At 47.2% G+C, this 72089-nt stretch overlaps 1 protein-coding gene across 1 annotated transcript; it reads left to right on the top strand.

Annotated features, from left to right (window-relative positions):
- Positions 1-11533: 11533 nt before the first annotated feature.
- LOC139761319 (uncharacterized) lies at positions 11534-69492 on the top strand. Its single transcript, XM_071685377.1, has 4 exons — positions 11534-11647; positions 55365-55584; positions 58046-58142; positions 66923-69492. Exons 2-4 carry the CDS (start codon positions 55372-55374, stop codon positions 67090-67092), a joined length of 480 nt encoding a protein of 159 aa, XP_071541478.1. The 5' UTR covers positions 11534-11647; positions 55365-55371; the 3' UTR covers positions 67093-69492.
- The last annotated feature ends 2597 nt before the right edge of the window (positions 69493-72089 follow it).

The raw sequence follows: 72089 nt of genomic DNA, 5'->3' as shown, positions 1-72089 counted from the left end.
ACTGAAGACGTGGGGGAGGTCCAGGTTTACTGTGTGTGTGTGTGTGTGTGTGTTATGTGTGTAGGTGTGTGTTGTGTGTGTAGGCGTGTGTTGTGTGTGTGTGTGTGTGTGTTTAGGTGTGTGTTGTGTGTGTGTGTAGGTATGTGTGTAGGTGTGTGTTGTGTGTGTGTATGTGTGTGTGTGTGTGTGTGTGAGAAACTGTTTTATGTACCAACATATATACCACAAGTCGCTGGGGCTGGAAGTACAATGTACAAAGTACAGTGTAGGCTGAATATATAGGCTTAGTACACGTGAGGGTGGCACAGAAAACGTCGTCTATGGACTTCCTTTTGGGGGGTAGGGAAAGAAAATGGTCAGCTCTGTACATTACACGATAGACACCAGTAATAGATCAAGGATGGAGGCAAAATATACAACAGACTACGAAGGAAAGTAGAAAGTTTTGAACATCTACACACAGAACAGTGATTGCTGGGTCGAATTCTAACAATTGGACATTAACAATTACATTTTCCCTTTGAAATCTACACCGAAAAAGACGGGAAAGTCGTGAAGATGGAGAGGGTTTTGATCAGGCCAGGTGATGGGTACCATACTGGGGGAATGGGCCAGGTGATGAGTACCATACTGGGGGAATGGGCCAAGTGATGGGTACCATACTGGGGGAATGGGCCAAGTGATGGGTACCATACTGGGGGAATGGGCCAGGTGATGGGTACCATGCTGGGGGAATGGGCCAAGTGATGGGTACCATACTGGGGGAATGGGCCAGGTGATGGGTACCATAGTGGGGGAATGGGCCAAGTGATGGGTACCATACTGGGGGAATGGACCAGGTGATGGGTACCATACTGGGGGAATGGGCCAGGTGATGGGTACCATACTGGGGGAATGGGCCAAGTGATGGGTACCATACTGGGGGAATGGGCCAAGTGATGGGTACCATACTGGGGGAATGGGCCAGGTGATGGGTACCATACTGGGGGAATGGGCCAAGTGATGGGTACCATACTGGGGGAATGGGCCAGGTGATGGGTACCATACTGGGGGAATGGACCAGGTGATGGGTACCATACTGGGGGAATGGACCAGGTGATGGGTACCATACTGGGGGAATGGACCAGGTGATGGGTACCATAGTGGGGGAATGGGCCATGTGATGGGTACCATACTGGGGGAATGGGCCAAGTGATGGGTACCATACTGGGGGAATGGGCCAAGTGATGGGTACCATACTGGGGGAATGGGCCAGGTGATGGGTACCATACTGGGGGAATGGGCCAGGTGATGGGTACCATACTGGGGGAATGGGCCAGGTGATGGGTACCATACTGGGGGAATGGGCCAGGTGATGGGTACCATACTGGGGGAATGGGCCATGTGATGGGTACCATACTGGGGGAATGGACCAGGTGATGGGTACCATACTGGGGGAATAGACCAGGTGATGGGTACCATAGTGGGGGAATGGGCCAGGTGATGGGTACCATACTGGGGGAATGGGCCAGGTGATGGGTACCATACTGGGGGAATGGACCAGGTGATGGGTACCATAGTGGGGGAATGGACCAGGTGATGGGTACCATACTGGGGGAATGGACCAGGTGATGGGTACCATACTGGGGGAATGGACCAGGTGATGGGTACCATACTGGGGGAATGGACCAGGTGATGGGTACCATACTGGGGGAATGGACCAGGTGATGGGTACCATACTGGGGGAATGGACCAGGTGATGGGTACCATACTGGGGGAATGGACCAGGTGATGGGTACCATACTGGGGGAATGGACCAGGTGATGGGTACCATACTGGGGGAATGGACCAGGTGATGGGTACCATACTGGGGGAATGGACCAGGTGATGGGTACCATACTGGGGGAATGGACCAGGTGATGGGTACCATACTGGGGGAATGGACCAGGTGATGGGTAACATACTGGGGTAATGGACCAGGTGATGGGTACCATACTGGGGGAATGGACCAGGTGATGGGTACCATAACCAAACTCTATTTGCTCTGTTAAAGTTGCCTTCTTGTACACGAACCATGAGGTACGTGGAAAGATGTACACGTTGTACATGAACCACGAGATACGTGGAAAGATGTACACGTTGTACACGAACCATGAGGTACGTGGAAAGATGTACACGTTGTACATGAACCACGAGGTACGTGGAAAGATGTACACGTTGTACATGAACCACGAGGTACGTGGAAAGATGTACACGTTGTACACGAACCATGAGGTACGTGGAAAGATGTACACGTTGTACATGAACCACGAGGTACGTGGAAATATGTACACGTTGTACATTTGCGCCGAGCTGGAGTATATACTCCAATAGTCTGACAGTCACCTCGGTGGAAGAGCCACAGAGAAGGCTTGGATGAGGTTGGGGGAGGAAGGCAACATGGATGGTTCCAGACCTGAGGAGATGAAGAAAGAAGAGTAAGGAGAGAGAGAGAGAGAGAGAGAGAGAGAGAGAGAGAGAGAGAGAGAGAGAGAGAGAGAGAGATGGTAACTGTATGGGAATTTCTTGGAAGCCATGACAGCGTTAGCTTGGGGCCTCTGAAGGTAAAGTCCGGAGCGAGAGTGAGGGACAGGAAGGTGGGGAAAAGGAGTGTACGGAGGGACGTGAGGCAGTGTACGGAGGGACGTGAGGCAGTGTACGGAGGGACGTGAGGCAGTGTACGGAGGGAGGTGAGGCACTGTACGGAGGGACGTGTGGCAGTGTACGGAGGACGTGAGGCAGTGTACGGAGGACGTGAGGCAATGTACGGAGGGACGTGAGGTGGTGTACGGAGGGACGTGTGGCAGTGTACGGAGGGAAATGTGGCAATGTACGGAGGGACGTGTGGCAGTGTACGGAGGGACGCGAGTTAATGTACGGAGGGACGTGTGGCTATGTACGGAGGGACGTGTGGCAGTGTACGGAGGGACGTGAGGCAATGTACGGAGGGACGTAAGGTGGTGTACGAAGGGACGTTAGGCAGTGCACGGAGGGACGTGAAGTACCACCTCTTCAGCAACGGAGCTGAAGGCTTGTGGAACTGGCTTGAAAGAGAGAAAGAGAAAGTAAACACAAGTCCCACTGAAAAAGAAAAAAAATTCCTAAAAAAACTCCAAAACATTTGACTGATTTTGTGGAATTTCTCCACGCACTGGAACCTATTGGTCATTCAGCATAGAAAAAAAAAATAACTCAAAACTATATAGATAACAGTATATGTTTTTATTTCCTTTATGAGACATCACAAAACCTTCAAACTCTCATTCTAAAATCCTTGATATATTTGGCCACATTCTAAAATCGTTCGCCTGTTTCTTTTCATTGCCAATATTGTCTCGGATTTCTCTGTAATACATCTATTCCTTCCATTGTTCTTGTACGATTCATAGTTTTCTTTTACACTTGTATTTTTCTGTATTTCTTTAGTGTGTCTGTGTTCTGTGTCACAGTAGCAAGTGTTCACACACACACACACACACTGTCGCAAGTCTACCTCTTCATGGTAGAAGTTTTAAGACGGTGAAGTTTGACCAATCTTCACTCGACGAAGAATTGTCTCAACGTAGCAATTCCTGTTGAAGTTTGAAGTCCAAACTTCCATACGTTTCCACAGTAGACTGGTAACTTCTTAAACTTCCAAGTTAGCGACAGCTTAATGCATACATGGTCTTGATATAGATACGTGAATGAGAAGTTGGATAGTTCGAGTGTACAACCCCCTCTTCTTATATTTATGTATAGTATTTATCATTATTACCCCAGAACCCATTTTCTATGGAGTCTTGGTGTTGTCCAAGGACATAATAGAGGCTGCGCTACTTCCAGTAGCAGGGAAGTGTAGACTCCTTTTGAATGAGACGTTTTTTGATGAGGCTGTATTCCCAGTGATGCACCTTCTTCTAAGGTGACTCATGATGTAGCCTCGAGCGGGCGGAGTCCGGTAGCACACACGCACTCGCTGACACCCCCACGGACTCGCTGACACCCCCACGGACTCGCTGACACCCCCCACACACTCGCTGACACCCCCCACACACTCGCTGACACCCCCCACACACTCGCTGACACCCCCACACACTCGCTGACACCCCCCACACACTCGCTGACACCCCCCACACACTCGCTGACACCCCCCACACACTCGCTGACACCCCCCACACACTCGCTGACACACCCCACACACTCGCTGACACACCCCACACACTCGCTGACACACCCCACGCACTCGCTGACACCCCCCACGCACTCTCTGACACCCCCCTACACACTCTCTGACACCCCCCTACACACTCTCTGACACCCCCCACACACTCGCTGACACCCCCCACGCACTCGCTGACACCCCCCACGCACTCGCTGACACCCCCCACGCACTCGCTGACACCCCCCACGCACTCGCTGACACCCCCACGCACTCGCTGACACCCCCACACACTCGCTGACACCCCCCACGCACTCGCTGACACCCCCCACGCACTCGCTGACACCCCCACGCACTCGCTGACACCCCCACGCACTCTCTGACACCCCCACGCACTCACTGACACCCCCTACACACTCGCTGACACCCCCTACACACTCGCTGACACCCCCCACGCACTCGCTGACACCCCCCCACACACTCGCTGACACCCCCCACACACTCGCTGACACCCCCCACACACTCGCTGACACCCCCCACACACTCGCTGACACCGCGACGCACTTCCATTGCCCTCATGCACAATCCATACCCTCACGGAGGTCCTCCAACACACACACACACACACACACACACACACACACACAACACACACACACACAACACCAACACACACCCACACGCACCTTGAGCCAGTCACCGTAGACGAAACCAGACCCCCACAGCAGCTGAGCAAGTCACAGTTACCAGTATGTGAGAGGCTTCGTTCTATTTCCCTTGAGGAAGATCAAAGTACGACTCTTTGCGACGAGCAAGAGACGAATCGTGATGGAGACATACGTTGACCCTATGAGAGGATCAAGGGTTCGAATCCTCTTTGCTGGAGAGAGAGAGATTTGCCCTGACCCTGGGGAAGATTATGGTACAAATCTTCTTTACTGAACCTGTTGTTTTTATATATTGGACTCTGAGCAAGATCATAGCGAGGGTCCTGTTTGATGGAGGAATATTTACTTTGTCTCTAAGGGAGATTGGGGTCTACAGTCTCCCTTGTTGGAGACTCGTGTCCCCCTCACCCGTGTGAGTCGTGTCCCCCCCCTCTCACCCGTGTGAGTCGTGTCCCCCCCCTCTCACCCGTGTGAGTCGTGTCCCCCCCCTCTCACCCGTGTGAGTCGTGTCCCCCCCTCTCACCCGTGTGAGTCGTGTCCCCCCCTCTCACCCGTGTGAGTCGTGTCCCCCTCCCTCTCACCCGTGTGAGTCGTGTCCCCCCCTCTCACCCGTGTGAGTCGCGTCCCCCCCCTCTCACCCGTGTGAGTCGCGTCCCCCTCCCTCTCACCCGTGGGACCCCAGGGGAAAACACTCCCCTTTGATGGCGATCCCCACACACACACCCTGTGAACTGGGGGAGCCAGCTAGCCATGACCCTGAGCCAAGCCTCGTCTGTCGCCCCTGTGTGTGTGTGTGTGTGTGTGTGTGTGTGTGTGTGTGTGTTGCAGGAATCTGGCCACTATTGAACGCCCTACGCATGAAGCTACGATCCTTGAGCACGACGGTACGACCCTTTGTGTTTAATGATGTGGCCTTTGACCTGACCTTAAAAGGTAGAGTCAAAGGCCAGGTGGCCGTGCCAAAGGCTTGTACCCTCGTGCACATGGGTCGTACCCTCGTGCACATGGGTCGTACCCTCGTGCACATGTGTCGTACCCTCGTGCACATGTGTCGTACCCTCGTGCACATGTGTCGTACCATCGTGCACATGTGTCGTACCATCGTGCACATGGGTCGTACCCTCGTGTACATGGGTCGTACCCTCGTGTACATGGGTCATACCCTCGTGTACATGGGTTGTACCCTCGTGTACATGGGTCGTACCCTCGTGTACATGGGTCGTACCCTCGTGTACATGGGTCGTACCCTCGTGTACATGGGTCGTACCAGCCCAGCTGAAGGGTTTACTTCCTCTTCCATATGATGTTTGACATCATATGTTGAAGAGCCTGGCGTGGATCTGTCGGAGGGCCTGGCGTGGATCTGTCGGAGGGCCTGGCGTGGATCTGTCGGAGGGCCTGGCGTGGATCTGTCGGAGGGCCTGGCGTGGGTCTGTCGTAGGGCCTGGCGTGGGTCTGTCGGAGGGCCTGGCGTGGGTCTGTCGTAGGGCCTGGCGTGGGTCTGTCGGAGGGCCTGGCGTGGGTCTGTCGGAGGGCCTGGCGTGGGTCTGTCGGAGGGCCTGGCGTGGGTCTGTCGGAGGGCCTGGCGTGGATCAGTCGTAAGGTCTGGCGTGGATCAGTCGTAGGGCCTGGCGTGGATCAGTCGTAGGGCCTGGCGTGGATCAGTCGTAGGGCCTGGCGTGGATCAGTCGTAAGGCCTAGCGTGGATCAGTCGTAAGGCCTGGCGTGGATCAGTCGTAGGGCCTGGCGTGGATCAGTCGTAAGGTCTGGCGTGGATCAGTCGTAGGGCCTGGCGTGGATCAGTCTTGGGGCCTGGCGTGGATCAGTCGTAAGGTCTGGCGTGGATCAGTCGTAAGGTCTGGCGTGGATCAGTCGTAGGGCCTGGCGTGGATCAGTCGTAGGGCCTGGTGTGGATCAGTCGTAGGGCCTGGCGTGGATCAGTCGTAGGGCCTGGCGTGGATCAGTCGTAAGGTCTGGCGTGGATCAGTCGTAGGGCCTGGCGTGGATCAGTCGTAGGGCCTGGCGTGGGTCTGTCGTAGGGCCTGGCGTGGATCTGTCGTAGGGCCTGGCGTGGATCAGTCGTAGGGCCTGGCGTGGATCTGTCGGAGGGCCTGGCGTGGATCTGTCGGAGGGCCTGGCGTGGATCTGTCGTAGGGCCTGGCGTGGATCTGTCGTAGGGCCTGGCAGGTATTGATAATGTCATACACTGGACCATACCTTCCATGGTATAGACTGCCTAACGTTACCTGGACACATGAGACGAGAGGAAGGGTTCGGTTCCCTCTGCAGACAGCGTCGGTGGAAGCCACTACACCACCAGGGACGAGTTTGCCACCTTGATATTCATCACAATTCCCAGCTTCGTCAGCACATCAGCCTGGAACCCTCACTCGTCCTGTGACATTGCATGTTCGTCTCTATCATGGCTCGCTAGCAGTCACGGCTTTGTTGAATACGTCGTATGGCTCCGTCAAGAAGGGTGCTCTCGTCTTATGATGGCAGCAGCAGGAACAGCAGTAGTAGCAGCAGGAGGAACAGCAGTAGTAGCAGCAGTAGGAACAGCAGTAGGAACAGCAGTAGGAACAGCAGTAGGAACAGCAGCAGGAACAGCAGCAGGAACAGCAGTAAGAACAGCAGCAGGAACAGCAGTAGCAGCAGCAGGAGGAACACCAGCAGTAGCGCAACAACAGCTGTAGCAACGGTAGAGTGTGGGGGATAAGGAGCCACTACGCTAGACTGGACCACACCAACCCAGCACCACACACCTCAGTCAATCATACTTCAGAGTGACAGACACTTCGAAGACTCCTTGTTCTTCAGCTCGACACGGACCTTCGTCTTCACACGGACCTTCGTCTTCACACGGACCTTCGTCTTCACACGGGCCTTCGTCTTTACACGGGCCATCTTCCCTTTTTTACCCTTTGGTAAAGAGACCCTCATGTCCTTGTGTCAGAAGCGTTCACTAGTGATGTGCTGAGGGCAGGGAGGCCTTGCCTGCTGGAGACCAGAAGAAGGAGGAGGAGCAGCAACTGGTGCTTCTGGGGAAACAGGTTGTGGTCGGCCTTTACTCAAAGGCTACGACCAGGGGCACTACATGGCGATGAGGCTTGGCTCCATCGCTCACCAGAACGAATGATCAGGTGTGTTCATGGTATTAATCACTCACTCATACAACCCCATGAATCCTCCCGTCCCCCTTTTTTTTCATGAGACATCTGCAACTTCAAAACTGCCCTCCAGTCTGAAGCAGGGAAATGGTGGACCCCTTTGGAGCGAAGAATCCCTGGACGAGACTGTAATTGTTCTTTTGTTCACTGACGAAGACAAAGCTACGCTGAAGGTTACTTTTTACCAGCAGTGTGACCACAAGCGTGTGTCTGGCACTGTGTATACAAGACAGTGTGATCACAAGCATGTGTCTGGCACTGTGTATACAAGACAGTATAGGCAAGATTGAGTGCTTGAAGGCACTTGAGGATGTGCATGTCCCCATTGCAGACTTAAAAGGGAGCAGGCAAACGTCAGAAAAATATATATTGTAAACATTTCCAAGGTTTTTAAGCCTGAGACTCGATTTCTTGTGGCGCAGAGTCAAAAAAAAAATAACGTGTTAGAGAACAAGGGGAAGACAGTGTCTGATCCTCTCTAAGTTACAGAAATGTGAGTTTGCGACGCAACTCGCATACAGCGTGGGGTTGAGGGAGTGATGGAGGGATGAAGACAGAAGGGAAATACTGTATCATGTCGATCCTGTCCAACAGACACCAAGAGAAAACAGTTTAATTGCAGAGTACATAAGGACATGTGTTGATGACTGCCATGGGAGGGAAGGGGCTTTATACACGTTGATGGATGAGGGAGCTAGGGAGGGACAGCTCCAGTGTTGTGAGGTCCTGATGAGGGAGGAAGGAGGGGGAGTGTCTGCTGCTCTGTGAGGCAGGCAAGATGCGGGCTCTGTGGTGGCGCATTCTGGAGGTGGTACAGCATGGTCGAGGGGGAGGTAGAATGTCCAGGTGTTGGTGCTGACCCCCTAGTGTTGGTGCTGACCCCCTAGTGTTGGTGCTGACCCCCTAGTGTTGGTGCTGACCCCCTAGTGTTGGTGCGGACCCTCTAGTGTTGGTGCGGACCCTCTAGTGTTGGTGCTGACCCTCTAGTGTTGGTGCTGACCCTCTAGTGTTGGTGCTGACCCTCTAGTGTTGGTGCTGACCCTTTAGTGTTGGTGCTGACCCTAGTGTTGGTGCTGACCCTTGCGTTATGTATGATTTCTAAGAAGTAAACATGATTGTCAGTTGTGTACATACACAAAAAATATCATTCACACGTGCCTGAAGAGCCAGGTGTTTTTTGAGGGGCGTTTTGACCACAACCCAAGATCCCATCATCTCTCTATCTGTGTCTTTTTTCGGCTCCATAATTCCTCGTTTTTTTTCCTCTACGCTGAGGGGGGGGGGGGGACTGGGGTAAGTATGTGGTTATGTCGTCCATAAAACCATGGGATATAAGTCGTAGATACACGTGGGGGGATGGTTGGCTCGTGAACATAAGGCACGTCTAGCCTACTTATTATGGAATTTTGAACGTCATCTTTTGGTTCTTGTGGGGGTAGTGGTGCTAGGGAGGTGTGTGTGTGTGTGTGTGTGTGTATGTGTGTGTGTGTGGCGCTAAGTCAAGAGGTCTGTATTACCCAGGGCGACTGCTGTCCGTCACCCACAGACACCTCAACATCCTTCAGTTTCTCTGTATTTTCACCTCATTTTCCTGTGTCGTAGTAAGGTGGTGTGGCGTGGGATCTTTCCCCAGGTGTGTCGTAATATAAGACCCGTCAAGGTTACAATCTCGCGTGTCTTTACCTCGGCTCGGCCACCATAATGCTAGAAGAACCCCAGTGTTCAGGTGTAGCTGGGTCCAGCAGGGCTGAGACCCCACCACACACACACCCGTCGTTAACGCCTTGATTGTCAGGCTCCAATTTGGGAGCCGGTCCTTTGTGACCGTCCTTGATCCCTTACGAGAGCGGGCCCGACCAGTCTGTTACGTACGTCTGTTCGTACGTACGTTGGCGTGGGGTGTCTGGTTGGTGTGTGTGTGTGAGAGGAGGGAGGGAGGTTAGGTTAGGAGATCCGACCCACCGGCTTGGCTGAGCGCTTCGTCCAACTTTCATCTCTGGTCAGGGTAGGTGTGTACGTATGGAGGCGAGTGAGGGATCGACCCCGTGCCACCATGCATGTAACGTCAGTCCTTCATTATCATCTTTATCGGTGACGAAAGGCAAGGAGGGAGTGACTTGTCTGAGATGAGAGAGACTTTCTCATCAGTCTCTTGAATGCTCCGTAGTATTATCTCCTTGTTCCTCTGTCTCTCTCGTGTTTTCGATCGTAAGATCCATGCCTGATGGCAAGTCTTCAAACTGACCAACTAGGGGCATTGCTGTAGTGTTGGGTGTGTGTGTGTGTGTGTGACTCCAGCCTCGCCCCACAGACAGGGTTGGGCACCTCAGCAACAGCCCAACACACACACACACACACATATATAGGAGTTTGACCTATAACTTTACCCCAGAGTGACGTTGCTCAACCTGGATCGGCAGGGTGTGTGTGTTATGTACAGGTCATGTTCCTTCTGACTGACACAAGTGCTGGAACTCTTGTCTTACTCATGCTGTTTCAATCCGTGTCGCTCAATGAGGTCTCGTCCAGTTTCTGCTGTTCATGAGGTCTCGTCCAATCCATGTTGCTCATAAGATCTCGTCCAATCCGTCTTATTCACGAGGTCTTTTCCAATCCATGTTGCTCATGAGGTCTCGTCCAATCTGTCTTATTCACGAGGTCTCGTCCAATCCATATTGCTCATGATGTCTCGTCCAATCTGTCTTATTCACGAGGTCTCTTCCGATCCATGTTGCTTATGAGGTCTCGTCCCATTCATGCTGTTCATGAGGTCTCTTCCAATCCATGTTGCTCATGAGGTCTCGTCCAATCCATGTTGCTCATGAGGTCTCTTCCAATCCATGTTGCTCATGAGGTCTCGTCCAATCCATGTTGCTCATGAGGTCTCTTCCAATCCATGTTGCTCATGAGGTCTCGTCCAATCCATGTTGCTCATGAGGTCTCGTCCAATCCGTCGACCAGTTGTCGACCCTTCCATCATTCTGGAGGTCACCAGATTGCCACTCCCAGTCGGGTTCAGTGGTTGTATTTCTTGTGTTTCATTCAGAGGTTGTGTTCCATAGTGAGGGTGTTCGCCCCAGGAGCTGTGTTGCGTCAGGGGGTCGACCCAGCCTAGCTTCCAAAGGCCGTGTTTAATTATGGTCTTCATTATGTCTTGTGGTCCCTCACGCCCATCTACACCCCGTTGACCCTACCTACCGTTATTATAGGGCCTCTGTTGCCTCCCCCCTCCGACACCCGTTGACCACAAGGCAAGATGAAAATGAGAGTGAGGCAGCCACCCCATTGTGTCGGTGGCTGGAGTAGCCTTCACTCCACGAGAGAGAGAGGGAGAGAGAGAGAGAGAGAGAGAGAGAGAGAGAGAGAGAGAGAGAGAGAGACGCGTCAACAGACGAGGGTGCTGTGAGATCGAGACAACAGAGGATATCGAGAGAAGAGGAAAGAAAAAAAGAGAGAGAGAGATAGAGAGACGTCTGGAAGGGGGGAGAGAGACAGAGGAACGTCTCTTAATGATCCGTTTTTGTGTGATCATCTCTCAAGAGATCAGCGAGACGGTATACACTTTCATGCACGTCTCTCCTACCACAATCCAGACCCACGTTCACTGCCACCACCGTCTTCCTCGAGCCAACCAGCCACAAACAAAGCAGGTGCGTTGTGCCTCCCTCTTTGTCTTGACCACAAACCAAGCCACCAAAGCGGTGCGTCTCTCTGTCTTCAACCCACACACACACAGGTCGTCCGTACGCCCCAGCTGGTGACACTATGGCAATCATTTTCTTTTTTCTTCTTTAACTCTTCCAAAAAAGAATATCTTCACCTGAAGATTAAAAGATCTTGCTAAACTTCTTTTTTTTTTTCTTCTTTTTCAAAAGATTTCACTCACGTCTGGAGTAACATTGACACCGATATTGGAACTGTTCTCTCTTTTGTTGACGATGTCGTAAAGAATAACTGGGGAAAAAAAGGGGTGCAATTTTCTTACAAAAGCTACCATTAAGTAGGATGTATCTGTTGGTCCTGGGAAATGTTAGTGTGTAGTTACGTATGGACGAGGGGCGTTGCTCTGGATCCTGGAGGGTGACTCATAGCTCCTTCCCTCTGGTTTACTCCTCTTCAATCCCTTATATATACACCAGCGTACGAACACACCCCCGGACTACACCTAGGTTGGATGCTATTCAGCTACACAAATCTTTCTTCTTTTTTTCATTCCAGGAGAAGTGGAGTAACTTTATTATTTCAGTTATGATAACGAATATATGCTGATGCCCATCGAACTGCTTAATTTGATAATATTACATAGATATGGGAATGATATTACATAGATATGGGGATGATATGACAAAGATATGGGGATGATATTACATAGACATGATGATATTACACAGAGGCCAATAATGAAAAACGTTTCCCTGAGCCAACGACTTTTAGCTCCGCTGTCAGCGTGGGTCCCAAAGCTGACTGAGGTGTCAGAACAGGTCCCGAAGCTGCTCCAGGTGTCAGCATGGGTCTGGAAACTGGTCCAGGTGGCAGCATGGGTCTGGAAACTGGTCCAGGTGGCAGCATGGGTCTGGAAACTGGTCCAGGTGTCAGCATGGGTCTGGAAACTGGTCCAGGTGTCAGCATGGGTCTGGAAACTGGTCCAGGTGGCAGCATGGGTCTGGAAACTGGTCCAGGTGGCAGCATGGGTCTGGAAACTGGTCCAGGTGTCAGCATGGGTCTGGAAACTGGTCCAGGTGGCAGCATGGGTCTGGAAACTGGTCCAGGTGGCAGCATGGGTCTGGAAACTGGTCCAGGTGGCAACATGGGTCTGGAAACTGGTCCAGGTGGCAGCATGGGTCTGGAAACTGGTCCAGGTGGCAGCATGGGTCTGGAAGTTACTCCAGGTGCCAAGATGGGCGTGGATGCTGTTCCAGCTATGCTGAGTACCTCCGCTGGGTTCCAGTTGGCCGTCATACATGAACCTACAAGAACACGAACTCGGGAGCCTATTAACGACAGAGAGATTCCTGTGGTTCGTCTTTTATTAAAGTTCTCCAGACTTGGAACGTGTCACTGAAGAAAGTGAGTTGCCCCACTCCCTCCGACCACAAAACCTCACCAGAGCCAAAAATAAGTTGTTCTCACCTTCAGGTTTTCTTTGGGAGGGTTATATCAGAAATGTATCATTTAAATCAAGCTTTGGTTTAGTCTTGTCCATTGTGTATGAGGGTCACCATGTCGCTGGACTGTGAGATAGGCAGGCAGGTTGGAGGTGATCGGTCCTGTGAGCTTACTTTGTGAGTCCCAGTTTAAAAGTTGCCTTCTTGTCTTGATCGACACCATTCCAGGCAGAGCCGTGTCCCTCTGAGGGCTTGTGTGGTTCCAGGAGATCTGTAGAGGTGCCTTCCAGGCGGTGGTCCAGGCGAGTCCAGGAGAGAAGGACTGGGTGTTGATGGTGGCCCTATACGAGTCCAGGCAATAAATGCTGCGTTACAGGTGGTGACTCATAGAGAGTCCAGGAGAGAGTACAGCAGCGTTCCAGGTGGTGACTCAGAGAGTCCAGGAGAGAGTACAGCTGCGTTACAGGTGGTGACTCATAGAGAGTCCAGGAGAGAGTACAGCTGCGTTACAGGTGGTGACTCACAGAGAGTCCAGGAGAGAGTACAGCAGCGTTCCAGGTGGTGGCCTAGACGAGTCCAGGCGAGACGTCAGGTGGATCATGCAGCTGGCGACGAGCGAGTCCAGCTGGGTCGTGGAGAACACAGTGGCGGAGGTGTGACCTGCTGTACACACCTCTTGCCTCACACTCCGCCTCATTACCTCCCAACCCTCACTCATGTCACTCACTCCGGCTACGGTCATCATTCTCACCACGTCACCTTCACGTCATGACCACGTCACCTTCACGCCACAATCACATCATGACCACGTCACCTTCACGCCACAATCACGTCATGACCACGTCACCTTCACGTCACGACCACATCATGACCACGTCACCTTCACGTCATGACCACGTCACCTTCACGCCACAATCACGTCATGACCACGTCACCTTCACGTCACGACCACATCATGACCACGTTACCTTCACGTCATGACCACGTCACCTTCATGTCATCACCAGTCATGGGATCACTTCGTGATGGTAGTCAAGAGTCGCCACAAACAAAATAAGATCAGATTTGGGTCATGGTATTGAATCCATCGCCATCTATTGATCCTATTGTGTTCTCCTTCATCATAGAAGAAATTACCACACTAATCATTACAGTGTTCCACCGTCTTAGATTACAATATGTATATACATTTCTTTTTTCTTTCAAACTATTCGCCATTTCCCGCGTTAGCGAGGTAGCGTTAAGAACAGAGGACTGGGCCTTTGAGGGAATATCTTCACCTGGTCCAATTCTCTGTTTCTTCTGGAAAATTAAGAAAAAAAACGAGAGGGGAGGATTTCCAGCCCCCCGCTCCCTCCCCTTTTAGTCGCCTCCTACGACACGCAGGGAATACGTGGGAAGTATTCTTTCTCCCCTATCCCCAGGGATATATATATATATATATATATATATATATATATATATATATATATATATATATATATATATATATAAGCGAAAGTACATATTTAGAAGCTTTAATCACAAGTGAAAGATGATTATCTCTTATCCAAAATCTAAAAATTATACATTGTTTATACATTTAGCTTCCAGATGAACATCTGGAGGGGCCACAGTTCACAGGAGACGTTACGTAAGGTAAAGGCTTGGCCTCTGGTGTGACGCTCCGTCCAGCTTCTGGGCAGTATTGGTTGCCGTGGTGTTGTGGTGTTCGGGCCGTAGCTTGGCGTGTGTGACGGAAGACGGGGCGTGTGTGGTGGCTATGGCTACCGTCACACTGCTAGATGAAGTGTGTGACGGAAGACGGGGCGTGTGGTGGCCATGGCTACCGTCACACTGCTAGACGAAGTGTGTGACGCTGGTGTTCACATCTCTGGCTGAAGACCTGCCACACGACAGCGCCTGCAACACGTTTTCTTTGTTTATTTCATCTGGTTACTTTACCTGATGTGAGGCCTGGGGTGACATGTGAGGCCTGGGGTGACATGTGAGGCCTGGGGTGTCATGTGAGGCCTGGGTGTCATGTGAGGCCTGGGGTGTCATGTGAGGCCTGGGGTGTCATGTGAGGCCTGGGGTGTCATGTGAGGCCTGGGGTGTCATGTGAGGCCTGGGGTGTCATGTGAGGCCTGGGGTGTCATGTGAGGCCTGGGGTGACATGTGAGGCCTGGGGTGACATGTGAGGCCTGGGGTGCCAATACTTCCTTCACAACCGAACATGGCCAATACTTCCTTCACAACCGAACATGGCCAATACTTCCTTCACAACCGAACATGGCCAATACTTCCTTCACAACCGAACATGGCCAATACTTCCTTCACAACCGAACATGGCCAATACTTCCTTCACAACCGAACATGGCCAATACTTCCTTCACAACCGAACATGGCCAATACATCCTTCACAACCGAACATGGCCAATACATCCTTCACAACCGAACATGGCCAATACATCCTTCACAACCGAACATGGCCAATACATCCTTCACAGCCCAACATAGCCAAGAGCAATATATTCTGCAGGATCATATTCTTTATTTTATTGATTTAGTGTCAATATTTTATCACTGCGATGTAGTCAGATCTCGATGTATATATTTTCGATCTTGTATATCGCCATTTGAGAATCGTGTGTGTCATAAGAATGGCTAAAAACATAATTCATGTTCTTCAGATGTATATAGAACATAATTCATGTTCTTCAGATGTATATAGAACATAATTCATGTTCTTCAGATGTATATAGAACATAATTAGTGTTCTTCAGATGTATATAAAACAATTCATGTTCTTCAGATGTATATAGAACATAATTCATGTTCTTCAGATGTATATAGAACATAATTCATGTTCTTCAGATGTATATAGAACATAATTCGTGTTCTTCAGATGTATATCAGCCAGCGTAGGATCTCTGCCACCGTGTTGGGAACAGACCAACATAGTCTCACACTCGTAAAGGATATAAAAAAAACAAACTGGGATTCCTGCATCTCATTAGACGTCTTTCCATATGTCTTGGATATTTGTGTAGTCTAGGCTTGTGAGCTGGGGTCAGGCTCTGGGAATATATGATCGGGAGGGCCAACACCAGCTGTGGTCAGTGGATGGTGGCACAGGTGATGGTAGGGACCAGCTGTGGTCAGTGGATGGTGGTGCTGGTGTTGGCAGACACCAGGTGTGGATGGTGTCACGAGTGTTGGCAAGTGTAGTGGCGCTCGTGTTGGCACACTTCTGACGTTGACAACAGCGGTAGGGGGAAGGGAAGGTGAGGACCAGCAGGTGGGGAGGGAAGGTGAGGACCAGCTGGTGGGGAGGGAAGGTGAGGACCAGCAGGTGGGGAGGGAAGGTGAGGACCAGCAGGTGGGGAGGGAAGGTGAGGACCAGCAGGTGGGGAGGGAAGGTGAGGACCAGCAGGTGGGGAGGGAAGGTGAGGACCAGCAGGTGGGGAGGGAAGGTGACGACCAGCAGGTGGGGAGGGAAGGTGAGGACCAGCAGGTGGGGAGGGAAGGTGAGGACCAGCAGGTGGGGAGGGAAGGTGATGCCCATCATCCATGATGGGGATTTTGTTTACCTATTCCCGTTTTCTCTCTTAAGGCTTTTGGTCCTCGCAAGTTTTCTTTGATGCTGGACTCTCTCTGTCTCTCTCTCTCTCTCTCTTTCTCTCCCTTCCAGCACGACCTAAGACCCACTCTTGCCCTACACTGGAATCGCCTCCCAGTGCCGTTCCAGCCTCCACCACCAGGAGGCCTTCCTGGAAGCAGGTTCTCCAGGCTTGGGCTTCCATGAGGAACACAAGGGTGGGAAGGTCGCCAGGGGAGACTGCTGTGTTCTGGTCTCGGCTGCCACACAGGACGGTTGGGCACAGAGCCAGCCAGGGGCCAGGGGCGCCGCGTCCAGGAAGTATTGGTCTGACGTAATCATTCATGGTTTCCAGACCCGTTCATGGCGAGAGGGCATGATGCGCCAGCCAGAGACAAGGGCCCCGTGCCACCCGACTGGTGGGCGAATCTTTCATCAACAATTAACCTCATTTACGTATTGATTCATATATTATATGGAGTACTGCCCTCGCATCTGGGGTGGTTCTAGTTCTGCGTCCTTACTCGACAGGGTTGAGTCGAAAGTGATCCGACTTATTAACAGTCCCAGGCTAATTTCCAAACTTGACCCCCTTGCCCTACGCCGCAGTGTAGGTTCACTTTCCCTTTTCTATAGGTCTTACTTTGGTTTTTGCTCCCGAGAGCTGGCTGCTTGTGTGCCCTAACCACTAGCTAGACCACGCAATGCTCGGCAATCTACTGCCTCACATGATTACTGTGTGGATATCAGGAACTCGAGGGTGGGCCGTTTTGATACCTCCTTCTTTCCCTACACGTCGAAGCTTTGGAACTCTCTAACCTCTCGTGTCTCTCCCAATAACTATGACCTGACACATTTCCAAAGACAGGTTTTTCACTGCCTCCGAGATTCGTTAATACTTTCCCTTGTCTTCTTTTTCCGTTTCATAAGTCTCTCTATATTTCAGTTAAGGCCCGGCCTTAATGTGGACTTTTGTCCGTGACTGGAACCTTCAACATTAGAAAAAGAAAACATTTGGAATGAACTTCATCAAATGTGCATGAGATCAACTTTGGAATTTGTCAAGGTCCCCTTGTATGTTGATGCAATCCTCCTAGCTTTGCTTCCCATATGACGCTGGCATTATCCACAAGCTTATTAAAATACGAGTCTAATCTTTCTTCTCACTCGTCAAGAACGGAACTCACTTTCTCTTGGAAGTCTAATAGGTGGCCATTGCCTGACTCTCTGTTGTCTTTTATAGTTTCTCCTTTTGTAAGTATTGACACAATTTCTTCCTGATTACCTTTTTCCAGTATTTTGCTGACCACACTCGACAGGTGGGACTGTTCCAAAGTTGACTCTAATTTCTCAGTCTACTCTTAAAAACGGGAACTACTTCCCTCTTGCTCATCCCTGCCACTTTACCTTCCCCCAACCGACAACTTAAACATTCCGAGTCGTTTTTCTAGCTTCCCTGCTCACATCTTCAGCACATATGGAGTTCCAGACCCTACAGCAGATTGTGCATGGTTTTCCAATAATTTCAGTGGTTTTGAAGGCCTTCCTATACCATCTTAGTGATACTGGGGCTGGTAATGTTCTCCACTGAGAGAACACTGTGTTATTCAGTTGTTTATGTATGTGTACGTCCTCCTCTATAACTCGTCCCTCTGAAACCCCTGGCCTGATTAGCTGCGTTTCATCCAACAATTTATTTCTGATGAACTGAGGGAAACATTTTGAATTATCTCCTTCCTTGTCAGCAATATTCTTTTCAAATGATTATATTTCAAGATTCTTTTCTCTATTCTTCCTTTCTCATCCACCTGTACTCGTTTCTTCCTCTTATCGCTTTCAAATGTTCCTTCTTTACATCCTCCACAGTTTATCACTAAACTCTTTCGCTTTTAGACATCTGATACAGAACCACATCCATCTCTATCGTAACATTTCTTCTGTATATACAGCGAAACGTCCCCATGTTTGTATTCCTTCATTACAACTATCAGACGTTTCGCTATAGCTAGGATGTGTATCATGGCCTTAGGTCTCCATTTCTTACTATATCATCCCAGACAATTTCTTATAATTCTGTGTGGTTTTTCGTGATCTTACCTCTTTTTTAAGTCTGTTTCCTCACTTATCTTTTCATGTCCTGATTTACCACATGAACCAATACATGTATTACGTGCTATCTTCCTCCAGTTGATATAATGTACCTCATATTGTCCATTCTCTCGTGTTAATGTGTGTAAAGATAAGATCCAGTGAAGTTTGTCTTCTCCGTTACTTGCTGGTGTAGGAAATAATCATATTTATCACTCCACAAACTTGTGTCTTCATGACTCTCTGTGTCCATAAGAATATAAATTCTCCCAGTCTTTCTTTATGACTGAAATATACTCATTGTGACATCCTGCGATCCGGTAGAAGTGTGTGGGTCGCTGGTTCGTAAACCATCTTGAAGGATCCCTCACTGCTATTTCGGGATATGTGTTCTGTAGGAATAAGATCCTTTGAAGGAGCCTGAATCATCAAAACCATTATGAAAATCTTTCCTAATGTGTGTGTGTGTGTGTGTGTGTGTGTGTGGCTTCAAGGGGTTAAGTTGTGAGGGGGATGTGGTCGGGGGTTTGTGGGCAATTACTCACCCCTGATCACACACAGTCACTGAGAGAGAAACACGAAAAGGTTCACCGTAAAAATATACTCTTACTTAGCATCATTGTAGTCAACATATTTTATCTTTTTTGTTATTAACTGTTGGGTTAGAGGATAGTGGGCAAGTAACCTTTACAAGGGTTAAGACACACACACCTGTTACATAGAAACAGGTCCATGGCACACACACACACACACACACACATATGTATATATATATATATATATATATATATATATATATATATATATATAATGGTAAATCATAAAAGAACGTATGATTCGTGAACGCTCTGGTGGCCAGAGGGATTACGAAATACAAGGTTACGAACGCTTTCGTGATAGCTTGCATCTTCAGGGTCACTAATGAAGAAATGTAGGTTTTACGAATATATATATATATATATATATATATATATATATATATATATATATATATATATATATATATATATATAAAGACACAAGATATATACACACGCTTCACATGCATTAGTCATTCATTTATTTATATTTATATCAAGAGTTTATTGCTGGGTGTTTTGGGTTCGTTCTTTGTGGAGTTTGACACAATGACTTCACCAAGGAGGCGAGACCAGGCGAGGATGACAGAGTTCCAACACATTTCAGCGGCCATGACATTTGAATTGGAAAGGAAAGGTCTTGTTCTTCCCATGACATAGTCATTTATTTATATATATATATATATAATATATATATATATATATATATATATATATATATATATATATATATATATATAGTCACTTCTTTACCAAATGGCGTCCTAGCTACGTCTCTTCGTTGTATATCAACTGACTGTTATATTTTTCTCGTGTCTCCCCTGATGTGATTATTACACGAAAGTGCACTTGGGAAATTATCGTGTTTCATTTTCCCCGTGGTTGTCAGCAAATTTTAGATCACGCACTCCATTGTGACCTACTGCAATATATATATATATATATATATATATATATATATATATATATATATATATATATGTCTCGCATACTAGTAAGATAAAGGCTAAGTTTTAGGATATTCCCAATATCTCCTGTGTCTGTGGGACGAAGGATAGCAGTTCAAAATATCAGAAATCATTCGTCTCTGTTGTTCTTCGAAAACGTAACAATTATGATAACAAGTGTTTGAGGGGCGATTTTTTTTTTCGGAGTATTCAATGAAATCTTTCGTTGTTTTATATATAAGTTTAGAAGTGGAAGAAAGAGTGAGAGGGTAAATGGGAATATACAGATGGTATGTTTGTAGGAATAAACGAAGGTGATGGGGGAAAATCAGAGATTAATGTGTATGTGTGTGTGGTGTGTGTGTGTATGTGTGTGTGTGTGTGTGTGTGTGTGTGTGTGTAGGGTAAGTGGAGACTATATGTATAGGAGTACAAGTTAGCCAGCACAAGGTTATTATAAGTCTGGGTTGAAGATATAAAAAAGTGAGGTTCAAGGCAGGTAATTGGCTATATACCAATAGGTAAGCGGATGAGGATTTTACATAATCATTTTCACTGTATGGATGATGGATGAAGAACAGTTCTAGTGTTGGATGATTGTGCATCCAGCAACTTGGGGTAGATGTAGATAGGATCAGTGTTATAATACAGGAAGGGTGATGGTATGCAGGTGTAGATAGGAACAGTGTTATAATACAGGAAGGGTGATGGTATGCAGGTGTAGATAGGAACAGTGTTATAATACAGGAAGGGCGATGGTATGCAGGTGTAGATAGGAACAGTGTTATAATACAGGAAGGGTGATGGTATGCAGGTGTAGATAGGAACAGTGTTATAATACAGGAAGGGCGATGGTGTGAAAGAGTCTGACAGGAATTTCCAGTTTATACAACTCTAGGATTGTTTGTGTACATATAAATGTATTCTTTACGTTAAACAATATGACAAAAATATAACGTTCATGAAATGCTGTTACGTCATGTCGTTGTATCCTGCTGCCTGAAGAAATATAAAGTAATATTGGAGACGTGCGAGAGTTAAGTGATTATACTGTGAGTTTACCACGTCAGCTTGGAGTGTGGGGTGAGCAACGATGGATTCTCCCCTGGAGCGAACTGTATGGATGGTGGATCAGGAGGTGAGGGGAGGGGAGCCAAGCGGTTCACAGACGAATTGTATGGAAGGTGGATCAGGAGGTGTGGAGGGCCAAGTGGCTCACAGACGAACTGTATGGAAGGTGGATCTGGAGGTGTGGGAGGGCCAAGTGGCTCACAGGCGAACTGTATGGAAGGTGGATCAGGAGGTGAGGTGAGGGGGCCAAGTGGCTCACAGACGAACTGTATGGAAGGTGGATCAGGAGGTGAGGTGTGGAGGGCCAAGTGGCTCACAGGCGAACTGTATGGATGGTGGATCAGGTGTGGAGGGCCAAGTGGCTCACAGACGAACTGTATGGATGGTGGATCAGGAGGTGAGGGGAGGGGAGCCAAGTGGCTCACAGGCGAACTGTATGGAAGGTGGATCAGGAGGTGAGGTGAGGGGGCCAAGTGGCTCACAGACGAACTGTATGGAAGGTGGATCAGGAGGTGAGGTGTGGAGGGCCAAGTGGCTCACAGGCGAACTGTATGGATGGTGGATCAGGTGTGGAGGGCCAAGTGGCTCACAGACGAACTGTATGGATGGTGGATCAGGAGGTGAGGGGAGGGGAGCCAAGTGGCTCACAGGCGAACTGTATGGAAGGTGGATCAGGAGGTGAGGTGAGGGGGCCAAGTGGCTCACAGACGAACTGTATGGAAGGTGGATCAGGAGGTGAGGTGTGGAGGGCCAAGTGGCTCACAGGCGAACTGTATGGATGGTGGATCAGGTGTGGAGGGCCAAGTGGCTCACAGACGAAGTGGAGTGTAAGAAAAGGCTTTGAACATGAGCTTTGGTTGAGTTTAGGTCGAATGATAATGTAGCACCATCAACGTAGACACAGACAACGATTGTGGTCCGCGAAGCTTGCCAGAGAAACAGTTATGAGTTTAGAAATGATAGTGTGAGGCAGTGATGTGTCATCATGAGGTTGTGGAACTGGATTGCAATGAGAGAGAGAAAAAAAAAGATCTAATGCCACAAGGGAGAAAACAATTTTCTCAAGTGATCTCGCAAGAGGGAGGTGCAGGGAGTTTTTGAGATGACTAAAAAGCTATATACAACAGAGGAAAGTAGAAAGTGATGGAAGTAGAGAAAAGATACCATCATGATTGAAAAAAAAAAAGGAAGTTGGGTTTGTTTCATGCATGTGTAGCGAGATATGTTCATGAGCATAGTGGAGCTGAGGAAGTGTGTGTCGACTCGTGTGTCGACTCGTGTGTAAACTGGTGTGTCGACTCGTGTGTCGATTCGTGTGTCGACTCGTAGGAGCGAAAGATCAGTGGGAATTCATCATGAGTCTGGCGTCTCTAGGCATTCGTTGGTGCTGGTGATGAATCAAAGTATATTCCATCCAGATATTTGGATGACTGTGGTTTCTATGGGGCAGATATTCGTTACGAAGATTAAGAGAGTAGAGAGGTGAATATAAACAACACATATGGATTAGAAAGATTCGTAAAATGGAGGTGATTGGAAGAGGTTGTAGATTATGTTAATGATCACTAGACTTTTGAGGAGAAAACTGTAGGAAAATATTTGTGAAGGAGAGCATATGTGTCAACGAGGAGACTAATGGGTAAATGGTACAAGACAGTTATGTGTTACGGTCCATGATCTATGATGAGGTAGACTCGAACAGGAGGTCATGACTGGTGACATATGTAGAGTTGAAGTAGATGCTTGATGGGAGTGTAGCGCTGGGGCGCATCCGGGAGATGTACTGTACTAACGGCAGCCTGTATAGAGATGTACGAGAGAACATTAAATTGGTTAGGTTAATGATGAAAGTGACGTGTGTTAGGGAGGATATATATATATATATATATATATATATATATATATATATATATATATATATATATATATATATATATGACTAACGAAACGTTAAATGTTGGTGAGTTATGGAGTGCCAATACTTGACTATATTTTGTGAATATTGTTAAGATGCTGAGGCGTTAAGTGGTTGAAAAGGGATGATTTAGATAGATAGGAAGGTTTTGAAAGATATTTAGGGATCTGCAATGTACAGGTGCGAAATACAGGTGTGAAGTAACAGAATGAGTGAGGGAATACAAGACGTTGATATGTTGATTCTACTGTAAAAAGGAGATTTAGAATGAGTTTTTACTTGAGGAGAAATGAAAGTATGAGGCTGAGGTGCGAGTTGTATAAAAGGAAAAGGCAGAAAAGGCGATGAAAGACGGAGTTTTAAGGTAGATCAAAGATAAGAATGAGTTCTGAGAGGGTCAGGTTAGGAGTGTGTGGGGTAGACGCGCGGGGTAGGTGTGGGAGGGTGAGGGATGAGATGGAAAGGTTACAGCGAGAGAGAGAGAGAGACGTGTGAAGATACAGGATACACGAATACATGGAGACTCGGGTATGAGGAAGTCTGAAACAAGTATCCTGGTCCGTGGATAGCGATACAGTTAGCAGATTGGATATAGCCAGAGCATACGAGCAGTCACCATATAGAAAACCCGACTCAAAATTCAGGTATAGCTCGGCCTCGACGTGTACTGTATATGTTCCAGCGGTAATACAAGGCCATGATGGGTTTTTAAGAGCTGGCAATCGCCTGTAAGTCGAGTCACGTTTGAGCATTAAGCACGTATGCGAGAACTAACTCCCTCACCCCCTCAACGCTGACAAGGAAGAGTGGTTCTAGTTCAACAAGGTCTGCCATGATGGTACTCGACCCGATTATCTAAATCATTCATGTATCACAAGAATGATAATTACACACACACACACACACACGTAAAAATGATAATGTCTGCTGATGTGTTCCTCCTCAAGCAGGATTTACACTTACACTGTTTTGTGTAAGTGTAAATCATAAGATAAGAGAGATAACAGATTATCATTTTCTCAATGACAGGAATTAACGACACTTGGTATTCAAAGATGAATTATTTATAGATAAGAAAAAACCAATATGTTTCAGGTTATCTATCTGATTAACAGTTAACAGTGATGTCTTAACATGTTAAGTTTTTTTTGGGTAGATAAACGTAAGCCATCTCCATCTACTGTATACGTGTGGATTGATGTATGTTATTGTGATTTATGTAAATTAGGAACCAGACTGGGGCAAACACTTTACCCTGGGGTACTCCGTTAACAAATTTGTAATACGTTTCTGTAACGCGAACTCAAACATACGAATCATTTCCTTCATCACATCATAAAATCATCGAGACATATCGTGTTTATTCTCTCTGGCTTCACTATGAAAGCTTTTCATTCAAATGAGCAACGAAATGATGGATTGAATCATCCTAAAACATCGAACGTCACATGAAAGAAAACTGGATGCGTTGATGAATTATGAAAATCGTAGGAACACAGATGCACCTCCGGGGTGTGTGTGGCTGATACACATTGTCTCTCAATGTACATAAAGGTGAAATTGTTATGACCCCGTAATTATCTGGTCGTCATTATCTCCGGGTTTAATGGCAGGGGTAATTATCCTTAATATAAACACATCTAGAAAGGTATTCGAGGAAATGAGACAGTTATGATAATTGAAGAAATTCCCTCGCCAGTCTATTGTCCTTAGCTACAGGGTTATAGTTCCATGTCCGTTTAAGCTGCTGATGGCCACATAATTCCAATGACACACAGAGTTAATCATTTTGATAAGCGAATTTGAAATTTGATAGAGGTAGCAGTGTGTGTGTGTGTGTGTCTGTGTGTGTTCGGGTCTGATTTATATACCCGTAGATAATCATTTATTCAACATTTACTGTTGTCCTTTTTTACCGATTCAGCTGAAGTTATTTGATTATCACTTATCTCTCCTCAGTTATCGGCTTTGAAATACTTTTATGAATGAATCAATTTTGTCCATAATTCCTCAACCATGTATTACCTTGACACTAGAGGCATGTATTACCTTGACACTAGAGGCATGTGTCACCTTGACACTAGAGGCATGTGTCACCTTGACACTAGAGGCATGTATCACCTTGACACTAGAGGCATGTGTCACCTTGACACTAGAGGCATGTATCACCTTGACACTAGAGGCATGTGTCACCTTGACACTAGAGGCATGTGTCACCTTGACACTAGAGGCATGTATCACCTTGACACTAGAGGCATGTATACATCATTCTCCAATCTAGTTTCCAGGCAAGAAAGGTTTTTAACATAAGTTGTGAAATATAATTAAGATAGTTTTCTTGTGTTCGTTTTGACTTAGATTTAAAGTTTCGTTTTCGCATCTGTGATGGGATGAGAGCAGAGCGTGGGGGACACACTCGGCCCGAAAGATGAATATATAAATGACTTTCAAAAAAGCTTTTTCGTATCGCTTGATGTAATTTGCATACAGGATCCATCACTTACATTGCAGATGAACATAGAAACGTTAGTACATCCACAACTACATTTGCATATATTCAAATTAAGTGATTACATTGAACAAGGAAATATAGTGATATGGTTGGCTATATTTATATAGATTATAGATTCAAATGGCCAATAGAATGGTTATCACCCCTGGGGAGAGGGGAGTAAAGAATATTCTCCCACGTATTACCACCAGCGTGTGATAGAAGGCGACTATGAGGGACGGGAGCTAGAGGTGGGTGGGAGGGGGGAGGTCTGGCAATCCTCCCCTCCTGTATTATTACTTTCCAAAAGAAGGAAAAGAGCGAGAATAGAGGATCCAGTGTGTCTGGGTCTGACCGTCCCTCACTAAGGTAGTGGAAACGAATGTATACAAGTGGGAAAACAACCATATTTGTGTCTGTGTGTGTGTGTGTTGTGTGTGTGTGTGTGTGTGTGTGTGTGTGTTGTGAGAAGCTTGTATATAAACGAGACAGACCAGTGTTGTCCAAGCCACTAAGGCTTACTTTACATCCACATGGTAAACAGAAGGAGAAACACTTATGAAAAATCCACTTTACGTACATAAGTGGATCGTGTACGTAAGGGCGGTGTGTACATAGTAATTTGTACTACATGTACGTACATAAGTGGATGGTGTACGTAAGGGTGGTGTGTACATAGTAATTCGTACTACATGTGTGTGTATATAATACACTACCCTGTAGGTTTACACAACTGCCCAATTCGTCAATTACCTCAACTTTAACCTATTGCAATGGCAGCCAAGGGAGATGATCCCCCCCCCCCCGGCACCATCTTGTATTATAACACATACGTACGTGACCAGCTGGTTCACGGGATCCATCTTGTATTATAACACATACGTATGTGACCAGCTGGTTCACGGCATCCATCTTGTATTATAACTCATACGTACGTGGCCAGCTGGTTCACGGGATCCATCTTGTATTATAACACATACGTACGTGGCCAGCTGGTACCCTGCATCCATTTTCTACCAGTTTACCTTGAGGGCATGTTTCGTATCAAGAATTCAAGGTAATTCGCTCGTGAGCTGAGGTAAATAACGAGTCTCAAGGTAGAAGGCTTGGGTGGGGGGGTTCAGGGGGTTTCTGGGGGGTTCAGGGGGTTTCTGGGGGGTTCAGGGGGTTCGGGGGGGTTCAGGGGGTTGGGGGTTCGGGGGGTTCAGGGGGTTTGGGGTTGGGGGGGGGGGTTCAAGGAAAAGCGGCTTAACTGTAGGGAAGCGAGAGACTTGGATTACTTTACCCGAGAGACTTGGATTACTTTACCCGAGAGACTTGGATTACTTTAAGCGAGAGACTTGGATTACTTTACCCGAGAGACTTGGATTACTTTACCCGAGAGACTTGGATTACTTTAAGCGAGAGACTTGGATTACTTTACCCGAGAGACTTGGATTACTTTACCCGAGAGACTTGGATTACTTTACCCGAGAGACTTGGATTACTTTAAGCGAGAGACTTGGATTACTTTACCCGAGAGACTTGGATTACTTTACCCGAGAGACTTGGATTACTTTACCCGAGAGACTTGGATTACTTTAAGCGAGAGACTTGGATTACTTTAAGCGAGAGACTTGGATTACTTTAAGCGAGAGACTTGGATTACTTTAAGCGAGAGACTTGGATTACTTTAAGCGAGAGACTTGGATTACTTTAAGCGAGAGACTTGGATTACTTTACCCGAGAGACTTGGATTACTTTAAGCGAGAGACTTGGATTACTTTACCCGAGAGACTTGGGTTACTTTACCCGAGAGACTTGGATTACTTTAAGCGAGAGACTTGGATTACTTTAAGCGAGAGACTTGGATTACTTTTTTCTTATCTGAGACGATAACAAAAACTTTAGGAAAGTATAAGTGGCCGTGGGCCACCGAGGATAACAAGTGTGAGATAAACCTTGAACTTTTATCTGATGACTGATAACGGGAGCAACACTGGACACTGTCCAACTCTCCAGCGCGAGGGGCGGGCCCAGATACGTAGATAAGGATAGAAGGAAGGTAGATAAGGAGATAAGGATAGATGGTAAAGAAATAAGGATAGAATGAAAGGAGATAAGAAAAGACAAGATGGAAAGTAGATAAGGAGATAAGGATAGATGGAAAGTAGATTGAGATAAGGATAGATGGTAAGTAGATGAGATAAGGAGAGATGGAAAGTAGATAAGGAGATAAGGATAGATGGAAAGTAGATAAGGAGGTAAGGATAGATGGAAAGTAGATAAGGAGGTAAGGATAGATGGAAAGTAGATAAGAAGGATGGATGAGTCAGGGTGATGGACTACGTAAGTACAGATGGATGACCTGGATGAGGGCTTGCGACATGGGTGATGTGCACATCATGTCGTCATGATGTGACCTGAGATGATACGCATCACATAGCTGATACGCATCACATAGCGTGACCCCCGACGCTGCGTGCGTCACCATTTCCACTGGTGACGTAAGAAGATTACGCATGACGCAATCGGGGCGTAGCAATGCGACACCACGACACGCCAGAATTTGCGTCATCAGGCCTATCCCTTAAGGCAATATTTGCCATCATTTACTACACAAAATCAGCCCTTGTTGCAATCCCATGCCACGTAAGGTGACGGAACGAGGCATGGCGGACGATAGAAAACGGCGAATGGACTGCTCGCTTGAAGACTTGACCTTTGCAGAGGCCCGGATGTTTCGTGGGCAATTGGACCTTCCCAGGAGGTCAAAGGCTGGGTCATGGCCCCATCACCACTGGAGACATTTACACCCCTCCCCTTCCAACCCCACTTCTTAATCACTGGGAATAATCGCGTTGTAAAACACTGGGTCATTTACAGTGTCAAGAAAACCAGTGTTTACTTTTGGTCATCGTTCCTTTAGGAAAACGATGTTGAGGATGTGTGTTTACTTTTGGTCATCGTTCCATTAGGAAATACGATGTTGAGGATGTGTGTTTACTTTTGGTCATCGTTCCTTTAGGAAATACGATGTTGAGGATGTGTGTTTACTTTTGGTCATCGTTCCTTTAGGAAATACGATGTTGAGGATTTGTGTTTACTTTTGGTCATCGTTCCTTTAGGAAATACGATGTTGAGGATGTGTGTTTACTTTTGGTCATCGTTCCATTAGGAAATACGATGTTGAGGATGTGTGTTTACTTTTGGTCATCGTTCCTTTAGGAAATACGATGTTGAGGATGTGTGTTTACTTTTGGTCATCGTTCCTTTAGGAAATACGATGTTGAGGATGTGTGTTTACTTTTGGTCATCGTTCCTTTAGGAAATACGATGTTGAGGATGTGTGTTTACTTTTGGTCATCGTTCCTTTAGGAAATACGACGTTGAGGATGTGTGTTTACTTTTGGACATCGTTCCTTTAGGAAATACGACGTTGAGGATGTGTGTTTACTTTTGGACATCGTTCCTTTAGGAAATACGACGTTGAGGATGTGTGTTTACTTTTGGACATCGTTCCTTTAGGAAATACGACGTTGAGAATGTGTGTATAATTATAGGCGATTATGTCTATAATATGAGGATTATTTACAGTTTTCTCATAACTGTAAATGTATCTCTATGTTGGATGATATACTGGTGTAAATCATACTATAATTGTAAATGTATATCTATAGAGGAAGATATACTGATGTAAATCATACTACAACTGTAAATGTCTCTGTGTCGTGAAAAATACTGATGTAAATGATACTTCCATTGTAAATGCATCCCTGTGCAGTAAGATCTACTGATGTAAATCACACCAGAACTGTAAATGTATCCTCACACAGTCAACAATTTTATCCTGTTGTTTGACGTCATCACAAACATGTCTGGCTTATATGGCGTCTGACGTCACGGCCAGATGGTACGACCCTTGAAAATGACGATACGACCCTTGAGCACGACGGTACAAACCCTTGAGCATGACGGTACGACCCTTGAACACGACGGTACGACCCTTGTGCACGACGCACGAACCCTTGAGCACGACGGTACGACCCTTGATCACGACGGTACGACCCTTGAGCACGACGGTACGAACCTTGAACACGACGGTACGACCCTTGAGCACGACGGTACAAACCCTTGACCATTGCGTTACGGATCTAAACTTGACCCTTAATGAGTCGGGTCAGAGGTCAGGTCATCATACTGTCGTGCCAGAAACCATACAGTCTGGTTCAAGTGGTTATCATTTACGTGGTCAGCTTGGTAGTGATTTACACATTTACAGAACACACACACACACACACACACACACTGTGGTACATTGGCTAGCGTTGCGACTCTCCAATTACACGAGCCAGGGTTCGAGACCCGGATAGGGGAATTAACCGGTTCACAGACAACCCAGCTGTTCATTCACCCATCTGGGGGAGGTGGTCGATGAATGGCCACCTGGAGAACGCTGGGGTTGTGTGTGTCTGTGTGTTTGTGTGTGTTCATAAGGTTATGACGCGGTGTGTGTATATATATATATATATATATATATATATATATGATGATAACCATGATGAAAATAAAACACGAGAATTTCCCAAGTGCACTTTCATGTAATGATCACATCGTCAGGGGAGATACAAGAATGAGATAGAAGACGTAGAACATTCAGTTGATATACAAGGAAGGGACGTAGCTAAGACGCCATTGGTAGACAAGCGTTACCGGATGGTGGTGTTCGGGTATTTATCTATTTATTTATTTACTATACTTTGTCGCTCTCTCCCGCGTTAGCGAGGTAGCGCAAGGAAACAGACGAAGGAATGGCCCAACCCACCCACATACACATGTATATACACACACGCCCACACACACATATACATATACACACACAAACGTTTAAACATATACACACATGTACATATTCATACTTGCTGCCTTCATCCATTTCCGTCGCCACCCCGCCACACACACACACACCCACACACACACACACACATATATATATGGTTCAGGGAAGGAGTAACACGAGTGTAAAACTCAGTCTCACACATTATACTGAGCTGTTACACATATGTTTATGCAAATCGTGTGACCCTGTCACGTCAGCTGAGTGTGACCACCTCAGGTCAACTGGGTGTGTCACTCTCCCTACCCACACTGTCACTCTCCCTACCCACACTGTCACTCTCCCAACCCACCCTGTCACTCTTCCAACCCACCCTGTCTTATCCAACCCACCCTGTCTTATCCAACCCACCCTGTCTTATCCAACCCACCCTGTCTTATCCAACCCACCCTGTCACTCTCCCAACCCATCCTGTCCTATCCAACCCACCCTCGTATCATGAGCTGGACACTGGGAGAGGACCAGGTTTTCTCCCCCGACCCTAAGATCCACAACATCCACTCTGCTCCCACTCCATATAACATTCCCATGAGGAGATATTCCCTGCTACTTATTGGGGCGCTCGCTTGTTTATCTTGACGATCCCGGGGTGACCTGAAGCCTCCAAGAAAATGGATTACGGTCTTGCTTCATCTTTGAGTTTCACACCACGAAATTTACTTTTTCTTGCCGTGTTTATAAATCGTTTGGCAATATATATTCTCTCTTTTCCATTATAGACACTCCGGCCCGTTAAGTAGGTGTGTGTGTGTGCGTGTGTGTGTGTGTTTAAGTACATATAAGTATATGACCCCAGTGCTCTTACGTTATGAACGAAGTGTTAAAGTGTCCGAAGCTTCGTTGTTTCGTTCGTTCTAGATAAAGTTGGTTATAACGTAACTCATCCTCCTGGCGTGCCCAGTGTTGCAACAGGCAGCCCGGGACCGCTACCTCAAGGTTGAAACAGCTACCTACATCAGAATTCAGCGGTGCCAACTCAGCGGCCGCTAGCCACACCTCTCGGCTTCGACTCGCGGGTCGAAGCGTTTCATTATCTTGATCGAGAAGGAAAATGCTTCACATTCTCTCATAAGAAAAAAATAAAGAATTGGTTGGCTTTACACACACACACACACACACACACACACACACACACACACACACACTGTGCTAGATAGGAAACAAGAGACGAACTGGTGGGAAATATGTATAATGTTGGGTTACTGTCTCAATTGATATTTTTCTCTCAGATAAAACCCAAAGATCACTTGGGAAACAAGCAGACAAAAGGTATATATATATATATATATATATATATATATATATATATATATATATTGTCTTATCTGAACCACTGGAGAATGTAAGAATCATTCAGGCCAGAGAGAAAATATTGCAAGTTAACCCACGTCACGAGGCTGCCAGTCCAGTAATTTGTGTTTCATGAACAGGTGGTATGAGTACGAGAGAGAGAGAGAGAGAGAGAGAGAGAGAGAGAGAGAGAGAGAGAGAGAGAGAGAGAGTTTGCTCACTAAACCTTCATGCAACCTGTGTGTGTGTGTGTGTGTGTGTGTGTGTGTGTGTCCCACGTGTGACTGACGGGGTAAGTGGTTTGGCTTCCTCTCCTGTAATGGTCCTTCGACGTGGCGTCTTATCAGATGTGAATCGTCCATCACCTCCAAGCTCTTTTTCCCTCCCCCGCTGCCGACCAGGTCCTGGGTCTTTGAACGGGTTAATCTAGTGACTTTAATGAGTGAACGGTCGTCAGTGTTTTGTGTGTCTGTGTCGTGTCCCGCCTAGCCAAGAATAACGCACAGTCGTCCACAGATCAGCGGTTCGCGTTCCGAGCCCGTAATCTTAACGGGTCCAGGTTCTGATGTAAGGGAGAGGACAGCCAGCTCACAGCAAACCCTGTTATTCATCCTCTCCTGTAATGCTGGTCTGTAAATGTAAGCTGGGGGTAAATAGATATATATATGTGTATTTTGCTGTAGGTCACAGCGGTGTGCGTGATCTAGTGTTTGCAGATAACCCACGAAGGAAATGAAACACGATAACTTCCCAAGTGCACTTTCGTGTAATGATCACATTGTTAGGGGAGATACAAGATGTGATCATTACACGAAAGTGCACTTGGGAAGTTGCCGTGTTTCATTTTCCTGTGTGGGTTTTTTTTTTTTTTTGCATATACAAGATCACGCGCACCACTGTAACCTCTTGCAATATATATATATATATATATATATATATATATATATATATATATATATATATATATATATATATATATATATATATGCATAACCTTCATATACAAGGTTGAGACAGATTAACACGAGTGTAAACCTCTCGTACGAAGTTACATCACACGTAGAGACAGTAATCTGACAGACATAGACATATGTGAAGACTGGAACACTTGTTTTCAGAAAGTTACTAGACCTGGAAGCCCCGTTGCCAGCGTAACTTCTGGACCATTGAGGTGAAATCTTTGGAATAAGATTTGTGAAGAAAGGGGGCACATAGCTTATGGACTCGATGATACGTTCCTGTTTGTACTGGAGAAGTGAGGTGGTAATGCCTCTCTACCTGGCCTCTGGGGGTCGTATATTAGCTCTTCCTCGATGCTTGAGCGACATGTAAGAGACTACGTGTCACTCCAGTATTTACATAAGGTGATGGAGAGTCGGACAGCGACCAGTGCTGATAGCGAACATCTTCGTGAAGATGATTGCCAAGATCATTCCCTCATCTATCCTTTTCCCCACTTCCATATCATCCCTTCATTTACTTCAACTTGCCCTGGTTTTCATACGAAGTAGTGATGGATAACAATAATGTCGTAGTGATGTACAGTTTCCAGGAAATGGAATTGAAGTCCAAAGGTTTGGATGGTGTCTGGCACAAAGCTCTTGTCTCTAGACTTCCTTCTCCTGGCTTTCCCCTCTCAATCTTTCCTTATTACTGTCTCTCTCTCCGGCTGATCCTCATCACTGATTCGTGATGGATAACATCACGTCACAACCCACCATGCCACAACCCACTATGCCACAACCCACCACGTCACACATGCCACAACTCACCACGTCACCACCCACCTCGTCACAACCTAGTTTACAGTGCACTAAGTCACAACCCAGTACGTAGCAACCAAGGTTATAGCGAACGAGGTCACAACCCACCAGGTTGTAGTCCATCAGATCACAACCCAGCAGGTCACAACCCAGCAGGTGTCCACAAGTGGCCGCTTCTTACACCACTCGAAATCGTGACGCTGCTCTCTCGCGACCCCACTACTGGATAAAGCCCATGGTCGTACCGTCGTGCTCAAGGGTCGTACCGTCGTGCTCAAGGGTCGTACCGTCGTGCTCAAGGGTCTCGTACCGTCGTGCTCAAAGATCGTACCGTCGTGCTCAAGGGTCTCGTACCGTCATGCTCAAGGGTCTCGTACCGTCGTGCTCAAGGGTCTCGTACCGTCGTGCTCAAGGGTCTCGTACCGTCGTGCCCAAGGGTCGTACCGTCGTGCTCAAGGGTCGTACCGTCATAACCCAGCGTTTAACCCTGAGGTAACGCAACTTTGCATGAGACAAGATGACCCCCATGGGAAGAACCCCCCCAGACCAACCCCTGATATATGAGACAGAGTCCATTTGTATTCGCTGGGTCACTTGGCGTTAAAGGTCACAATTGGTCAAGATTCTCTGGTCTTACGGGTGCTAAGACCCGTTTTATCTCTTCTTTAAGATGGTTGATGAACGTGTTATCAGTCTGACCTCGACATGTGTTATTATCTGCTCCTTGTGATCATATGAACTGCTGGTAGAAGCTGTGTTTTGTTTTATGAATATATGTCCGTCTTTTCCGAGTGTGTCGAAGTTTTTAGTACTATATCCGTTCTTAGTATCATTATGGTTGCTGGTGAAAGTGATTGCTGACAGCTGTTTGTTGTCTGCCTCCAGGGAGACAGACATCCAGCCAGCGATCATTTTCGAGGTTATTGTTCTAGGATGTGTAAGGTTCATCATCAGTGATGTTGGGTATTGTATATCGCCCGTATGTCAGGGCCGTCGGTCAGAGCCATGTCTAGTGATGATGGTCGCTGTGTGGTGTTCATTAACGAGGAAGATGACAGGTGTACGCCATCTGTTCACATAGACAAGAGTATATTGAATGAAGATATAAGCAGATCAATTGTTCTAATGAACTGGAGCGGTAAAAGACAGTGTCTTAGAGAAGCTTCAGAAGAAAAGAGTTAAATACTAATTAACTAATGAGCTTACGAGAAATGTCTAACTCTGATATTTATATCGTCCCGTTTTTCCTGGCAATGCCAACGTATTTCAGCTGCGTAACTTATTTAGCTACGAAACTTATTTTCAGGGAAGTGCCCATAAAGCCATCAATACTGGTAATTCACCAAATGAAATGGATTTATAAATTTGACATTTTGAACGCTGACGATAGCAAAAGCATTTTCAGAACCGATACTAAAACTTAAAATGTATATAAGACAGAAAAGTAATGATTTGCATCAAATTATGCAAAAAATGTGAAAAGCTTGCCTATGTTATGTAAGACAACTAATATAATAAGTAAATTATTATGAAATTTTGGGATTCATGTGCATTATATATTGAAGATAACTTGAGTATTATACTACGTTATATTTTCATATCAAAGTATACAAAATGTGTCAGATCTTAAATATCTGATGCAAAACAGAACCTATTGTTTTTTTTTTTTATTTCTCAACAACTTCAGTATGAATTATGCTTAAAGTATTACAAAATACAACATATTTTACTCTACGATTAATTTTCAACTAAATTCTAACAGGAAAAAACATGGCTTTTATCCTAAATGTAAAGACAGCTTCAGATGAATATCAGAATTTTCACATCAGTCAGACGCAAGTCTTCATCTAGGTGGTTTTTAGCCTTCAATATCCTCATTCTGACGCCTACTGTGTACATGACCTGTTGTAGCTGAGCTAATTCCTCTAAACCATCAGTATTCATCATTTTCTCAACCTCAGTGATGCAGACGAGGCCAAAGTGGCTTCCACTTCTACGTCAGTTGCAACCCTGAACTAATAAACGTTTAGAAATTCTTACGAACATAAACACACTGTCTAGCAACTAAGTATGTAACCTATGGCCTATATCACCATTAAAAGGGAAAATAAAGCATTAAGATTATATATCAGTTAATCAGCCAGGTAAGAATAAGATTACAGTAATCAAAACACAAGAGTTAAATGACCCGAGATTAAATGGCTACCCACGCTGCGTAGCCGATCAGCTGATCAAATGTCAACAATAACATCAGCTGATCATATATCAACAATAACATTACGCTACTCTGCTTCCCTTTAACACAACATCTGCTTTAAATATGGCTGTTAGCGGATCTGAAACACCCGTCTGAATATAACAGGATCAAATATAACACCTGGAACATGCTTACCTGCAGGAACCGAAGCTCAAACTTGGCACACACAGACCTAACAAACGCGAGCACAAAAACTGCTGATATATATATATGGACTTTAGCAGGTTATTACGGAATGTTAAGCCTATAATAGTGTATCAGAAGATAGATATTTTTAAAACCGATTTTATCCATTCACTAACAGTAGTAAAAATCAGCCACAGAACACGGAGTGAGAGTGAGAGGTCAAATTATATCGTAGTCAATTACCTGGTTTATGTCTTTGCAGACATTGAGTGCCTCGGTACTTCATAGATGACAGCACACACGCGGGTGTGGCCACCTTTTCAAGGTGTTTTTTCAAGGCTGTTGTAAGTGTTTTCGCGTGTGGTATAGGAAATCGTTTTTTTTTTATGCAGTCGTTAGTTAAGTGGGTTTGCAGTCGTTTTATGAGATTAAATCTGGTGGTTGACGTGACCCAAAATAGTTAGTTGTTAATATAAGCTTGTCTGCTTCACACGTAATGGTTTTATGGCCCTATCAAACAAGTAAAGTAATTCAAACAATAAGGAAAAATTTCTGCTCCATCCTCCTAGGCTAGGAATTCCAACAGATGAATCATACACTGAATAGTTTAATTACACTGGTTATTAAGAGGGTAGGAACACTGCAGGTGGCATGGGGTAGGGTTCCAGTATTTTACTGTCGAAGTCGACAGTCCAGACCTGAGACAATAGGTATGGTGGTGGTGTGTGAGGTGTTTTGCCCCAGGGTGTATACCACCATCCTACCCAAGGTCCCTAGAATGTGGCTTGACGTCTTCCTCGTTATTCCACCTCACTTCCTCCTTTACAGACATCGTCCCTTACTTATCATTCACACATACATTTCCCAGTTTCCTTTTTCATCGCGGCTTCTCTCCCCTGTACGAGAGATGTTGTGGGATAAACCTAGAGAACACGAGCTTGTCGTTCTTCGTCCTAGAAAGAAAAACTACGCACGTTTCCCAGGATGAGGACAGCGTGAGTTGATCTATCCCATTTCTTTTGCGAGGATGATCAGTGATACGTTTGGATGCGTTTGTTTACACCAACCGGCGAAATGCGCCTTATCTTGTATCTGTAACTCCTTGGTATATATATATATTCGTATGAGTCCACGGGGAAATGAAGCACAATAAGTTCCCAAGTGCACTTTCGTGTAATAATCACATCATCAGGGGAGACACAAGAGAGAGATATAACAATCAGTCGATATACAGAAAGGTTCCTCTAAAGCATTCTTACCTTCTGGTACAAGAAATCATGGCGCGCAACTTGCCCTCCTCTGCAAGAATTAATTGCAAAAACAAATTGCACCATCTGTGGGCAGCATGTTGCCATTTTGTTTGCTGTACGAGTCATGTTTGCCTGTTTTGCCCTGAGCCAGGGGGACCTATATTGTTACCACCTGGTCTTGTTATGATACATGATGTATAATGGTAATGTCCACCTGGAGGGAGGTGGTCTAGAGGTGGCTATAGTGAGTCTTCTTTGTGTCAGGTGTGCAGATGCTGGTGACCTTGTGAGAGGCAGCCCAGCCCAGCCCAGCCCAGCCGGACGTGCCGTGGGGCGTGTGTGTGTGTGTGTGTGTGTGTGTGTGTGTGTGTGTGTGTGAACTGGTTCTTGGTGAGTGAGGGAAGGGAGGTGTGCTGGTGAAGAGCGGGTAGAGGAGTGGTGAGCCTGAGTGGTGCTCTGGAACAGTGTGGGTTGGAGGTGCTGATGATGGAGAGGTGGTCATGAGGCCATCGGTCATGAGCCCTGAGGTTGGAGTAGGGAGCAGCCTATGCATATTGACGCTAGGGGGCAAGACAGTGGTAAGAGAGGATGGGAAGAGAATAGGAGCCAAGGTCACCCCCATACAGTGAATGTCCTGGACATTATCTACTCGTCTTTTTATACCGACACACATCATCACTACATACACACACACACACACACACACACACACAAACACAGTCTGGTGAGGGTAAATAAATAAGGCACCAACACTCATCAAACTGTACTACTATAAACATATACCATTCATCTGTACACTCGCCACTGTGTACATTCTCTGTACACCTTCTCCTTTCTCCCATAACTCACCCAATCATAGGTTGGCACGACCCATCCCTCTCCTAATCTTCCAAATTGCTTAACATCACTGATTAGCTAACCCCTCGAAAATGTGAGTACTTGTGATTGTGTATGAGTATCGTTGAAGAACTTCAGGGCAAATTGGACTAGTGCACAGGAGTTAGTAATGCACAAGAGCTGAAGTTGGTTCAAATTTACAAACTCATAACTATGGGGCAAAAATCTAGATGTCTCAAACTGTACGTCGGATGAATACGTTTCCTCACACCTCAGTCTTGCTGGAGAAATCAAGGTTTAGCGACCAGCGAGGCAGGAGCTGCTGCTGCTGGAAGAGTTGACGTTGATTGTGGACTCGCTGTTGACCTAGTGAGTGTATGTACGAGAAACTTACCAACCATAACACTACACAGTCATAAGTTTAGCTTTTGCAAAGCTTAGTGACTAAGTCATTTACTCTGTGTGGGTGTGTGTGTGGGTGGATGGGTGTGTGTGGGTGGATGGGTGTGTGTGGGTGGGTGGATGGGTGTGTGTGTGTGGGTGGGTGGATGGGTGGATGGGTATGTGTGTGTGGGAGTGTGTGTGGGTGGGTGGGTGGGTATGAGTTGATGGGTGGGTGGATATGTGTGTGTGTGTGTGTGTGTGTGTTCTTGTTTCATTATTGAATCTAAATCATCATACAGCGTCAGACGTGGCTGACGAGATGGACCGAGAATATTCAGGAGGGTGTATGGTGCAGGGAGGGTGATCATCCGTAAGTCGTATGATCACCAGAGGTGGAGGTGGAGGAGGATTTCGTGGGTGTTGGGTGGTCACCTGGGCGAGGCATGGGGTCGTCCCCGTCTAGCTGGCCTCCGTTGGAGTGACTCTTACCCTCTTGAGTCAGTCCGTGCGACCTTCCCGGCCCCTTGACGTCCAGATGCTGAGAGAGAGAGAGAGAGAAAGAGAGAGAGAGAGAGAGAGAGTGTATATGAAGGGCGCGCTTGGTGGCGGGCGACCGCTTGCCCACACCACCAGGAGTAGTATGGTCAGTCGCCCTTCCTTCCCCCACTTGATGATGGGGCACACTGACTCAGCCTCGGAAGACGACTCTCATACTAGTACTGCTGGCGACACGACCGATCCAGCGAGAGGCGACAATCCTCTCCACCTCCTCCACCATCACCACCTCCTCCACCATCACCACCTCCTCCACCATCACCACCTCCTCCACCATCACCACCTCCTCCACCAGCAGCAGTGTAATGAGTATACTTTCCCCTTCGTTGAGGGTCGGGGTCATCGTTTTCTCCATCGACCAGCTCCCCCATCAGCCAGGTCATCATGGTGAGCAGTGCTGGGCTGGTGTGACACGTCGACCAGCTCCCCCATCACCCAGGTCATCATGGTGAGCAGTGCTGGGCTGGTGTGACACGTCGACCAGCTCCCCCATCAGCCAGGTCATCATGGTGAGCAGTGCTGGGCTGGTGTGACACGTCGACCAGCTCCCCCATCAGCCAGGTCATCATGGTGAGCAGTGCTGGGCTGGTGTGACACGTCGACCAGCTCCCCCATCAGCCAGGTCATCATGGTGAGCAGTGCTGGGCTGGTGTGACACGTCGACCAGCTCCCCCATCAGCCAGGTCATCATGGTGAGCAGTGCTGGGCTGGTGTGACACGTCGACCAGCTCCCCCATCACCCAGGTCATCATGGTGAGCAGTGCTGGGCTGGTGTAAGACGTCGACCAGCTCCCCCATCAGCCAGGTCATCATGGTGAGCAGTGCTGGGCTGGTGTGACACGTCGACCAGCTCTCCCATCAGCCAGGTCATCATGGTGAGCAGTGCTGGGCTGGTGTAAGACGTCGACCAGCTCCCCCATCAGCCAGGTCGTCATGGTGAGCAGTGCTGGGCTGGTGTGACACGTCGACCAGCTCCCCCATCAGCCAGGTCATCATGGTGAGCAGTGCTGGGCTGGTGTGACACGTCGACCAGCTCCCCCATCACCCAGGTCATCATGGTGAGCAGTGCTGGGCTGGTGTGACACGTCGACCAGCTCCCCCATCAGCCAGGTCATCATGGTGAGCAGTGCTGGGCTGGTGTGACACGTCGACCAGCTCCCCCATCAGCCAGGTCATCATGGTGAGCAGTGCTGGGCTGGTGTGAGACGTCGACCAGCTCCCCCATCACCCAGGTCATCATGGTGAGCAGTGCTGGGCTGGTGTGACACGTCGACCAGCTCCCCCATCAGCCAGGTCATCATGGTGAGCAGTGCTGGGCTGGTGTAAGACGTCGACCAGCTCTCCCATCAGCCAGGTCATCATGGTGAGCAGTGCTGGGCTGGTGTAAGACGTCGACCAGCTCTCCCATCAGCCAGGTCACTGTCATACCTTGTAGCGACCTCGTCGTAGCTCTAGCGTCATACCTTGTAGCGACCCCCGTCGTAGCTCTAGCGTCATTCCTTGTAGCGACCTCGTCGTAGCTCGCTGACTGTGTGCACTACACGCTTCTAATGTACACAGTTCGCGTCTCGCGTCTGTGATAAATACCTGAATAAGTGTTCAAAATCATGGCCTTGTTTCTTCATCACCGAGTACATGTGTTTGAGGAAAGGCATATGGCGGGTGAGGTCCACGTCTTGATAACATTAACGGTACACGAGGAGTGTGTACATCTTAAGCTGACCTCAGTGGTACGTGGCATGTTCTCTGTACCGTCATTTGTGTTAAGGAACCTCCTACAGCAGGCAGAGTGTATGGTATGGTCTTACAGAAATCTTGAACACCTGAAGAAGGTGTTTAAGATTTTTTTCGACTGATGTGCATGAGGTGAACAGCCGTATTGTCCCTGGTAGTTCATAGGGCTTGATGCTCACCGTTTGCAGAGAGCCTTCACTCAGCCTCCCAGCGCCTGCAGAGAGCGCCCCACCCTTCACTAAGCCTCCCAGCTCCTGCTGAGAGCGCTCCACCCCTCACTCAACCTCTTAGCTCCTGCAGAGAGCGCCCCACCCTTCACTCAGCCTCCCAGCGCCTGCAGAGAGCGCACCACCCTTCACTCAGCCTCCCAGAGCCTGCAGAGAGCGCACCACCCTTCACTCAGCCTCCCAGCACCTGCAGAGAGCACTCCACCCTTCACTCAGTCTCCCAGCGCCTGCTGAGAGCGCCCCACCCTTCACTCAGCCTCCCAGCGTCTGCTGAGAGCGCTCCACCCTTCACTCAGCCTCCCAGCGCCTGCAGAGAGCGCTCCACTCTTAGCGCCTGCAGGAAGCGCCCCGCCTTTCATTCAGCCTCCCAGCGCCTGCAGAGAGCGCTCCACCCTTCACTCAGCCTCCCAGCGCCTGCAGAGAGCGCAGCACCCTTCACTCAGCCTCCCAGCGCCTGCAGAGAGCGCTCCACCCTTCACTCAGTCTCCCAGCGCCTGCAGAGAGCGCAGCACCCCTCTCAACCTCCCAGCGCCTGCAGAGAGCGCCCCACCCTTCACTCAGCCTCTCAGCGCCTGCAGAGAGCGCCCCACCCTTCACTCAACCTCTCAGCTCCTGCAGAGAGCGCTCTACCCTTCACTCAGCCTCCCAGCGCCTGCAGAGAGCGCCCCACCCTTCACTCAGCCTCCCAGCGCCTGCAGAGAGCGCTCCACTCCCAGCGCCTGCAGGAAGCGCCCCGCCTTTCATTCAGCCTCCCAGCGCCTGCAGAGAGCGCTCCACCCTTCACTCAGCCTCCCAGCGCCAGCAGGAAGCGCCCCACCCCTCACTCAACCTCCCAGCGCCTACAGAGAGCACCTCACCCCTCACTCAACCTCCCAGCGCCAGCAGGAAGCGCCCCACCCCTCACTCAACCTCCCAGCGCCTACAGAGAGCACCTCACCCCTCACTCAACCTCCCAGCGCCAGCAGGAAGCGCCCCACCCCTCACTCAACCTCCCAGCGCCTATAGAGAGCACCTCACCCCTCACTCAACCTCCCAGCGCCTGCAGAGAGCGCCCCACCCCTCACTCAACCTCCCAGTGCTTGTAGGGAACGCCCCACCGCCTCCTTCGCCAGGATATACATGAATGACGTAAGATATTCCTGGATGATGTCAGTCAGTGTGATCCAGTAGTACACTTCCCAGTATAAGTGAGTCTTGGAAGAAATTAGGTATACCATGATGGCGTCTACCAGCATGACTGGCCATCTTGCTATGGACCAGCTGTGTCAACAGGACGTTCTAACGGCCACCAGCTCCGACTTATTCAGAGATGTTATATTTCTGCCGTCCTATAACAATACACCATCCTCTCTTCCTACTCGCACACATGGTTTATTGCTAGAATTTCCTTATTACATTTCGTAACTTTCCTTTTACCCTTTAAGTTACCCAATGAGTTACTCCATGAGTTTTGTGTAAATCGCTACCAAACGGCAATTGACTGACTCACTTGTCCAGTGTTTTTGCGTGGCTCTGAACACGTCTGAGAACTAGAATGGATTGAGAAACGCGTCATTTTGCTTGAAATGATCATAAATGCCTTAGGGGAACGGGGCAATTCACCGACCGACTGACCTGGGGCCAGGGTCGGTCATCAGGGATTTCAGGGAGAGTCACGTGATTGCAGGAGGTTGACAATGACTAAATTCAACATGATGACTAGGCAAGGGAAGGCCACCAGCTCCCACCTGCAATTTCCAGTGAACGCTGCCTTCCCCATGTCGATTCTTTCCACAAAACTTTTCATTCAGTTTGTAGATATTACCTTGACACCGAAACGCTGCTTGAATTAGGAAAAGTCGGTCCGTAATAATGAGTTTCTAAAATAGCATGTCGTCTGGGACTTGATTGTGATTGTTGTCATATTGTGGTTCAATGGCCTGCCGCCAGAGTGTATCAGCTGATCTCTGTTGTTGTTTTGTAGTTCAGTGTTCGGCAACCAGAGTATATCAGCTGATCTCTGTTATTGTTTTGTAGTTCAGTGTTCGGCAACCAGAGTATATCAGCTGATCTCTGTTATTGTTTTGTAGTTCAGTGTTCGGCAACCAGAGTATATCAGCTGATCTCTGTTGTTGTTTTGTGGTTCAGTGTTCGGCCGCCAGAGTATCAGCTGATCTCTGTTGTTGTTTTGTGGTTCAGTGTTCGGCCGCTAGAGTGCAGGACACATTAACTAATCTCGACTTTATATATATATATATATATATATATATATATATATATATATATATATATATATATATATATATATTATACTTTTTATTATACTTTGTCGCTGTCTCCCGCGTTTGCGAGGTAGCGCAAGGAAACAGACGAAAGAAATGGCCCAACCCCCCCCCCCCCATACACATGTATATACATACGTCCACACACGCAACTATCCATACCTACACCGCTTTCCATGGTTTACCCCAGACGCTTCACATGCCTTGATTCAATCCACTGACAGCACGTCAACCCCGGTATACCACATCGCTCCAATTCACTCTATTCCTTGCCCTCCTTTCACCCTCCTGCATGTTCAGGCCCCGATCACACAAAATCTTTTTCACTCCATCTTTCCACCTCCAATTTGGTCTCCCTCTTCTCCTCGTTCCCTCCACCTCCGACACATATATCCTCTTGGTCAATCTTTCCTCACTCATTCTCTCCATGTGCCCAAACCATTTCAAAACACCCTCTTCTGCTCTCTCAACCACGCTCTTTTTATTTCCACACATCTCTCTTACCCTTACGTTACTCACTCGATCAAACCACCTCACACCACACATTGTCCTCAAACATCTCATTTCCAGCACATCCATCCTCCTGCGCACAACTCTATCCATAGCCTACGCCTCGCAACCATACAACATTGTTGGAACCACTATTCCTTCAAACATACCCATTTTTGCTTTCCGAGATAATGTTCTCGACTTCCACACATTCTTCAAGGCCCCCAGAATTTTCGCCCCCTCCCCCACCCTATGATCCACTTCCGCTTCCATGGTTCCATCCGCTGCCAGATCCACTCCCAGATATCTAAAACACTTTACTTCCTCCAGTTTTTCTCCATTCAAACTCACCTCCCAATTGACTTGACCCTCAACCCTACTGTACCTAATAACCTTGCTCTTATTCACATTTACTCTTAACTTTCTTCTTTCACACACTTTACCAAACTCAGTCACCAGCTTCTGCAGTGTCTCACATGAATCAGCCACCAGCGCTGTATCATCAGCGAACATCCTAGATGTATACAGTATCGACAGCAATGAATATCGAAATGGTTTTCGGTACGAGGTTTCTTTCTTGGGGAAAACGAAAGACTTTGGGTCGGTCAGAGTATATATGCGAACATGGGAAGTGTTTCAAAGTCTTTCCCATTACATTTTAAACTGGATACTGGATAAGGGAATGATCTAACAATCATGTTATATGTGCTGAGCATTCTCTCTCTCTCTCTCTCTCTCTCTCTCTCTCTCTCTCTCTCTCTCTCTCTCTCTCTCTCTCTCTCTATCAATCTTGCCATCTTTCTCTGGATTGGGTAGGGCCCAACCTATCCCCCTTGCCTGACCCCACCAGCTGAGTCCGTGGAGGCCTTCCAGACATCAACAGAAATCAGCTGATCGATCAGCTGATTTTTCCCCTTGTAATTTCTTGCGTCGTGTCACAACTTTCTCTTGCTTCATCTGTGAAAGCGTGTGCGAGTTTCCCTCCTGACCGCCGTCATGGTTGGTCTCGGAGCTTGGCCTAGCCTACACACGTGTGGGATGGACTAGAATTAGTTAAACCATTTCTAATTATGGGTCATTATCATTTACCCATCATGTTGAAAGAAGTGGCTGACGACGTAACGTAGTCTACATGGATGAGTTCCATGATTGCTATAGTGGTAGTAGTAGAAAAAGTATTAGCAGCTGTAGTAGTGAAAGTAGTGGTAGTAATAATAGCTACTAGTAGTAGTAGTTGTGGTAGTTGCAAGTGCTACCAACGAGTGGTGTCACTGGATATTGGTGTCTGGCATCATTGCTACGTCATGGCTCCATGTCGACATTATGACGGTCATCAAGTGCACATCTTGTCATGCATCTCTCTCTCTCTCTCTCTCTCTCTCTCTCTCTCTCTCTCTCTCTCTCCCTCTCTCTCTCTCTCCCTAGGTCCTGCCTTCCCCTGCCGCTAGTCTTCCCCTCTCCCCAGATTCTAGGGGACCTGTCTGCCTCCCCTGACTCTTACCTCTCCCCAGGTTCTGGGGCAGTCCCTGCACCTGGCCACCTCCAGGTAGGGTGTAGATAACCACTCACCCACTTACCCATTACTTTAGTTTCCCCTTAATACTCTGACTTTCATTGGAACTTGATTTATATCAAGACTGTATTTGCTGTATTTGGAACTTGATTTATATCACGACTGTATTTGCTGTTTTCTACAGTTTGGTTCTTCAATACATCATGAAACTGCCGAAGATATATCGTCAGAGAGTAACAAATTTGATTTAAGGAGCTTTGGAATAATTTCATTATGTTCATTTACACTCTGATCATAATCTATTTAACATTCGTATTATTGCTTATCCACTGTAAGTACAGTGTATTTGTTATAATGTCTGGATTAAGCAGTGCTTTTGTTCTGACTCTCTACACGTCCTTCTTGATTCAAATGGTTTGCGATCCCCTTTTTTTGTCGTCCTTACTTCTAATTCCTTGTTTTGTTTGTGTAGTTGTCCCTCCCCATCATTGCCGCTTCTATTCTCGTCACTTGTATCTTTTTTTCCGTCGCTCTTGTTTATGATGTCGTCCTTGAGGCCTCCCTGAGCTTGCACTCTGATCTTTCTACATGCGAGCATTCCTTATCTTGTCCCACCAGCCACTGGTTCTTGTTGGTGTCCAGCAGGTCTCCTTACACACACACACACACACACACACACACACACCAGCACCTCCTCCTCCTCCTCTGCACCCTGAGAGACGCCAACACACCCTCACCATCTGCGTCGTTTGCCCACAAACACTCCTGTGGTTTTCCCCCGCTCGCGTGGGCAAGAAAGGAGACGTTTGCCTCACACGTGAACGCCTTCCAAATTGGGACACACGCACGTAAACAAGATGACGTATCCGTTCACCTGGGGGACGCAGGCTCGCAGACGTAGACTACTCCCGATGTGGGAAGTCGTAGAAAGACGTAAATACGTCTCTCTGACGAACACAAGACATTGATGTCTCTCCTCAGATAAGGAAGACGTCTATTGAGACACCGTCACACAGACGTCCTTACCAGACAGGGACAATGTCCAGCAGGCACACACGTCCTCCTCATGCAGACAGTCATATAGACACACACGTCTCCCCGAAGACGGAAACGCAGTTCCAGACACTCGACAATCGATTTACGTCTGACATGAACGTTTTTTTTCGACGTCGCAAGCTTTTGATAAACCCAGACGTCGCTCTAGCCACTGTCGCAAACTTCTCTTTAAACCCAGACGTCGCTCCGGCCAGTGTCGCAAGCTTTTGATAAACCCAGACGTCGCTCTGGCCACTGTCGCAAACTTCTCTTTAAACCAGACGTCGCTCCGGCCAGTGTCGCAAGCTTTTGATAAACCCAGACGTCGCTCCGGCCAGTGTCTCAAGCGTTTGTTAAACCCAGACGTCGCTCTAGCCACTGTCGCAAACTTCTCTTTACACCCAGACGTCGCTCCAGCCACTGTCGCAAGCTTTTAATAAACCCAGACGTCGCTCTGGCCACTGTCGCAAGCCTCTCTTAAACCCAGACGTCGCTCTACTTCCACTAGAATTTAAAAAGTTGATCGAGGCGCTAAGCTACCTCGAGTGAGTCGCTAGTGAGTATCGCCCTGACGAACTCGTCGCCAATTAGGAAGGATCTCTTTGTGCCTGTCGTCATCTTCAAAAGTTCGCGAGCTTGACGTGGGTGAGGTGGGGGTGTGTGTGCGTCGTTCACAGGAAGGCTCAGGGGAGAACACCAGTGAGGCGACGCCAAGGAGTGCTTCAAGGAGAGGAAAGGAGGGAGGAGGGAAGGAGAGGACGAATATGGTCTCATGCGATCGCTCTTTTAAGGTCCTCCGTCACGCCCTCTTCCTCGCTGGGGGAGGAATCGGTGGAAGGGGTAGGGCCGGGACAGTGGAAGGGGTAGGGCTGGGACAGTGGAAGGGGTAGGGCCGGGACAGTGGAAGGGGTAGGGCCGGGACAGTGGAAGGGGTAGGGCCGGGACAGTGGAAGGGGTAGGGCCGGGACAGTGGAAGGGGTAGGGTTGAGACAGAACAGGTCAGGGTCGGGGACAAGCGTCATGATCACAGAAAGACACCACGGTTCCCCCTGGGAACGACACAGTGGGTGTCGCACCCCTGGGAACGACACAGTGGGTGTCGCACCCCTGGGAACGACACAGTGGCTGTCGCACCCCTGGGAACGACACAGTGGCTGTCGCACCCCTGGGAACGACACAGTGGCTGTCGCACCCCTGGGAACGACACAGTGGCTGTCGCACCCCTGGGAACGACACAGTGGGTGTCGCACCCCTGGGAACGACACAGTGGGTGTCGCACCCCTGAGAACGACACAGTGGGTGTTGTCTTGCCATACAACATACGTCGCCATCTTGCCTCTGACTCACTCCACGACAGTTAAGGTGAAATAATGGTAAGCCACACCTGGGGTCCCTCGTACGTCTATGGCAACCCACTGAGCTGTTGCCCCTCAAAACCATAAGGTTGGGAATATAACAGACGTAACAAGAGAGTAACGACTAAACAGTCAACCAAGTACAAATGGGGAGCAGCAATTATAAGGACCTGATGATACGAAAGACAATATCAACTCGTACATCTATCATAGGCCACCCAAATGCTGTCGTCTGACACTCGATTTAGATAACCAACATCAAATCCAAGACGAAACGTAAATCTAAAAAGATTTATGTTCGACTCAATACGATGCACACAAAGTGATCGATGCCATATTGTGTGATAAACATATGTTGATATAATAGTCTCCAGGGTGTAAGAAAACTGTTAGATACGTGATTATTTTCGCGTACAAGTCGGCATTATATGTTGAGATCCGAGGTCTTGAATATCAAAGTTTAGTTCATCTGGCGCTAAATCTTTTGTGATGAACAATTCTGTTACAATAAGACGTTGAGGAAGAGCTTGTATATTGAGATATGAATGTCGTAATTATTGGTTATTCATCAAAGGCAAATCATAATAATTATCATAAATGGATCGTTTACTCGTTCGATGTTGGTATTTATATTTGCGGTAGAGAGATCTAACCATCGGGGATTCGAAGTCCTTAATAAACAGCTTCGAAGACCATGTATCTCACTCTCATGGTGCTGCTTGTGCCTCATGTATGGGTCGTCCATCTATAGTGTTCTCAGCGAGGTACTAAGGTCCTCCACAGCGTCTGACGTCACGAGCACCTGAAGGAGACGCCCGTACATCCAGGAACTTGAATGTCCCAGTGTAACTTCGAGAAGGTAATGCTTATGTTCTTCCCCTGACGCAGAACACTTGAAAACCTTCAGGTTCGACTCGGACACCCCGTTACCCCCTAAGCGGTCGTGGGCGTCGCCTCCCGTATATAATGATAGACACATTAACCTTTACGAAGAAGTGGAGAAAGAAATAATCCTGGGATTAGTCTGGCCTCCCGGGTAGTGGAGCAGGAGGGAGGGTGTTGCTTATTCTCATACCAAGACCTTGTGAGGCTGGCTCACCCGAGCCCAACTGTGTTGCCCTTAATGTCAACACTTGGTCTGTCCAGTAGGATTGATGGAGGTGTTCGAGCCTCCTTTTAAGGGAAGAATTAAAGGATTAACGATGCATGAAATGACCTAGTCTTGTCCTCCGCATCTGGGTTTCCCCTTTATCCCAAAATCTCCCTAGTTCACTCACTCGTTGATCGTATGTTGGGCTAAATAACGGAGATGAAATGCGAGTTCCAGTGTTGAATACGTGATTGTAAAGCACATCTGGATTACCAAGGTTCACGAGGGCAAAAACTAGATTAACAGTACATCAGTATGTACGTTTTGCCCACCCAGGCCTCAGGACAGTCACACCTCTACAGACCGTCGCACGCAGCAGGGAATACGAACACAGTCTTCAACTGTAGACACACACACACACACACACACACACACACACACACACACACACACACATACTAGTTACAATAAGACAGTCAAACACACGAGTTCAAAACTGTTCCCTCGCTTGGGAAGGTACAACACACGACTGACCTCGCCTGCATAGGGTCTGCATCGTCTTGGTCGTCTTGGTCGTCCGTGGACGTCGTCCGTCGTCGTCTTGGTCGTCCATGGTCGTCTTTGTCGTCGTCCGTGGTCGTCTTGGTCGTCCGTGTTCGTCCATGGTCGGAGGTCCCACTTGCCCCAGTCATACAACTCATGATACAGTTGACACACTCGTCTCGCATCATCTAGAGAACCTGAGTGGCTGGAAAACCCATCCATTTCACAAGACATTCGCTCCTTATCTACCCAGAGTCAGTGTTGAGACGCTGTGAGATATGATCATTGTTGATGGAATGCCAATCTTTGTCCACACGTATCCAAAATGATCAGTACGTACCTATAACTTATTGTGAATCATTACAACACATTTCTTTTCCTCTCTCGATGGGAAATGGGCACTGTTCCAGGACATGGAGGGACATGGGCACTGTTCCAGGACATGGAGGGACATGGGCACTGTTCCAGGACATGGAGGGACATGGGCACTGTTCCAGGACATGGAGGGACATGGGCACTGTTCCAGGACATGGAGGGACATGGGCACTGTTCCAGGACATGGAGGGACATGGGCACTGTTCCAGGACATGGAGGGACATGGGCACTGTTCCAGGACGTGGAGGGACATGGGCACTGTTCCAGGACATGGAGGGACATGGACACTGTTCCAGGACATGGAGGGACATGGGCACTGTTCCAGGACATGGAGGGACATGGGCACTGTTCCAGGACATGGAGGGACATGGGCACTGTTCCAGGACGTGGAGGGACATGGGCACTGTTCCAGGACATGGAGGGACATGGACACTGTTCCAGGACATGGAGGGACATGGGCACTGTTCCAGGACATGAAGAGAAATGGTCTGTGTTCCAAGATTACAAAAAGTGTAGGTCAAATGCATTCCATATTCTGAAAATGACATTTCCAGCCATTCTTGTACCACTTCCAGTGACACAGGTGGCACAAGTGTTCGCTGGAACAAACTTCCAGTGGTACATAACTCCACACATCTCGTGTCTGAGGGAAGGAACAGGCGGAACGGAGCCTTCCCACCAAGACGGGGTTGCGAAGGAAAGAGAGAGATGTGAGAGCAGGGAGTGGAGGGTGGGAGCTTACATCACGAAGGAAAGAGAGAGAAGTTAGGAGCAAGGAAGGGGGCCAGCAGGTACCAGGCCACACATATGGTAACCTGTGATGGGACGGGAGTGGCCAGAGGAAAGGTGGACCAACTGGTGGATGGGGTGGAGTGGGGGACACTAGGTGGAGTGGGAGACATCAGGTGGTGTGGAGGAGGTGGAAGCAGGATCGAGGATCACACGAGGTGGTGGTGGTGGTGGAGGAGCAAGTGGTGCGGGTGAGTGGAATGAGACTAGGCAATTACTCGCAGGTAGAAGTCGTCCACCTTGAGGCGAACGCTCCACATTATCCTGCTCCACTTCTTGGCCTTGACGGGTTCTGCTTCCCCCCCCCCCCCACATCCCCCACCTCTTCCCACCTGCCTGCCTACCCTGTCCTACCCTACCATACCCTGTCCTCCCCAACCTACCCTGTTCTACTCTACCTACTTTTCTGCCTACCTACCTTCCTTTCTACCTACCTTCCTACTTACTTACCTACTTCTCTACCAGCCTACCTACCTCCCTACTTCTCTGCCTACCTACCTCCCTACTTCTCTGCCTACCTACCTCCCAACTTCTCTACCTACCTACCTACCTACCTACCTACCTCTCTACCCACCTACCTACCTACCTACCTCCCTACTTCTCTACCTTCCTACCTACTCATCTTACCGCCCTACCTTCCACACCTTACCTACCCGACCCCTAACATGGCTTACCCTCTGGCCTGGTGGGGGAGGGGGGGGGAGGTTGAGGGGCGGCGGACGGTAGAAGAGGACAACAACAACAACAACAATAACAACAATAACAGCCACCAGGGGGACCAGTCAGCGTCGTCTTTTGTTTCCTTCGTCAGCGCCAGCAGGATATCGACGCTCGTAAGATCACTGTAACGGGTCATGTGATCCCGAGGTGTTACAGTGTAACGACTTCATGTAACGGAGTGTTACAGCGTGATACAACGCATTCAGTGAGTATTACAGCGTAACACAACTCAAGGGCCGTACGACATATCCAAGGGTCGTACCGTTGTACTCAAGGGTCGTACCGTTGTACTTAAGGGTCGTACCGTCGTGCGCAAGGGTCGTACCGTCGTGCTCAAGGGTCGTACCATCGTGCTCAAGGGTCGAACCGTCGTGCTCAAGGGTCGTACCTTTGTACTCAAGGGTTGTACCGTCGTGCTCAAGGGTCGTACCGTCGTGCTCAAGGGTCGTACCGTTGTACTCAAGGGTCGTACCGTCGTGCTCAAGGGTCGCACCGTCGTGCTCAAGGGCCGTACCGTCCTGCTGTAGGTCATACCGGCGTGCTCAAGGGTCGTACCGTCGTGCTCAAGGGTTGTACCGTCGTACTCAAGGGTCGTACCGTCCTGCAGTAAGGTCGTAGCGACGTGCTGAATGGTCGTACGTCAAGGAGGGTTGTCCTTCCCCTGTGGTGGTCTAATGTCCATGGAGGGAGGCTGACGGGTTAGAGGGGCCAGGAGCCAGCCATCTTTTTTTCCCTCTTCTTTTTATTTGGATCACAAAAACCAGATTCCCAGTGACGCTGGCCAGGCGAGTTTGGCTGTGTGTGTGTGTGTGTGTGTGTGTGTGTGTGTGTGTCTGTGTCTGTGTGTGTGTGTGTGTGTGAGAGAGAGGACGCCTGCCCTCGCCTCTCGTCTTGTCTGCTGAGGTGAAGCTATTATGAGTCTGGAACCACTGCTGTTCCTACTGAGCCAGAAGTCGCTATTGTATCTGCTGTATAATCGTCTCTTACTGCTACTGTATCTGCTGCTGCTGTTGCTATTGTATTCTCTGCTGTTTCTTTTCATCTCGTGTTGCTGTATCTTACTGTATCTGCTGAACCGTTGTAGGCGTCTCTTCTGTTTACTTCTGTCTGCTGCTGTGTCTGTTCCTTCATCTGTTGCCCCATCCTATATCGTATAGAAACAAGACACTTATATAAAGCAGGCGGAGTCTTGCATGACACAGACACACCCTCACATAACACACAGACATATGTGTACATACGAACACATATATGACTAACGAACACTTGTATAACACAAACACTTATATAAGGTAGAGGAACGGCTTATGTAAACGAGATAATGATATAACGAAGAGACTTTTATTCGTTAAAAACGTAAAACATGAATAAAACGAGTTTAATTCATGCGTATACATACGGAAAAACCATTTGTTTCCAATAATGACAACACGAATTGATTAGATTAGAATGTCTGTGACAATGAATCCTAATAAACGGTATATACAAACACGTATATTGATATATAGGCACCCAGGCACTAAGACATATATACGTAGATATACCTGGATACATATATACACATAACAGAGGTCCATCAGCACGCATGACACACACTATTAAGGGAGGGAGAGAAACCCCTACACATCTACAATCACAGGAGGTGTCTCCCTCAAGTGTCGCATAGTAAACACGACACCTTGTGTACCTAGGCGGGTAAGAACAGGGAGGGAAGACATGACACGATGTGAGGATATACGTGTATCTTTTCTCTCTCCTTTTCATACACGCCCCTTGTTTCCTTCCCTCAGAATTGATAACCAGTTTACTGAACAACTTTGTGTGAGAGAAGTTGACATTTTGTCTTGTGGCGGATCAAGATGTCAAACCTCCACCACCCCCACACTGACCCACCTTTGTGTTCTGGATTGGTGTTCACTGTAACACACGTCTGGCGGATCATGTAACGTAACCTCTTCCTTAACAGCTGCTGCTGACAGCTTATCTTCTGTGCGAGGAAGCATCCACTGTGTTCCTCCTCCTAATCCTATTCAAATATTTTACAAATTGTGTTGGTCGAAGTTACTGGGTTGTGGTTCAGAGAGAGAGAGAGAGAGAGAGAGAGAGAGAGAGAGAGAGAGAGAGAGAGAGAGAGAGAGTGTGTGTGTGTGTGTGTGTGTGTAAGCTAATGTAAGTGTTTCCTGGTGAAGTTAGTGCAGTGTTAAGTGGGTCGAAGCTGCGCCGTTTTTTGGTCATACATCACATCTACCATGATGTAGGGTCAAGATAAAGGGGTCAGATCATGAAACACTTGCCCTAGTGTGAGGTCAAGACACAGGTACCATATCCTCAAACACTTGCCTTAGTGTGAGGTCAAGACACAGATACCATATCCTCAAACACTTGCCTTAGTGTCAGGTCAAGACACAGGTACCATATCCTCAAACACTTGCCTTAGTGTCAGGTCAAGACACAGGTACCATATCCTCAAACACTTGCCTTAGTGTGAGGTCAAGACATAGGTACCATATCCTCAAATACTTGCCTTAGTGTGAGGTCAAGACATAGGTACCATATCCTCAAACACTTGCCTTAGTGTGAGGTCAAAACATTGGTACCATATCCTCAAACACTTGCCTTGGTGTGGATTGTCAAAACTCTGACATTTGACCCAGGTCAAACCCTCGCCTTATCATTATAACCAGTCTTATGTACGCGAACCATGACACCCATACATACACTTGTCCGCTGGACTTTCTCTGTACCACACATATGTTGCACCGGGCGCTGAGGGTTTAGCATTTGCATATGTCCAACGCTGTAGTCCAGCTGATGCACATGTTGCACGGAACCTTTCACCATCGTCTCTCTCTCTCTCTCTCTCTCTCTCTCTCTCTCTCTCTCTCTCTCTCTCTCTCTCTCTCTCTCTCTCTCTCTCTCTTCTCTGCAAAACCACCTTCGAGTTTACGCATCTAATTACAGTGGGACTCTCCCTCAAGTGTGTACTCGCAGGCCACAGCTCTCGTTGGCCCGTTACAATCATTACAGGTCCTCTCAAAACTCATCCTCCAGTCCTTCCCTGTTTACTACCTTCACTTCAAACCATCCACTGACCACCAGAGGAATTCCATCGTTCCAGGAATAGCCAATCTTCCAGCGAGAGACTTGGTCTTATACCAATCAAATCATCCTTATCAAATAAAAAAAATATATATTCCACCTCCACTTGGCTTCGCTTCACACATATCAAAGTTTCTCATCTTAGACGTACATGGACCTTGTTTGTATATACACAGATGTCTGCGACCCCTTTCTGTCACTCCTTCAAGTTCTGGGAAGCTGGAATCTCTCTCATGGGCGACAGCGAGCGAACACAGACCGAAACACTGTCAATATATTATTGATTCAAGACACCGCGGGTTCGTTTTCTGACACAACGGAGTGTTCATGGGTGATTCCTGTTATTTGAATCATACATGTGAATCAGGGAATTGCATCACAGTATTCTCCAATTTGTATTGTGTAATTTCTCACCCTGTATAATCTTAGAGAAGCTGGTCTAAGAAACCGCACAAAATTGGGTACATAACGGGCAATAACTTGTTGAACTCGTTTGAGCCATGTTGAAATTGTTGATAATTTCCTAACCAGCTTTGAAATTAGTGTTGGCTGCCTAGTGTCTGGCTGGGTAGTCATGCACCTCCCAGCATCTTGTACATTAAAGAAAATACACATCTCTTGTGAGATCGAAGACCACATTCCTTTACCTTCGAACCCACGTCTTGTCATCGTGTTTGTGTCCACGACTTTTATAAGCAATTACGTTTGTCCATCTTGTTCTATAAACCTTTTCTATTATTCCCTCTGAGGCTGTTCTCTTTTCCCTGCTTTTTCGTGGGATATTTCAGCCTTCTGCATATTTTTTTTTAAAGTTAGGATAATATTTCATCCGCCATGTGGTTGCTGTTTGCTGATGACGCGGCGCTGGTGGCAGTGAGAAATTGTAGAAGCTGGTGTCCCCGTTTGGGACAGTGTGTGAAAAGGGAAAAAAGTTCACAGTAAATGTAAATGAAAATAAAGTCATAAGGCTTATCATCCCCATCTGTACTTAACATAACGGAACGTCTTTCTTGCCGCCCTACAGAGCCAGTATGGTAAGCCTACAGCTATTGACGGCGACGGTGATGGTGCTGATGGTGGTAGGCGCGACCTTCTGCAGTGGTCAGACCACCAGTGAAGACTCGACGGAGAGTTCATACAAGGATGAGTCTCCCACGCCTGCCATAAGATCATCCGCCAGGCGCACTGCCACCTACATCCCCCGCCGCCGATTTCTCACCTTCCCCAAGAGGAACAAGTCCCCTGTAAGTTCCATCAGTAGCTTTCTAGGTCCAGGAATCTCCCCTAGTGGCTTCCTAAGTTCCAGGAGCCTCCCTCAGTGGCTCTCTGAGTTCCAGGAGCTTCATTCAGTAGGGCCTAAGTTCCAGGAGCTTAATTCGGTGACTCTCTAAGTTCCAGGAGCCTTCCAGTAGCTTTCTAAGTTCCAGAAGCCTCCTTCAGTGGTTTTCTAGGTCCAGGAGCCTCCCGTAGTGGCTCTCAGAATTCCAGGAGCCTTCCAGTAACTTTCCAAGTTCCAGGAACCTCCCTCGGTAGTTTTATAAGTTCCAGAAGCTTTCCTCAGTGGTCTTCTAAGTCCAGGGGGCCTTCCTCAGTGGCTTTCTAGGTCCAGGGTGATAAAATCTTCATAGAAGGATGAAAATGAATTCAGGATTGTGTGAGTGTGGACAGTGGACGGGGAGAGGAATGTGTGTGTGTGTGGGAATCCCGTGTGGGAAGGTGTATGAGAGGAGTTACGTCAGACATTATATTTTGTACAGTGTATGAAAAGCGACTTTTGACATGACACGGGGTAGGCGAGTGAGGAATATGAAGTGAGTGATTAGTAGAAAGACAATGTTGATGAATGAGGAATGAGGCTTAGTGTACAGTGGGATAATAAATGTGTCAAATCAAACGCGTCTTGGAGGAAATGCAAGAGACGAAACCGGGAACGAAAACGAGAGTTTAGAGGTGACTTTGTGGGTTGAGGAACAAGGAATGGAACGAGGGAGGGGAAAAGTATGTTTGATGACGAATGAACAGTGAACCGACGGAATGGTTCTGTTGTGTTGAGCCATGACGCTGCTGTTGACCAGCTGTTACAACGTCTGAACATACGACGAGGAAGTGCGATAGTGTACACTCGGGCGAAGGGAGAACAAAAGTGGATTGCGAGAAAGAATTGAAAGAGAATGGACTACAGGTCGTGGGTAAACTACAATATTCTCATCGGTGCAACTGAAGGGATTTTGGAGCAGAAGAGATAAGGAAGGTCAGTTGATGGAGTGTAGGTGATAGAACTGATGGTTCGTGTGGTGGTAACCTGTTGCTATGGAAGGCATGAGCTGGAGGCTTTGTTTACTGGCTGGAAATGGAAGAGAAGAAGAAATAGTCGAGTTATTTGCTCCAGATTCATGAGGGAAGTAATGTCCAATGTGAGGGGCGTGTCTGTACGGTGTGAGGGGCGTGTCTCACACAGTAAAGACGTAACGAAAGTGATAATGAAAGTCAATTGTCGCCCACGGGGCTCAGAATTAACTCGACCGACTCTTCCTTATATAGGTAGAGTCCCAAGGCTCACCAACTGGTCACTTAAGGTCAGCTAAATGTGGAGATAAACCGGTTTGTTGATATCGCATCTCACTTGAGGTCTGCCTGCTTGCCCCAAGTCATTGCGTCAGGTGTCGTAACGTCGCAGGAGACTGGCGCCTTCGTCAGTTGCTGGTCTGTAGATCACACGTAGCCTCTACTCTACGTCACGTGTCTCTAAACACACGAAGGGTAAAGTGTGGGTGAGAAATGGTGTATGAAGGTCACACAGGGGAGGATTCCGGAGGGCGTGGTAAGGCGTGGGATAAATTGATACCACAGAACGCGTGTGTTTATGGTCGCTGGGCGAGGGTGTGAGGCACTGGCTGTGTGTGTATTTGTAGGACGTGTTCGACTGTGAATGGTGTGGGGAAGATGTTGGAAATCAAGAAGACATTCAACAGAAGGAAATGCTTGGAACGTGTCGAGATGACTTAGGAGGAATGATTTGTTTGTGAAGCTGGTGTGGTCCACAGACTTGTTCTCATATAATGAGGTTCTTAAATATCATGTAGTTGCAGAGGTGAAGGAAGCGTTTGGTAGAGTATTGAACAGACAAATAGGAATGTAGAGACAGTTGGGAAATGCCTTTCCAACCCCATCCTTAAATCTTAACGACGGGAAACACCAGATAACTCGTAGGCTGGATGGGTTACTCTGAGACAGTGGAACAAATGAAGTATTAATACAAAGGTCGGGACTGATGCTGGAATAGACGAGCGTATCGTGAAAGACAAAATCGATATCATACATTTTCTGTGACACAATTGTCAAAGTCTGGAGCACAGAGGAGCGAGGGAGGGTGTAGGGTTGTGCACCCGACCTTCCGAAGTGGTCTGGTTTCTGGAGGTTTTGAGGAGAGGGATGCCAAAGACAGCCAGCCAGATGTGGTGAGGTCTGCCACGAGAGAGAGAGAGAGAGAGAGAGAGAGAGAGAGAGAGAGAGAGAGAGAGAGAGAGAGAGAGAATGGGGGAGGGATACGATTTAGTGCAGTTGGTAGGATGGACTACAATACTGTATTGTGGTTCAACAGTATGACATTTATTTCGCAATGCCTATGATTGGTGGTCCCCCCAGTGTGTGTGTGTGTGTGTGTGTGTACGTACTGCTAACAGTGTTGCTCTTGTGTTGTTGCAGACCGAGAACGTGATCGGCAAGAGCCCCTGCCCGCGAGGCACGAGAGGAACCCTGTGCAGGAAGAACCTGGCCCGAGCTGCCCAAACCTGCACCTCAGGTGAGCCTCCACCTCCTCCTCCTCCACCCTCACCACACGACCTAACCTCCTCAAGTCTTGCAGCCATCAACCACCTCCTCCTCCACCTCCTCGTCCCTCACCACACGACCTAACCTCCTCAAGTCTTACTGCCATCAACCATCTCCTCCTCCACCTCCTCCTCCCTCACCACACGACCTATCCTCCTCAAGTCTTGCAGCCATCAACCATCTCCACCTCCTCCTCCACCCTCACCACACGACCTATCCTCCTCAAGTCTTGCAGCCATCAACCATCTCCTCCTCCACTTCCTCCTCCCTCACCACACGACCTGTCCTCCTCAAGTCTTGCAGCCATCAACCATCTCCTCCTCCACCTCCTCCTCCCTCACCACACGACCTATCCTCCTCAAGTCTTGCAGCCATCAACCATCTCCACCTTCTCCTCCCTCACCACATGACCTATCCTCCTCAAGTCGTCCCATCATTATCATCCACTTCAGTTAACACATTCCCCGTAAATCACTTTATCTTCATATATATCTTCTTAATTGTTTAACAATGCTGCCTTCTACGCAAAACATTACTTATATCAACTGTATAATATATATATATATATATATATATATATATATATATATATATATATATATATATATATAAAACAGAAGACCTGATGGTCTATGACCAGGTTATCTGCTGGAGGACAGTACATGGGAAGGACAGATAACACAAGACCTGATGGTCTATGATCAGGTTATCTGCTGGAGGACAGTACATGGGAAGGACAGATAACACAAGACCTGATGGTCTATGACCAGGTTATCTGCTGGAGGACAGTACATGGGAAGGACAGATAACACAAGACCTGATGGTCTATGATCAGGTTATCTGCTGGAGGACAGTACATGGGAAGGACAGATAACATAAGACCTAATGGTCTATGATCAGGTTGTGTTCTGGAGGCTAGTGACAGTACTCTAAACTTATCATCTATATATCTGGACTTGTGGCACAGAAAACAGAAATATACAAAAGGAAATTCTTTACCATACACACCAGATGTGGGGCAGACAGCTGTTGAAGCGAGTGTCTTGGAAGCAAAGAATTTGAAGGAATTTGATGTTCTTGATTTATTCACTACAATTTTGCACATTTGAATGAGTTGAATGAGTAAGACATCATTTTATACTTTTTTTTCGGAAGCGTATAAGGTAGTAATCATGGCTCTCAAAGTGAACACCATTGTCCATATTCTAGTGTGATTTGATTTAGTAATCCACAGCGGAATTTTGATTGTGGTATTCGGATCCTTATTTTCCTTTTATTTCGGTCAAACTCGATCAGTATTTGTTATACGTTATGGCGTACCTGATCCAGTCGATTGATCTCTCCAGACTTAACGAATTTCAGATACGAAGGATTCGCATGACGATGTGTCGAAAGCGAAGATTTGGTTTGTGAGAAAGTGGTGACGAGAGGCGGGAATGTGTGTGTGTGTGTGTGTGTGTGTGTGTGTGTGTGTGTGTGTGTGTGTGTGTGTGTGTGGGAGCGTCATATATTGTCTTATCCAACCAACCATGTTCGTTGCTTGGGAAGTTCAGGTTAGACTGTGAAGGTTGGCAAACGTGTCAATAAAACCTTTATGAATAAGAAATGTTTCCTTGACTTGGTTCTTCTCAAGGCATGATTGACCTGGGAGCAGATAATGCTACACAGGCCTTAAGCCCTTGAGCACTACGGTGAGTATGATGGCTGAGACTTAGACCTTAATGACCTGGCCAGCGCACCCAAGGGTCGTACCGTCGTGCTCAAGGGTCGTACCGTCGTGCTCAAGGGTCGCACCGTCGTGCTTAAGGGGTCGTTCCATCGTGCTCAAGGGTCGTACCGTCGTGCTCAAGGACCGTACCGTCGTGCTCAAGGGTCGTACCGTTGTGCTCAAAGGTCGTACCGTCGTGCTCAAGGGTCGTACCGTCGTGCTCAAGGGACGTACCGTCGTGCTCAAAGGTCGTACCGTTGTGCTCAAAGGGTCGGTACCGTCGTGCTCAAGGGTCGTACCGTAATGCTCAAGGGTCGTACCGTCGTGCTCAAGGACCGTACCGTCGTGCTCAAGGGTCGTACCGTAATGCTCAAGGGTCGTACCGTAATGCTCAAGGGTCGTACCGTCGTGCTCATGGATCGTACCGTCATGCTCAAGGATCTTACATTCGTGTTCAAGGGTCGTACCGTCGTGCTCAAGGTCGTACCGTCGTGCTCAAGGACCGTACCGTCGTGCTCAAGGGTCGTACCGTCGTGCTCAAGGACCGTACCGTCGTGCTCAAGGGTCGTACCGTAATGCTCAAGGGTCGTACCGTCGTGCTCAAGGTCGTACCGTCGTGCTCATGGATCGTACCGTCGTGCTCAAGGGTCGTACCGTCGTGCTCAAGGACCGTACCGTCGTGCTCAAGGCCGTACCGTCGTGCTCAAGGACCGTACCGTCGTGCTCATGGATCGTACCGTCGTGCTCAAGGACCGTACCGTCGTGCTCAAGGACCGTACCGTCGTGCTCAAGGTCGTACCGTCGTGCTCATGGATCGTACCGTCGTGCTCATGGATCGTACCGTCGTGCTCAAGGTCGTACCGTCGTGCTCAAGGACCGTACCGTCGTGCTCAAGGGTCGTACCGTAATGCTCAAGGGTCGTACCGTAATGCTCAAGGGTCGTACCGTAATGCTCAAGGGTCGTACCGTAATGCTCAAGGGTCGTACCGTCGTGCTCAAGGTCGTACCGTCGTGCTCAAGGACCGTACCGTCGTGCTCAAGGGTCGTACCGTCGTGCTCATGGATCGTACCGTCGTGCTCAAGGGTCGTACCGTAATGCTCAAGGGTCGTACCGTAATGCTCAAGGGTCGTACCGTCGTGCTCAAGGACCGTACCGTCGTGCTCAAGGGTCGTACCGTAATGCTCAAGGGTCGTACCGTAATGCTCAAGGGTCGTACCGTAATGCTCAAGGGTCGTACCGTAATGCTCAAGGGTCGTACCGTAATGCTCAAGGGTCGTACCGTCGTGCTCAAGGACCGTACCGTCGTGCTCAAGGTCGTACCGTCGTGCTCATGGATCGTACCGTCGTGCTCAAGGACCGTACCGTCGTGCTCATGGATCGTACCGTCGTGCTCAAGGTCGTACCGTCGTGCTCATGGATCGTACCGTCGTGCTCAAGGACCGTACCGTCGTGCTCAAGGACCGTACCGTCGTGCTCATGGATCGTACCGTCGTGCTCAAGGGTCGTACCGTAATGCTCAAGGGTCGTACCGTAATGCTCAAGGGTCGTACCGTCGTGCTCAAGGTCGTACCGTCGTGCTCAAGGTCGTACCGTCGTGCTCAAGGTCGTACCGTCGTGCTCAAGGTCGTACCGTCGTGCTCAAGGACCGTACCGTCGTGCTCATGGATCGTACCGTCGTGCTCAAGGACCGTACCGTCGTGCTCAAGGGTCGTACCGTAATGCTCAAGGGTCGTACCGTAATGCTCAAGGGTCGTACCGTAATGCTCAAGGGTCGTACCGTAATGCTCAAGGGTCGTACCGTAATGCTCAAGGGTCGTACCGTAATGCTCAAGGGTCGTACCGTAATGCTCAAGGGTCGTACCGTAATGCTCAAGGGTCGTACCGTAATGCTCAAGGGTCGTACCGTAATGCTCAAGGGTCGTACCGTCGTGCTCAAGGACCGTACCGTCGTGCTCAAGGACCGTACCGTCGTGCTCAAGGGTCGTACCGTAATGCTCAAGGGTCGTACCGTAATGCTCAAGGGTCGTACCGTAATGCTCAAGGGTCGTACCGTAATGCTCAAGGGTCGTACCGTAATGCTCAAGGGTCGTACCGTAATGCTCAAGGGTCGTACCGTAATGCTCAAGGGTCGTACCGTAATGCTCAAGGGTCGTACCGTCGTGCTCAAGGACCGTACCGTCGTGCTCAAGGTCGTACCGTCGTGCTCATGGATCGTACCGTCGTGCTCAAGGTCGTACCGTCGTGCTCAAGGACCGTACCGTCGTGCTCATGGATCGTACCGTCGTGCTCAAGGACCGTACCGTCGTGCTCAAGGTCGTACCGTCGTGCTCATGGATCGTACCGTCGTGCTCAAGGTCGTACCGTCGTGCTCAAGGTCGTACCGTCGTGCTCAAGGACCGTACCGTCGTGCTCATGGATCGTACCGTCGTGCTCAAGGGTCGTACCGTAATGCTCAAGGGTCGTACCGTCGTGCTCATGGATCGTACCGTCGTGCTTAAGGGGTCGTTCCATCGTGCTCAAGGGCCGTACCGTCGTGCTCAAGGTCGTACCGTCGTGCTCAAGGTCGTACCGTCGTGCTCATGGATCGTACCGTCGTGCTCATGGATCGTACCGTCGTGCTCATGGATCGTACCGTCGTGCTCATGGATCGTACCGTCGTGCTCAAGGGTCGTACCGTAATGCTCAAGGGTCGTACCGTAATGCTCAAGGGTCGTACCGTCGTGCTCATGGATCGTACCGTCGTGCTCAAGGTCGTACCGTCGTGCTCAAGGTCGTACCGTCGTGCTCATGGATCGTACCGTCGTGCTCAAGGGTCGTACCGTCGTGCTCAAGGTCGTACCGTCGTGCTCATGGATCGTACCGTCGTGCTCAAGGGTCGTACCGTAATGCTCAAGGGTCGTACCGTAATGCTCAAGGGTCGTACCGTCGTGCTTAAGGGGTCGTTCCATCGTGCTCAAGGGTCGTACCGTAATGCTCAAGGGTCGTACCGTAATGCTCAAGGGTCGTACCGTCGTGCTCAAAGGTCGTACCGTCGTGCTCAAGGACCGTACCGTCGTGCTCAAGGGTCGTACCGTAATGCTCAAGGGTCGTACCGTAATGCTCAAGGGTCGTACCGTCGTGCTCAAGGACCGTACCGTCGTGCTCAAGGACCGTACCGTCGTGCTCAAGGGTCGTACCGTAATGCTCAAGGGTCGTACCGTCGTGCTCATGGATCGTACCGTCGTGCTCAAGGACCGTACCGTCGTGCTCAAGGACCGTACCGTCGTGCTCAAGGTCGTACCGTCGTGCTCAAGGACCGTACCGTCGTGCTCATGGATCGTACCGTCATGCTCAAGGATCTTACATTCGTGTTCAAGGGTCGTACCGTCGTGTTCAAGGGTCGTACCGTCGTGCCCAACAGTCGTAGTGCTGTGCTGAAGTACCGCACACTTTTCCATATCCTGAACACTTCCTTTTGTCCAGTGAAAAAAAAAAAAATGGGTAAACTTGTACCTCACTGGCTGCTCTGAAGGGGATGTCTAGCCCCAGTGATGCGCCATGCCAAAGGCGAAAGCCCCAGCCACACTGCATATGTCTGTACTTATATATCCTCATGAGTCATAAATGTAAGTAGAGAGCTGTAACGCCACCAGCAGGCTAGACTAATATACTCATCATAAGTGTAAGTAATGAGCTGTAACTTTACCAGGAAGGTAGCCTAGTATACTCATTATAAGTGTAAGTAATGAGGTGTAACTTTACCAGCAGGCTAGACTAGCCATACTCATTATAAGTGTAAGTAATGAGCTGTAACTTCACCATCAGGATAGCCTAGCCATACTCTTTATAAGTGTAAGTAATGAGCTGTAACTTCACCATCAGGATAGCCTAGCCATACTCTTTATAAGTGTAAGTAGGGTAACTCCAACAGCAGGCTGGCCTAGCCATACTCATTATAAGTGTAAGTAATGAGCCGTAACTTCACCATCAGGATAGCCTGGTATATTCATTGTAAGTGTAAGTAACAAGGTGTAACTTCACCAGCAGTTTAGCCTAGCCAGTACTGACGTGTGTAAGTGTGGAGCCACTACTAAATTCACAACACTGTGATCAGTCAGCCACTTGCCACAGTCATGGAGGCACAACACTGGGGCGTAAACAAGAAACCTTCTCTCTCCAGAACTAACTTTTGAAATCTGTAAATTTAAAATAAACTTTTAAAAAGGAAAAAAAAAATTGTGTAAATTTAGATTGGGTCATACTGTGTGACCTGTGATTTTATGATACAGATTGATATGTCACGCAGACATTAACCTGTGGTTATAGATGAATATGTCGCACAGACATTCACTTGGGGTCACAGATGAATATGTCAGTGATATTAACTTGTGGTCACAGATGAATATGTCGCAGTGATATTAACTTGGGGTCACAGATGAATATGTCGCAGTGATATTAACTTGGGGTCACAGATGAATATGTCACAGTGATATTAACATGGGGTCACAGCTGAATATGTCAGTGATATTAACATGGGAGTCATGGCTTGACATGTCACATGGACTTTAACTTGTGGTCATGGATTAATTGGTCATAATATCATTACTTTGTGATCATGTATGTATGAGAAAAAAAGTATCTACCCAGTGGCTCTCGTGGCTGAATATGGAATAGGTTTGGTATTGCTCTAAATCAGCAGTGATTATTTCAGTGTAATTACCTAGGGTTTCACTGAAGTTCTGGTAAACGTGGTCTAGTGCAGCGCCTCTCTGGCCCGAGCAGAATGTAAGATGAAAAGTTTTACACACACACACACACACACACACACCCTCACACTTGATAATTTTGGTGAAAGAATCCAGTAATATATTGCAGATGGAACGTTTTTGAATCATTCTAGAGTGGGCAGAGGGAACGTTTTTGAATCATTCTAGAGTGGGCAGAGGGAACGTTTTTGAATCATTCTAGGGTGGGCAGAGGGAACGTTTTTGAATCATTCTAGGATCTTGAAATGTTTTCAACAGTTCCTTTTTGCTTCATTATAATTATAAACATTGAGTCTTGCCCACACTGATATGTTTACTGATGAGGCATCTCCCTAGTCTACTTCATGAAGTATACTATATTGGTCATACATAACTCTTATGATGAAAAACGTGTGTTTTATTGGCATGTGTTAATAGCTCACAGCCACTTACCATTTTCCTCGTGGTTATCAGCATATATATATATATATATATATATATATATATATATATATATATATATATATACATATGAAGATATTGTGATCATACTTGTCCGTGATGATAGTATGAAGGTGAAATCACACTTCAGTAGGTGATACAATTATATTTAACATGTAATTTTTCTATACATGTGGCACGACATGTTTCGTGGAGACAATCCACCTCATCATCAGGTGGTGCCAGTACTTAACAAAGTTATTTAAATCCCAACATCACACTTGAGTCCCGCCGTCCAGCACCAATCTGTACAGACCAACCACTGTCCGCTTTCTCTGGCAGTAACCGTTGTAAGGGAGAGTGATTAAGGGGGGTCACGTGGCGGGGGTTGACCTGGGTAGCTGGGTGTGTCTTGAACAACTTTTGTTTTCGTGTTTTGTCAATTCTCTCATAATGATTTGGTTAATGCTAGAATGGGCCTTAAAATTGCCTGGGGACAAATTAAAGTTCTTAGTATTAGCAATTAAGACAGATTCAATGACGTTACGTGTGACATAATCAGCAGAGGGGTATAGAATAACGGGATTTTCAAGATCTATTTCCATGGTGATCATTTTCATGACAATGTTTAGCGATCGCATTTTTGTGGTCATCCCTGCGTACTGCATGACGGTGCCAATAACACATCTCCGTTACAGTTTTACCAGTCTGGCCTATATAAATATATTTACATGCCTTGCATTTGACGACGTAAACACTCCCAATTGTTGCATGATTTGGCCTACTATTTATTAAGATCTTACTGATGGTCCAGTACAATAACACCATCAGTAAGATCTTAATAAATAGTAGGCCAAATCATGCAACAATTGGGAGTGTTTACGTCGTCAAATGCAAGGCATGTAAATATATTTATATAGGCCAGACTGGTAAAGCTGTAACGGAGATGTGTTATTGGCACCGTCATGCAGTACGCAGGGATGACCACAAAAATGCGATCGCTAAACATTGTCATGAAAATGATCACCCTGGCCATAGATCTTGAAGATCCCGTTATTCTATACCCCTCTGCTGATTATGTCACACGCAACGTCATTGAATCTGTCTAAATTGCTAATACTAAGAACTTTAATTTGTCCCCAGGCAATTTCAAAGCCCATCCTAGCATTAACCAAATCATTATGAGAAAAATGACAAAACACGAAAACATAAAGAGTTGTTCAAGACACACCCAGCTACCCAGGTCAACCCCCGCCACGTGACCTCCCTTAATCACTCTCCCTTACAACGGTTACTGCCAGACAAAGCGGACAGTGGTTGGTCTGTACAGATTGGTGCTGGACGGCGGGACTCAAGTGTGATGTTGGGATTTAAATAACTTTGTTAAGTACTGGCACCACCTGATGATGAGGTGGATTGTCTCCACGAAACATGTCGTGCCACATGTATAGAAAAATTGCATGTTAAATATAATCGTATGAACTCTACTGAAGTGTAATTTCACCCTTATATATATATATATATATATATATATATATATATATATATATATATATATATATATATATATATATATATATATATATATATATTATATATATCTTCGGTCTTCCTGTGGTATATTAGACACCAATCTTCTATTTGCTGTTCTCCTTGGCACCAAAACTTTACAGTTTACATTTTTTGCTCACGTTAAGAGCTGTAGGGATGATCTTGTAATACCAAAAGATTACTTAGAAACTTTGTGAAGTGCAGCAATAATACGAATTCCTATTATGTTGATGTAGTCACTGGGTCATACCTCTATCGTGGAACCCACGACCCTCACGCCATGTCGCCATTAAAACTACTTTTCTCTCTCTCTCTCTCGACTGCAGATTCGTGTGAGCAATGCCGGCAAGAGTGTTCCTCTCTCTCCCCATCCGTGTGGCCCACCTGCTGCCGCAACCACTTCCTCTGCTGCCGGGACTTGGCCTACGCCTGCCAGCAGTGCAACTTCCCAGAGCTGACCCCCTTCTGCACCGCCGCCTTCAAGAAATGTTTCTAACCAGCAAGCAAGGAGAAATACTGAGAGACTTGACGTGAGATCAGACTTTCCTGTAGAGACATTTAATGTATGCCTTACTTATTGTTAGAGGGCGTTGCAAGTTTGTTGTTTGTTGTTAGATTGGCTGGGTAATAAGGCCTTGTCTGGCATGACGAGGTTAATGTCATACATACGAACAGCTCATCCAACAGTCGCAAAGAAGCTACTAACTCGACTGTCACTTGTGGACGTCGGTCTGCAACAGACAGTTTACCACAAGTGTACAATCAAGCTCTATTTATAGACTCCATCGCTGAGTTAAAAATGATTTTCTTTTACGAAGGAAATTGATTGACTTTATGCCACAGGTAAGAACCTCTTAGAATCCAGGTCAATGTTTTGAAACCTTTCTTACTGGCTTGATGCTTCCGGCTGTCGAAGACAGTTTGCTTGTAAGAATAATTATAAACTGTTTCCCTTTCTTAACGTCGAGGCTATTATACTTTATTAGTTTACTGTTGTGAGGCAACATATCTGGACAAATCATGGATCGCCTGGAAGTCTTGCGACACTCGTACAAAAGCACCACAAATTATATGAAGTTAGCCAGTGTGATAGCTTATTTCTGGAAAAAAAGGAATTAAAACAAGAATTTGCGTTTTGGTATGTACAGCGTTCATGTTTCGTTCATTAAATCTTATAATAGCAATGGTTTCCATGCTTAGATCTGAAGGATAAGATACGTTGAGGACATTTGAGTAATTCCATTGGATGTATAGGGGAGTGAGGGGGTGGACGTCAAACCCAAGCTAGATTGGACAGCCCAAATTGTGGACGCAAGTTGAAGCAGTTCCACCTAAATTATTACAAAATACTGGCCATGTCATAGCAAAAAAAATATCCTTTCATATCATCTCTATTCTGAGGAATCTTCTAATGTTGGAAGAATTTCATGTGACCATAAAATGTCATTGTGGGTATCACACGTTTGAGTTGATGCGACACATTTCGAGCCCAGGTCAGCCTATGGGGGACTTTTATAATCAGTTATTTCATGTATCTCTATTAGATCTATCTTGGACACTAGCATTTCTGATAGCTTACATTGTTTTCCTATGCTTCCCTTATGAAATAATTAGCTATTTATCATTATCCATTTGTTTGGAAGTGTGAAGGAAGAACCCGGAACATAGTCTCGAAACTATAAATTGCGTATCACGATTGATGATGATACACAGTATTTTGCTACATATGATAATTGAAACCATTCAAGTTGTCATGCATGATTCTAGTTGTGTCATGGAAACCTTCATGTCTTGGGAATATTATGAACTATAGAATAGCCAGGAACCCAGCGTATAAAAGCAGTTAGAAGATTGATCTAAGTTAAGCCAAGACTGGCATGGATTATCTGTGATAAGCCTTGACTTACCATCCGATTTGCCTTCGTAAATTTAGTCAAAAGAACGTGAACTGCGCGATTTTTTTGTGTAATTTCTTAAGAATTGAGTATAAATTTATCACCCTCAAAAGGGAGTTGTTTTCTCGTCAAATTATAGAATTATGTCCATGCAGTAAATATATGTTATAACTACTATATGGAAACGTATATAGTGCTCTTACTAATCTCACTCCAGCAAACAAAATGCAGCTGTTACATCTTTTTTACAATATGTTTGCAAAGAATTTCATTGTAATAAAAGACAAAATGAGTCCCAAATACACTAATACATTCCACTGTTTAGCTCAGCAGTAGAGTTACAATAGCCCAGCAGTAGAGATGGTAGAGCTCAGCAAGTAGAGTTGGTAGAGCTCAGCAAGTAGAGTTGGAAGAGCTCAGCAAGTAGAGTTGGTTGAGCTCAGCAAGTAGAGTTGGTAGAGCTCAGCAAGTAGAATTGGAAGAGCTCAGCAAGTAGAGATGGTAGAGCTCAGCAAGTAGAGTTGGAAGAGCTGAGCAGTAGAGTTGGTAGAGCTCAGCAAGTAGAGTTACATTTGAGAAGTTGAACAACAAAGTTACCTTCAGCCGGCCCTTAGCTTCAATTACTCTTGCCTCCTTGAGCACGATAGTCTGACACTTCGGGTCTGGTCATCACTGTTGTACCCCAGAATAGTTATCATCGTGATCATGGGTCTTTCCATCTTGCTTAAGGAGTTAATGAGGCGAGTAGGTCAACTTTCCTTGTATACCTGCCAATATTGACTGTTAAACTAGTAAGGGAAATGGTGATATTCAAGTTTGTTAAATGCAGTTTTTTCCTGAACATGTGGAGGAAACTGGAACACATATATTATCTGTGACATATTGTCTCACCACTGTACATAATGTTTTGTTTTCATATATGTCTTTATCTCTAGCTTTCATACTGTATTTGAGCTTTCTTATGAGATATACTTTATATTAAATAAAATGGTTATTTAACACTTCTTGTTTCTTTGTTTTCCCTGGGGATAGGGGAGAAAGAATACTTCCCAAGCATTCCTCACGTGTCGTAGAAGGCGACTAAAGGAGACGGTAGCCCCCCTCCTCTCCTTGTATTTCAACTTTCTAAAAGGGGAAACAGAAGAAGGAGTCACGCGGGGAGTGCTCATCCTCCTCGAAGGCTCAGACTGGGGTGTCTAAATGTGTGTGGATGTAACCAAGATGAGAAAAAAGGAGAGATAGGTAGTATGTTTGAGGAAAGGAACCTGGATGTTTTGGCTCTGAGTGAAACTAAGCTCAAGGATAAAGGGGAAGAGTGGTTTGGGAATGTCTTGGGAGTAAAGTCAGGGGTTAGTGAGAGGACAAGAGCAAGGAAAGGAGTAGCACTACTACTGAAACAGGAGTGGTGGGAGTATGTGATAGAGTGTAAGAAAGTAAACTCTAGATTGATATGGGTAAAACTGAAAGCTGATAGAGAGAGATGGGTGATTATTGGTGCATATGCACCTGGGCATGAGAAGAAAGATCATGAGGTAAGTGTTTTGGGAGCACCTGAATCAGTGTGTTAGTGGTTTTGATGCACGAGACTGGGTTATAGTGATGGGTGATTTGAATGCAAAGGTGAGTAATGTGGCAGTTGAGGGAATAATTGGTATACATGGGGTGTTCAGTGTTGTAAATGGAAATGGTGAAGAGCTTTTAGATTTATGTGCTGAAAAAGGACTGGTGATTGGGAATACCTGGTTTAAAAAGAGATATGCATAAGTATACGTATGTAAGTAGGAGAGATGGCCAGAGAGCATTATTGGATTACGTGTTAACTGATAGGCACGCGAAAGACTTTTGGATGTACATGTGCTGAGAAGTGCAACTGGAGGGATGTCTGATCATTACCTTGTGGAGGCGAAGGTGAAGATTTGTAGAGGTTTTCAGAAAAGAAGAGAGAATGTTGGGGTGAAGAGAGTGGTGAGAGTAAGTGAGCTTGGGAAGGAGACTTGTATGAGGAAGTACAAGGAGAGACTGAGTACAGAATGGAAAAAGGTGAGAACAAAGGAGGTAAGGGGAGTGGGGGAGGAATGGGATGTATTTAGGAAAGCAGTGATGGCTTTCACAAACGATGTTTGTGGCATGAGAAGTGTGGGAGGTGGGCAGATTAGAAAGGGTAGTGAGTGGTGGGATGAAGAAGTAAGATTATTAGTGAAAGAGAAGAGAGAGGCATTTGGACGATTTTTGCGGGGAAAAAATGCAAATGAGTGGGAGATGTATAAAAGAAAGAGGCAGGAGGTCAAGCGAAAGGTGCAAGAGGTGAAAAAGAGGGCAAATGAGAGTTGGGGTGAGAGAGTATCATTAAATTTTGGGGAGAAAAAAAGAATGTTTTGGAAGGAGGTAGATAAAGTGCATAAGACAAGGGAGCAAATGGGAACTTCAGTGAAGGGCACTAATGGGGAGGTGATACAAGTAGTGGCGATGTGAGGAGATGGAATGAGTATTTTGAAGATTTGTTGAATGTGTTTGATGATAGAGTGGCAGATATAGGGTGTTTTGGTCGAGGTGGTATGCAAAGTGAGAGGGTTAGGGAAAATGATTTGGTAAACAGAGAAGAGGTAGTAAAAGCTTTGCGGAAGATGAAAGCCGGCAAGACAGCGGGTTTGGATGGTATTGCAGTGGAATTTATTAAAAAAAAGGGAGTGACTGTATTGTTGACTGGTTGGTAAGGTTATTTAATGTATGTATGATTCATGGTGAGGTGCCTGAGGATTGGCGGAATGCTTGCATAGTGCCATTGTACAAAGGCAAAGGGGATAAGAGTGAGTGCTCAAATTACAGAGGTATAAGTTTGTTGAGTATTCCTGGGATATTATATGGGAGGGTATTGATTGAGAGGGGTGAAGGCAAGTACAGAGCATCAGATTGGGGAAGAACAGTGTGGTTTCAGAAGTGGTAGAGAATGTGTGGATCAGGTGTTTGCTTTGAAGAATGTATGTGAAAAATACTTAGAAAAGCAAATGGATTTGTATGTAGCATTTATGGATCTGGAGAAGGCATATGATAGTTGATAGAGATGCTCTGTGGAAGGTATCAAGAATATATGGTGTGGGAGGCAAGTTGTTAGAAGCAGTGAAAAGTTTTCATAGAGGATGTAAGGCATGTGTACATGTAGGAAGAGAGGAAAGTGATCGGTTCTCAGTGAATGTAGGTTTGCGGCAGGGGTGTGTGATGTCTCCATGGTTGTTTAATTTGTTTATGGATGGGGTTGTTAGGGAGGTGAATGCAAGAGTTTTGGAAAGAAGGGCAAGTATGCAGTCTGTTGTGGATGAGAGTGCTTGGGAAGCGAGTCAGTTGTTGTTCACTGATGATACAGCGCTGGTGGCTGATTCATGTGAGAAACTGCAGAAGCTGGTGACTGAGTTTAGTAAAGTGTGTGAAAGAAGAAAGTTGAGAGTAAATGTGAAAAAGAGCAAGGTTATTAGGTACAGTAGGGTTGAGGGTCAATTCAATTGGGAGGTAAGTTTGAAGGGAGAAAAACTGGAGTTAGTGAAGTGTTTTAGATATCTGGGAGTGGATTTGGCAGCGGATGGAACCACGGAAGCAGAAGTGA

The sequence above is a fragment of the Panulirus ornatus genome, chromosome 40 (assembly GCF_036320965.1).
Source record: "Panulirus ornatus isolate Po-2019 chromosome 40, ASM3632096v1, whole genome shotgun sequence".
NCBI classification, from domain to species: Eukaryota; Metazoa; Arthropoda; class Malacostraca; order Decapoda; family Palinuridae; genus Panulirus; species Panulirus ornatus.
This window is presented reverse-complemented; position numbering and strand designations above follow the sequence as displayed.

Bases quoted from the DNA above. Each gene is read 5' to 3' on its own strand.
- LOC139761319 (XM_071685377.1), top strand. From the start codon at position 55,372: ATGGTAAGCCTACAGCTATTGACGGCGACGGTGATGGTGCTGATGGTG. The intron at 55,585-58,045 runs GTAAGTTCCATC...GTGTTGTTGCAG, and splicing joins CCAAGAGGAACAAGTCCCCT to ACCGAGAACGTGATCGGCAA. The intron at 58,143-66,922 runs GTGAGCCTCCAC...TCTCGACTGCAG, and splicing joins TGCCCAAACCTGCACCTCAG to ATTCGTGTGAGCAATGCCGG.